Source organism: Muntiacus reevesi, chromosome 15 (genome assembly GCF_963930625.1).
Source record: "Muntiacus reevesi chromosome 15, mMunRee1.1, whole genome shotgun sequence".
Lineage (NCBI taxonomy): Eukaryota > Metazoa > Chordata > Mammalia > Artiodactyla > Cervidae > Muntiacus > Muntiacus reevesi.
Genome location: NC_089263.1, coordinates 47375286 through 47447374, shown reverse-complemented (window position 1 = coordinate 47447374; position 72089 = coordinate 47375286).

Sequence of the window (72089 nt, the reverse complement as noted above, 5' to 3'; positions counted from 1 at the left end):
GCACTGATACCAAACCTAACTAAAACTAGAATATATAACATTATATCTCTCTAGAAAGTGAATTCTCACTTTAGATTTACTATGTAACACTGGAAAACATATTATTTTGGGTTCTCAAATACACAGAACGTACATAAAATACTTTCAAACATGAAAGGGGTGATACAAAGAAAATTTAAGCAAATATATTAAGATTAAATCATTCTTAACATGGCTCCTAAATCTGATACACCTATCCATGTGTTCAATTAAAAAAATACAGTTATAAATATATATTTCCATTAAATACAAATCCCTAGAACTCAATAAAAGTGATGCCTAACCATTTTGTTCACCCTGCAACCCAGAACCTTGACTTATGTGGTTAGTTTAGATGCTCTTGACAAAGTGTCTACATATAACACTATCTGAAGGATTTTTTTTCCTTTTAAAAAATTATAAAAAGTACTTTGTAAAGGTTAAATCATTTGGTCTAAACTTGCCATCAGTTTTCCCTTCCTTACACTAATAATGCATGATTCACTATACCTGAGGACAAAGGTCTGAACAAGTTAGAACTTTCAGCTCTCTGTCCTACATTATTTCAGCTACAACACTTAGCTACTGTTGTGTAACATTCCACCATCAAAGTTAATGGCTTGAAATTTTATTTATTCTGCTCACAAATCTGCAATTTGTTCAAGGTTTATAGCAGTTTATTTTTGCTCTATGTGACATTAGCTGAGGCAATTTGATTTGCTTGAGGACTCTCAGTTTTCAACATGGTATATTTCCATGGCAGCAAACTGATGCCAGCAGTTGGCTGGGATTTCAGTTGGAGCTATAAATCCAGGGCTTTTGTTCCTGCTATTTACTCTTCCTCAAATCATGGTGGTTATGATGTTTGAGGGATGTGGGGTTTTTTGCATTTCTCTGTATGCATGTATTTTGTGAGGGTAACTGCTGTTATTATTAAAACAAAATCAGGGCCATGGGGATGGAAAGTTGGGTAGATGTGGGGACAAGAGAGAGAGTGGCAGAAACAAGACTGCAGATCTACCAAAACTACCTGGAAGAATGAGCAAGAACCCTAACAGTGAAAGAAAAGGAAAGACTGCATTTAGTACCAAATGAAGTTGAAATATTAATATCTTAAACATGACTGGGAATCTTATTGTCCCTGACCCAAGGTTTAAATACAGTATATTTATACAAGCTAAAAAAGATTGGCACAAATATTAGTTTGAATAGGGAAGTGGAACTCTCTCTCAGTTCTAAAAGGAAGAATTAAAGCCATGATTAAGACTGCACAGTGATCCAGAATATAGGGGTAGAGAGAAAAATACCCTAGTGACCCACATGTAAAACATATCGTAATAAGGTAATGAGAGTTTAGGTTAACAGAGGGTTATCTTCTAAGAGAAAGAGAACCAGGTTGTGACAATAAGAAATATATATATGGTCTCTACACCCAGCTCCTGGGTAGGGCTCCCAAAACCACTGTAATTGCCTAGGAGATAAGAATGATAGGAGCATCTTTTGTTATAATATTTGGGTTTTGTCACAGCTCCTAAAATATCTTTCTTTTTTTTTTTTCTTCTAAAATATCTTGACAGCAATAAAGATGAGAGGAGAATTTTTGGTTATTTATATCAAGTCCCTTTCAACAACACCCGAGTTTGTTAATAAGGTGACTTCTGGTAAGCCTGCAAGGATGAAGAACTGGTTGTAAGAGAAATCCATCAGATTATAGGGTTGGAATTTTCAACCCCACCCTCCAACTTCCAGATAAGGGAAACTGGCTGGAGGTTGAGTTAATCATCAATGACCAATGACTTTTGAAATGTGGTGTTGGAGAAGACCTTTGAGAGTCCCTTGGACTAGCAAGGATATCCAACTAGTCAATCCTAAAATAAATAAGTCCTCAATGTTCATTGGAAGACTGATGCTGAAGCTCCAATACTTTGGCCACCTGATGCGAAGAACTGACTCATTGGAAAAGACCCTGATGATGGAAAAGATTGAAGGCGGGAGGAGAAGGGGATGACAAAGGATGAGATCGTTGGACGGCATCACCAACTCGATGGACATGAGTTTGACCAAGCTACACGAGTTGGTGATGGACAGGAAATCCTGGTATGCTGTATCCATGGGGTCACAAAAAGGCAGACATTACTGAGAAACTGAACTGAACTGACCAACGACTTAACCAATCATACCCATATTTTAAAGCTGCCATTAAAAACAGTTACCAAAGGGATTCACAGAACGTCCTGATTGGTGAACACAAGTAGGTGCTGGAGGGTAATGCTCCTAAGAAAGGGCATGGAAACTGCACCCATTCCCCAGATTTTGTCCTATGTATCTCTTCCATCTGACTATTCCTGAGTAATATCCTTTATGATAAACTGGCAATCTAGTAAGTAAAATGTTTTCCTAAATTCTGCAAGCTGCCCTGGCAAATGATCAAACCTGAACAGTGGGTTATAGGAGATCTCCATGAAAAAAAAAAAAAAAAAGGAGATTTCCATGATACTAAGAGTTGAAGCAGTTGCCTCTCAAAAATAGATCATAGTAGGAAGCCCCACCTACCCAAGGACATTATCAGTAGACACACAAAGAAACCCAAACTAAGCTAACAGTAAAGATATATGTTAAAACAATTCTGTAAAGTTGGAAAGAGGAGCCTAATTACCCAAACATGTAGATATCAATGTAAGAAATCAAGGACAATGAAAATATCAGGTAAAAATGATACCACCAAAGGAAATTAATGAAGCTGTGGTCACTGACCCTAAGAAACATAAAGATCTATGAACTGTCAGACAAATAATTCAAAATAATCTTCTCAAGGAAGTTTGGTGGACTCCAAAAACATACCAACAACTAAGCAAAATTAGGAAAATAATGCATGAATAAAATGAGAAGTTCAACAAAGAAATGGAAGCCATAAAATAAAACCAAACAGAAACCCTAGAGTTGAAAAAAAAAGTCACTGAATAATTCAAAAGAGACTTTTAAAAGAAGACTCAACCATGCAGAAGAAAGACTTGGTAAACTGTAGCATAAGGTATTTAAATTTTCCAGTCAGGGGAAGAGAAAGAAAACAAATGGAAAAAAAAAAAAAAGTAAACAAAGGCTTCAGGACTCATAGCACACAATGAAAATAAGCAATATTCACATCTTGCAAATTCCAGAAGTAGAAGAGAAATAAAAAGGTACAGAAAATGTATTTTAAGCAATAATGGCTACAAACTTCCAAAATCTGGGAAGGGAAATAGAAATGTCTTCTCTTATGCAGTTAGTTTAAATAAAATTTAAACTGAAAAAAAAAAAAAAAAAGAAACATTTTAAGACAATAGTAACCAAGAAAAGCAGGGGTAGCTACACTAATATCAGACAGAATAGACTTCAAGTTAAAAATCCAGATCCATGAGCATTGAAGGACCCCAAATATATTGAACCTGAGTAGGGCTACACCAAGAGACACATTATAATTAAACCATTGAAAGTAAAACAGAGAGATTTAAAAATCAGCCAAAGGGGAAAAAAGAGAGAGAGAGATGTTACATATAAGGGGATCCCCACAAGACAACAGCAGATTTTCCAACATAAACTTTCCAGACCAGAAGAAAATGGAATGACATATTCAAATACTAGGAAAAAAAAAAAAAAACAATAACAACAAATGTGAGAGGGTGGGGACTTTCCTGGCAGTCCAATGATTATGACTCTGTGCTTCTGCCGCAGGGGACACAGGTTCAATCCTGAGTCAGGGAACTAGGATTTTGTATGCCATGTGGCACAGTCAAAAAATACCAACAAAACAAAACACCTTGTTAACTAAAAATGCAATAACCAGTGACAAAGAAAGGACAAAGAACTTCATGAACAAACAAAAATTGGAGAGAACATATTAACACTATAATTGACTTACAAGAAATGCTAAAGTGAACTATTTAAGTGGAGGTAAAAAGACACTAACATCATAAAAACATAATAAATAATGAGGCACAAAATTCACAGGTTATGGTAAATATACAGTTAAAGTTAGAATCTGTAATAAGCGAATAGTGGAGAAAACACTTATGACTCCAGTTTAAAAATTAAAAATAAATGTAGTAAAAATAACTGTAACTACAATAATCTGTTAGCAGTCACAGAATAGTAAGATAATAAACTGTAGCAACAATAACATAAATGTGAGAAGGAAAAGTAAAAGTGTAAAGTTTAAGAATGCTGTTGAAATTGAGTTATCAGCTTAAAATTAGGTATCATAGTTTTAAGGTATTTCATGTAAGCTCATGGTAACCATATGGAACTGCCTTATGGCTGTTACACAAAAGAACATGCTAAAGAAGTGAAAGCATACTGATATCAAAAATCATCAAAACACACACACACAAAGACAGCAGTTTAAGAAACAAGGAATAATGGGTCCATAAAACAACTAGAAAACAATGAACAAAATGACAACTATAAGCCCTTATCTTATCTGTTAATAATTACTTCAAGTGTAAATGGATTAAACTCTCCAATCACAAGACAAAAATAGTTGAATGTTTAAAAAAAAAAAAAAAAAAAAAACCCCAAGAGCCACCAATATGCTGCCTGCTAGAGACTGACTTTAGATGTAAAGATACACACACCTACAATGAAGGGATGGAAAAAGACATTTTAGTAAAACGGTAACCAAAAAATGTAAATAAATAGACAAGCAGATGTAGCTATACTTATATCTGAATTTGAACTAAATCCAAAATGTGAGAAGGAAACAAAGACAAAGAAGGGCGTGTATAATGATAAACGGGCCAATCCATACAGAAGAGAAGGCAATGGCACCCCACTCCAGTCCTCTTGCCTGGAAAATCCCATGGACGGAGGAGCCTGGTGGGCTGCAGTCCATGGGGTGCAAAGAGTCGGACACGACTGAGCGACTTCACTTTCATCTTTTACTTTCCTGCATTGGAGAAGGCAATGGCAGCCCACTCCAGTGTTCTTGCCTGGAGAATCCCAGGGATGACGGAGCCTCATGGGCTGCCGTCTATGGGGTCGCACAGAGTCGGACACGACTGAAGCGACTTAGCAGCAGCATACACCAAACATCAGTGCAGCTTTATATATTAAAGAAAAAAAAAATCTCAAGGGAGAAATAAGCAGCAATACAATAATAATCGGAGACTTTAACATCCTACTCTCAACAATGGGTAAGTTATCCAGACAGAGACAATAAGGAAATAGCAGACTTGAACAATACTATAGACCAAATGTACCTAATAGACATATAGGAAGTTCTATCCAGCAACAACAGAAAACACTTTGTACTCAGACACACACAGGGGACATTTTCCAGTCCAGACCAATTGTCAGACCACAAAATCAAATTAGCAAATCAAGAAGACAGAAATCATACCAAGTATCTCTTTTGATCAGAATAGCATAAAACTAGAAATCAATAAAAAGAGGAAAATTTTAAAATTCACAAATAAGTGGGAATTAAACATTTATTTAAACAACCAATAAATTGAAAAGAAATTAAAGGGGAAATAAAAAATTTCTTGAGACAAACAGAAATGGAAACACAACATACCTGAATTTATGGGGTTTAACAAAAACACTTCTAAGAGGAAAGTTCATAGCAATAAATGCCTATGTTAAGAAGCAAGAAAAATCCCAAGGAAACAGTGTAACACTACACCTTAAAGATATTTAAAAAAGAGAAAAGATTGAGCTCAAAGTTAGCAGAAGGAAGGAAACAATAGAGATTAGGGCAGAAATAAATAAAATGGAGAATAGAAAAGCAATAGAAAACTTTAACCAAACTAAGAGTTGGTCCTTTGAAAACATAAAATTGACAGATCCTTAACTACACTAAAAAAAGGAGGAGGAATGACCAAGATCAACAAAATTATAATTTTGAAAAAGGGAACATTACAACTTGTATCACAAAAACACAAGGAAAAGAAGAGGCTACCATGGAAAACTATGCATCAACAAACTGGACAACCTAGAAGAAACAGAAAATTTCTTAGAAAAAACCTACCAAGAATGAGTTACTAACAAAGAGAAAACCTGAGTAGCCTAATGATTAGTAAGGAGATTGAACCAGTGATCAAAAATCTCTTGGTGAAGAAAAGCTCAGCACCAGGTGGCTTCATTAGTAAATTATTCCAAACAATTAAAGAATTAATATCAATCCTTCTCAAAACTTTCCAAAAAGCTGAAGAGAAGGGAACACACCTATGCTTATTTTCAAGGCCAGCATTATCCTGATAATACTGTCAGACAAGCACAATACTAGAAAATAAAACTATAGGCCAATATCCTTGATGGATACAGATGTAAAAATTCTCAAATAATCCTAGTAAACCAAATTCAGCATCACATTAAAACTATTATTCATCACTTTCAACTGCGAATTATCCTTGGGATGCTGATGGTCCAACATACACAAATCAATCAATGTGATACATTACATTAATAGAATGAAAGAAAAAATGATTTCATGATCTTAATAGATGCAGAAAAAGTATTTGACAAAATTCAACATCCATTCATGATATAAACACTTAAAATGAGGCATAAAAGACACATATCTCAATATAACAAAGAACATATATGACAAGCCCATAGCTAACATCATACTCAATGGTGAAAGACTGAAAGAATTTACCTTAAGATCAGGAACAAGGCAAGGCCTCTCACTACATCCAATCAACACAGTACTGGAAGTCCTATCTAGAGCAACCAGGAAAGAAAAGAAGAGAATTAGAAAGGAAGAAGTAAAATTAACTGTACTTTCAGATTACATGGACTTGACATATTAAAAAATCCTTGAGACTGAACCAAAAAAAAAAAAATAAAAACTGTTAAAACTAATGACTTCAATAAAATTGCAAGGTATAAAATTAACATAGAAAATTAACAATGTTTCCATATACCAACAAAGAACCCATGGACTGTAGCCTGCCAGGTTGCTCTGTCTGTGTGATTACCTAGGCAAGAATCCTAGAGTGCGCTGCCATTTCCTTCTCCAAGGGATCTTCCCAAACCAGAGATCGAATCCACATCTCTTGCATCGGCAGGCAGATTCTTTACCACTGAGCCACCAGGGAAGCTCATCAAAAGATAAGTGAAAATAAATGCGGGTGAGGATGTGGAGAAAAAGGAAACTTTATGCATTATTGAAGGGATTACAAATTAGTACAGTCACTGTGTAAAGCATTATGGATATTCTCCAAAAAATTAAATATAGAACTACCATATGATTCAGCAATTTCACTTATGAGTGTATATCTAATAGGAAATAAAAACAAAAACCAAAAAAGTTATCTGCACCCTAATGTTCAGAGTAGCATTATTTACAATAGCCAAGACATGGAAACAACCTCAGGTATCCACCAGTGAATGAACAGATAAAGAAGATGTAGGACATTTATACACAACAGAATATTAGTCATTCATATGAAAAAAACAAAAACAAGATAATCCTTCCATTGTGATAACATGGATAGACCTAAAGGGATTATGCTAAGTGAAATAAATCAGACAGAAAGAAACAAATATTGTGTGATCTCACTTATAAGTGGAATGAAAAAAAAACCCAAAATATCCAACTCATAGAAAAGAGATCAGATCTGTGGTTACCAGAGATAGGAGTAGGGAAGGGGGAAATTGGAGAAGAAGGTAGTAAAAGGTAAAATCTTTCCGTATTAAAATAAATAAGTACTAGAGATGTACAACACGATGACTGTGGTTAACACTGCTGTATGACATACAGGAAAGTTGTTAAAAGGACAGATTCTAAGAGTTCTCATTACGAGAATTTATTTTCTTTTTATTGTGTCTCTATGAGATGACGAAATGATAGCTAAACCTACTGTGGCAATCACTTCACAATATTTGTGAATCAAACTATCATGCTGTACACCTTAAATTTACACAGTGCTTTATGTCAATTATTTCTCAAAACTGAAAAAATAAAATCAAAAAATAGTTTAAAATAGTCTTAACTATATATATATTTATACACACATATATTTATACATATATACATATATATACACATACATAATTATGCACTTCTACTTAACTTTCCAACATCTTTTGATCCTCTCCCTTATTGATATGTCCTGAATGTAATGTGCTATTTTCCCAGTATTTTTGCAGAGATGCTACATATACCTCAAACACTTCTACTCTCCTCCTTCACTCACCCACATTCATCTGACTCATCCTGATTCCATCAGAGCCTAACTATATTAAAAAAAAAAAAAAAAAAAAGGAAAAATTTTGTGTATTCCATTTTCCAATTCACTTTTTACAGTTCATTTTGGTATTGGTGCTTACTGATACTTGGATTATCTATAAAAATACCTATATAAATTACTTTTAATACTACATAAATATAGCACAAAATAAATGGGAATATAGGGGGAAGGGGAGGAGAGGGTGAGATGAATGGAAAGAGTAACATGGAAACTTATATCACCATATGTAAAATAGATAGCCAACAGGAATTTGCTGTGTGGCTCAGGAAACTCAAACAGGGACTCTGTTATCAACCTAGAGGGGTGGGATGGCGAGGGAGATGGGAGGGAGCTTCAAAAGGGAGGTAACATATGTATACCTATTGGGGTTTCTTGCAAACTTCAATTTCTTGTTGAGGTTTGACAGAAAACAGCAAAGTTCTATAAAGCAATTATCCTTTAATAAAAAATAAGTTAATTAAAAAAATAAATGGAAATATAGAAAAACATCTTAGGTATTTAATAAAAGTTATAACTCAATATAAATAGTTTAGAACTGAAAGTGAATATTTTGCTTACTTTATTCAGTTTGATGGCCTGAACTGTAATTTTGTTTAAGGATTAAGAGCCATTTGTACTTCTCCTAGTCTCATTAAAAATAAATTACTCTTTTTGTAGCACATTTCAACATTTATTTCAAGTTAAACCTGAAAAACTGTAATTAGCAAAAATCCATGGACAAGAGCCTCACTATCATCATGTATCATTAAAAGGAAATTTCACTTAAGAAAACAAAACAAAAAATAAACACACATACACACAAACACACACACGCATACAAGCAAAATAGAAGAATCTGATACTGGTATGGCTTTGACTCAGACAACCATTGAGGAAGTTTCAGAACCTTGGAAGTTCACTAAAATACTGCAGCTTTCCCATAATACTCACTCTATCAATGCAGTCAATTTTTCTCCTAGAAAACAGAAATAATTCTCAAATTATACTAGACATTTGAAACTAAATCTTAACATTTATTAAGTGACAATAAAGAAAATAATCAAAAAAGAAAATCATCTGAAGCCCATCCTGCTTAAGAGGAAATTATTTCTAAGATTATAGATTCATTTTTATTTTGACATGTGATAAAGTTGATTATGACTGTTATGTCAGCAAAGGGAATTTTCAGTACAAATACTGGTGTGTAATCAAATGCTACCTTCTCAACCAGGTCTACTCAAACCACCCTCCTCCATACACCTCTAATTCTTCTTAGCCTTATCCTGATCTACTTTTTCCCAAAGCACTTTGTTTTCTAACATCCTACAAAATATATATATTTGTAATATGTATTTTTACTTCTGTTTCTTCACAAAGACAGGGAATTTTCTGTATTTTATTTCCTGATGTATGTAAGAACCATATAATAACTTTTCTGCATAAAACTAGGGAAAGTCAATCAAATTAAAGAATAAAATAGCTAAAGGGATTTTCTACAGCAAAATAAGTAAACAGAACTGTATTGACCCTATATCATGCCATAATCTAAACTTCCCTGTCATTAAAACAAGTCATAACCACGCATTACTCTAAATCATTTCAACACAGCCGCAGAAGTAAGAGTGTTTAATGTGTCCTGCTGCCTACACTTCAGAATACCGTTAGATTTACTAAATGAGATACCTAGGTCATTTCATTTTTATTTTTACTTTGAATTTTAAAAGTTAAATAGTAGAACCTGAAGCTATAGTATATATGACTCCTAAGATCCTCAAATTAAATTCTCACTCAGAAAATTTAAAAATACTGTAACTTCTCTTTTTCTTGTTGAAGGTATCTTTGATTTATTAGGTTTAAAACTGTAGTGAAGCAAGAAAATTGCAATTATTGAAGAGGACCAAGATTTATTATTTGTTCTTTTTGATATGACGGACAGAAAATGAATCAAACTATAAAAAATGCATAATAAAATTACCAGGTTTTGATGCTTTCCAAACTAATAATCACAAGCTTGAAAGAACATCAGTACTTGATAGATGGAATAACCCTGTTATTTACACATCAAGGTTTCTTTGACACTGAAAAAAAAAACAGTGCTGTTGATGGCTGTGTTCTTAAACTGTAATAAATATCCACCCATGTTTCATTACTGAAACAAAGCAAAATGTGCTTGTGTATGTTGGTGGGTGCATTTACTTTTTTCTGAGAATTTTCTAGACATTTCACATCTTATTAACTTATTTTGAATATACCACTTTGAATGAAAACACTCTTACATCATAAGCCAAAGTGAGATTTTACACAAACAAGATAAATATTTCTAAATATTACTTCATGAAAGTATCATAAAAAATAAAAGTGAGCATTGGAATACCTCATACGATTGCAAAGGGTGATAAAGTTCAACATTAAACCTGATAAAATATTTTTTCTCACAAATGCAATATAATTAAAACAAGGTACTTCTGCTGCTATATTCTAGTATTAATAAAATGGTGGCAGGGAGAGAGGTAATCCATGAGTTCAGCATGTAGACTTCCACTCACCAAGGCCCACCTGGCTACAGCCCATGCTGAGTGTCCAGCAGGACAGCCGCTGAACCCGCAACATCGCACCTTTCCTCACGGATGGTCAGCCAGCTACTTGCAAAAGCAAGTTGATTACACTGTACAGCTTCTGTTGTGGAAGTGATTTTTTTTTTGTGGATCTGATTTTCCTGCATCCAGTGAATTTGCCACCATTTACTATCTGTGGACTCACAGAATGCCACGTCTACTGTAATGGTATTCCACACAGCGTTGTTTCTGATCAAGGAATTCACTTCACAGCAAAAAAAAGTCCAGCAATGGGCCCATTCTCTTGTAATTCACTGGTCTTACCATGTGTCCCACCATTCGGAACCAGCTGGCTTGAGACAATGGTAGAACTAACTTTATGGCTGATTCATATCAATGTATGACAAAACCCACTGAAAAATAAAAATAAAATAAATTAAAAAAATAAAAAATAAAAAAAATAAAGACTCAGTGACTGTGTCAGTTAGGTGACAATACTTTGCAGGGCTATGGCAAAGTTCTTCAGGAGGCTGCGTGCGCTCTGAATTAGAGTGCAAAACGCGGCATTGTTTCTCCCACAGCCAGGATTCACAGGTCCAGGGGTCAAAGGATGGAAATATAAGTGGCATCATTCACTGTGACCCCAGTGACCCACTAGCAAAACCGTTGCTTCTTATTGCCACGACTTTATGAATTTCTGGCTTAGAAGTAGCAGTCCCAAAGGGAGGAACGCTTCCACCAGGAGACACAACAATGATTCCATTGAGTAGGAAGTTGAGATTGCCCCCCAGGCACTTTGGGTTTCTCATGCTTTTGACTCAGCAGGCAGAGAAGGGGGTTACCACGCTCGTTGGGTTGACTGATCCTAATCACGAAGGGGAAATTGGACAGCTATTCCACAATGGAGATATGGAAAAACATGTCTGGAATACAAGAGATCACTTAGAATGTTAGTTTTACTATGACTTGTGATTAAACAATGGAAGGCTATAACAAGCCAATTCAGACAGGACTACTAAAGGTCCAGACCCTTCAGGAATCAAGGTTTGGATCACCCTTACCCACATTTCAGGTAAAGAATCACAACCATCTGAGGTGCTTTTTAACTCTAAAGGGAACATGGACTGTGTAATGGAAAAAGGCAGTTATAAATATGAGCTATGACCACATTGGGCTTCCCAGGTGGTGCCGGTGGTAAAGAACTCACCTGCCAATGTAGGAGACATAGGAGACCGAGGTTTGATCCCTGGGTGGGAAAGGTCCCCTGGAGTAGGAAATGGCAACCCACTCCAGCATTCTTGCCTGGAGAATCCTATGGACAGAGGAGCTTGGTGGGCTATAGTACTTAAACTTTATAAGCTTAAACTTTCTTTGCAACCATGGAGTTGCAAAGAGTCGGACACGACTGAGTGATTTAGCATATTGCACATGACCACATCACCAGTTACAGAAATGAGGACTGTGATTACCATGAGTATTTCTTCCTTATTTTCTATGAATACGGTTACATCTGTGTGTATGTTTATGTCCATCTACCTACCTATCTAGGAAATATATGTTTTTTTCCCTTATTACACCCTTATCATATAACATAAGATGCACTGACTTTATATCAAAGTATTTAAATTACAGGATATCACAGAGAAGAGTAAACATCACCCAAAGACTTTTTAATCCTTTTCTGTGCAAAGATTAGTGTGTTTTCAGATGTATACTGAAATAGGTGCATCATGTTAAACAGAAGTATGATACTGTTATTTTCTTTAGAGATTAAAAATGGAAATGCTTATGGGTATGAAGTTGACAAAAGATGGATTCATCATGACTAATTTATGTCAACTTAGCTAGGCCATGGTCTGTAGACATTAAGTAATGTAGATTATTAGCCTTAATGTGGGCAGACTTCATCCAACAGATTGAAGCCCTTAAGAGAAAAGAGGCAACGCACCCCTTAAAAAAAGGAAGAATTTGTATCCAGATTGGCTTTAGACTTGAGTTGCAACATTCACTCTTTATTCCCTTGGTCTCCAGCCTGTTAGCCTACCCTATGGATTTTGAACTTGCTATCCTCCAAAATTATATGACTCTCTCCCCACATTTGCACACGCGCACACACACACACACACACAGCACAGAACATACATACTCCGCATTGGTTCTGTTTCTCTGAGAACCCTGATTAATACAGGAGGCTGTCTATATGTTATAGATGAAAAAGAAATGTATGAGAATAGTTGATTAACTTCTTCCAATCATCTGTCCAGTCTTATCTCCAGGCAAATAACCCTCAAATAAGTTTTACGCCCAAAAGTTATGCTTCTTCATGCCTCTGCAAATTTTGTCTATTCTGCTACCATTCACTGGAATGTTATTCTACAACCACTCTGGAAATCTAATTCTTGTCCTTTAATGTTCAGCTCAAGTAGTATTTCCCAGCATGGTTCCTTAGCATCTTCCCCTGTAGTCCAATTTGAGTTACTTGCTATTCCTACAGAACGGCAATTGTTTGAATACCATGCCCTCTCCATTATCAAAGTAAATACTAATGACTTGTTTTATTGTTGGTCTCCTTTAGTGAGTTGTGAGCATACATAAATTAGTAGATTGTTTTATTTCCTTAGTATTTTCAGTGCTGATGGTGTCGTACTATATGCTATAACTACTCATTCTTCTGATTTCTGAATGAAAATATGCTTAGAAAATGATTACAGTCATTATGTAGCTCTCTGTCCTAATTATACTGATGATAATATGATATCCCTCCATCTCTGTTTCTAATGGGCTGGCCTTCTAGTTATTTATGTGTTTTATTCCATTATCACTGAAGTATTGTTAGGTCCTGCTCTAGGATAAGAGAACATCTATTTTACACCATAAACTATTGTTTCCCAATCCCTACGTTACAGCTGAGCTTGAGTAAAACAACTCGTATTCTTCAGAGCCATGCAGGTAAAAAGCCCAATGTAGCTACTGAATAAAATAAATGTCAGCAATGTTTAATCACATTTCTGATGTAGGCAGAAATAAAATTGTCAAAACTGTCTGAACCTAATTCCAGGTACATAAGTAGAGAGCTCTGGTCCAATGTTGGCTTGAGGTTTTATGAAACTGTTAAAGATGTTGTTTAACAAATATTCTCTGTTAACTGGCTGGTCAGCTCAGTTTCTCCACTGTAAAAAGTCATCCTGTTTCCATATGGCTTCCTGTTGTAAAAGCTTAAACTTTCCTGAATGTTTCATGCACTCTCTGTATCATTACTGAGAGCATTGTCAGAGCAAGTGATGGTAATGCGGAAAAACCCAGCATGATTTTAAGAAAATAAAAGTTGTACAGGATATAAATTCCTCTCTTTCCATTTACAAGCAAAGGAAGTCAAACAAATTAAGAGTGGTTGTATAATTTCAGATCAAATTAGGTAATGATGATATTGCAGTCATTAGAATTCACAGAGTGTTTGGGGGCTTTTAGACATGGGTAAACAAAGTTCCAAATATATTTTCACTAATCATCTCAGCTTCTTACCCACACCCATGTAACATTTCAAATATACACTTTCCTGTGATTTGATATCCCATTATATAAAAAATTTTTGAAACAAATCTCTCAGTGGAGAGTTTTTCCTTAGATCGCTTCTATTGTCAAAAGATTAAATTGTAGACTCATTTTCCTTAAAACATAACAAACCTATTTTAAAAATCTAAGATACCAATTATTGTGCAGTATATGCATATGAGATTAGGTTAGGTGAACCTGCAAATATTTAGAAAACTATATTAGTACTCTACATTATATGAACTAGACGAAAATGGAGTACACTTTTTCAAGTTCAATAAAAGTAAGTGTTAATAGAAATATTAATAGAAAGGAAGAGTAGGTACAAAATGGATGTAGTATTTTTTAAATAAAAATTTTATTTTTCATTTCACCTAGCCAATACTATGATTATAATTTTCCTGTAGACTTGACCATATTTTACTGAAAGATCAATAAACAGAAAATCAAACCAGATAAATAGTTGAAGTTAAATTATATATAAACACACTTATTCTTATGAATAAATATTTTTCAAAATCCCATGGACAAATATGCAAATATAACTTTGCTAAGGCTCTAGCTTATATTACATAGTCCTTCCTAATCTATATCTTTCAGACCCTTCAAAGGAAATCATGGCTGAACTACCAAGAGTCATATTTTGTTTACCTAATACTTACATAAACATTATATGACTTCAAATGAATGCAGCCACTGGAGCTATAATATTAGGAATTATTATAAAGTACTGTTTATAAACTGAGTAAGAAATTGTCCTAGGTACTGCTGAAGTGGTAAACTGTCTCAGCTATTCCCTTGTAGGTTACATTCCAGAGGTACATAGTCTAAATGTATAGTGTTGTACATGTACTAAAACAGATAAATCTGAAGTTTTGCAATTGTAAGCAGTCATTCTACATGTTTTTGAGGGGAAGGTTGTTTTGTTTTGCTTTTCAGAGACACTACATAGAAAACTGAACTTAGAAGGGTAAAAAGCAGATGTCAAACAGTCTTATCTTCAACCAGGTTTCTTCCAAAAAATGCAAAAGTAAAAACAGGCATGCTTAAGTCATTCATTGTTCTATAAATAAACCAGCTATACATTGCTTCCCTGGTGGCTCAGCTGGTAAAGAATCCACCTGCAATGCAGGAGACCTGGGTTCAATCCCTGGGTGGGGAAGATACCCTGGAGAAGGGAAAGGCTACCCACTCCAGTATTCTGGCCTGGAGAATTCCATGGGGCCGCAGAGAGTCAGACACGACTGGCAGACTTTCACTTTTATTTTCTTCCACTTTCATACTTTGAAAAAATGCTATCTTAATGCTCTAGTGGAAGAGTAATACATGACAATCCTACTAAGTTCCAGAAGTGAAGTACGCAGTTTGGGAAACTTTAGCAAAATTTTTGCTAAAAAATACCTGTGATTAAATAAACTGTACTTTCCATCTAAGGCTTACAGAGCAGTGGATATCATCTCTTAATCCCACTCAGTTATTGTTATCCTCTAAATTATATTGAAATTATCATCATTTTCTATTTCAGCAATGACACAAATATCTTCATAACATGAACTTACAAAAATATCTGTTGGTATTATTTGTTGTCATTGTTCAATCACTAAGTCATGTCAGACTCTTTGTGACCCCAATACTTACTTTGCTTATATTTTAAAAACTTTTAATGTCCAATTTTGTTAAAGTATATTCTCACAATATATATTCCAATTGCTTTTTGAGGAGGAGTTAAATTTTCATCTTAGAATATTTTTAGGTTCACAGAAAAGTTGAAGAGATAGTAAAGGGTCCCCATATACCTGATAGCCAGTTTGCCTACTATTAACATCTTAAATATATTAATACTTTATTATTATTTATGTATATACTTTATATCTTGGTCCTCCAACCTTATCATGGCCACCTCCAAACACAGAGCTGACAATTTGCAACCCCCAGAAGATGGACAAGTAGAGAAGACATTTTCAGTGTATCATAGCTAAGCTCTCAGAACAAAAGTTTTAGGTGGAAAAAAAACCTTGTCCAGTTTTATTGATGACCCACAGCACTCAGATACTAGTTTGATGAGAATCACAAACTCAACCAGTCTACAAGGCTAGCTCCAACAACAGGCTTATAAGGCTTGTGTCTGGTTTTAAACTGCAATTCAACCTGTGACTCTTTATTTAACCTGTGATTCTCTTTTGGATGACATGCAACACTGTTTTAAAGCACAATAGAAAAATAGAAGCACAAAAGAGCAATAATGAATGAAACACAATTGTCTGTTTCTTCCAAGGATGCCAAACAAATTGAACTAGTAACAAATCCTCAGTGCCAAACTGAAACAATAACCAAGGCATTTAATGCAGAGAGACTAGAGTTCAAACCTGAAGCTAACTCAGTAGATCAGAACAGGAAATCCATAAAACAAGAGTAAGTGGCCCCTATGAATATCTGAATTTCATACCTGGTTGAGAACAAACTAATAGCAATTGGCAGTGCTGACCGTATCTCCACGGAACCTCCAGGAAAACTGTGGAAATAAAAAAGAGGCTATTTATTCAGAGCTTGCTATACCTAGGGAATCAGCTACCATGACTTAAAGATTTGGCAGAAACTCAAAGACAGGCAGAGGAGTAGAATAGAGAGAGAGAGAAAGAGAGGAGTCTTCAAGAAAATTCCAATTGTAGGTTGCTCATTCAGGGAAACTGGAAGTAGCTTCTTGGGCTGGTTGCTATGTTGTCATCAATGGTCTGACTCCTATGGTATTTGTATATTCACCATTCCAATATGTGTTTCCAGGTAAAATTTTGTCAAATTTAGTCATATTTCAGAATTATATAACTGGGATAGATTAATACCCTTATACAATTAGTCACTTCTGTATCAAATCAGTCAAGGTCTCTAGATCAACAGAACCAGTAGGATATGTAAGGAAATACACACACACACACACATATGTATCCTTGACTGATTTCAAGGAATTGGGTTATGCTCAAGGATTGTCTTAAAAGTCCATAGGGCCTGCCAGCAGCCTGGAATTCTCTGGTAAGAGTTTACACTGCAGCCTTGAGGGGGAATTTCTTTTCTTTTCCTCAGAAAAACAGTTTTTCTCTTAAGGCCTTTCAACAGATGGGGCTCATCCATATCATTAAGAAAAAAACTGTTCAAGCCAACTGATTGTAGCCATTTACCATATCTACAAACACCTTCACAGCAGCAACACATAGATTAATATCTGACTAACTGCCTACTATAGCTAAGGAAATCTGACACTTAAAACCTAACCATCACAGTTTTACAACCAGACAACGAGGAATATTCTTTCCATTTGGTCAGTTCTCTCCTGAAAATGATAGCTTTATCATTGTAAGTGAAATTTTAGTATTTTTGTAGGTTTCATTTTTCCTATGTAATTTCTTCTGAAAATGTGACAGAGTCTTTATAAATTGCATATTATGACTGGTTATTACAGTTATATTGGATAGCAATTTTAATGGAGCTATGTTGAACCAGCCACCTTACTGGAGAAGCAAATTTCATGAAAATGTTTTCCTGGATTTGGAAATGCAGGTGCATCATTTGTTGGATTATTTTTTATTATATAAAGAGACATTAAGAGCCTAAACTGTGACAGGTGCTTTTAAATACTATTAGTCTCATCCAAAATAGAGATAAAACCGCATGAGAATTATTTTTGTTAAAATCCTGGGAATCTTTTTGTTTTGATTGTTTTTTTCTTAGTTTTTATATGTGTAATAGAATACAGAATAACAGAATTGATGGGTGTTTTAGAAGAAGTATATCAAAATTTAGATTACTGGAGACATTTTCCTAAGTTAAATAGTACAGAAAGCAAGTGATAAGACTAAAGACAGAGGAATAGACACCATCTCCTGAATATTAACTTCATCACAGCATGAAACGGAGAAGGCACTAACCCAATCCAGTGCTCTTGCCTGGAAAATCCCATGGACGGAGGAGCCGGGTGGGCTGCAGTCCATGGGGTCACGAAGAGTCGGACACGACTGAGCGACTTCACTTTCGCTTTTCACTTTCATGCATTGGAGAAGGAAATGGCAACCCACTCCAGTGTTCTTGCCTGGAGAATCCCAGGGACGGGGGAGCCTGGTGGGCTGCCGTCTATGGGGTCGGGTCGCACAGAATCAGACATGACTGATGCGGCTTAGTAGCAGCAGCATAGCATGAAAATCCCTAGGACATACCTGCAGAGGGTGTAACTTTCCACAAGGCAATGAAATTCCATTGCCCTCTATATGAAGTTTAATTCCACTGGTCACGTTTAACTCTTGATAACATTAACTCTTATTTTCCTTTCCTCAGATTTTGCCATATGTTAGTAGAAAATTAATAAATAACCCACAATCAAATTTCTCAAGAAGAATTTGAAAATAATTCTAAAAAATTACTTTTATTATTGGAGAAGAGATACAATAAAGGCCAAAGACACAGATGGGGAAAAAATGTCTTAAAACTGTATTTCCTTTCAGTATCATTTATTACTTTCCACAGAGAGACAGTTCCTAAAGATAATCTTAGACTTATTAAGTCTTAAATTCAGACACCCCTCCCAAAAAAGTAGTAACATATGGTAATAAAAATCTCCAAAGTTAGAACTTCATTTTGCATCACTGTCATTTCTACATGGTCTTGAAAGTAATACAAAAGTATGACTAAAGGGGAGAGCAATAGAATCACCATCTATATGGTTTAGGAAAATAGATAGTGTGGGAAAGAAACAGGATAATTAGAAAGGATAACATATGGAGCAAAAATACTGTGTGTGGTGGTAGAGAAGAGGGAGAAAGGGAATAAAAATACATGAGGTTTATATATATATATATATATATATATATATATGTTACGTATATTCTGAAGTACCACAAGCAAGATGCCATGGTAAAGAAAAGGAATTCAGACTGAACCTGTTTTTGACTGCAATTCTCCAAATTAATGGATTTTTTTAGTGTTATTGAAGTGGTCACTTTACATAGCTCAACCAGTTATTAAGAACACTGTGCCTTTTACTGAACCCATTTGAACAGGAATTATAAACAAAATACCAGCGAGAAGTATTTAATCAATGACTATATTGGAAAGTACTTGCTTTACAAAGAGATATTCTTTGCAGATGTATTCTCACAGTGTTTTCATGAAGTCCCTCGTTTGCTGAGCTTGAATTAGATGCTATTTTTTAAGTTCCAAGACTTGAATCTCTGCTGGGTAGCCATGGGTAAGCTACAAAGAAAGTGAGTCAAGTTCCACCAGAAAACCCACTGTCTACAGAAATACCGAGAGTAGGGCATTGATTTTAGTGTGTGAGTGGAAATGCTTCTTCAGTAAGAAGATTTCAGTGATATTTCCTGAGTTTCTCCCAGGTGATAATGGTACAAGTGTCAGACGAATGGGGTTATACCACCCTAAATTTGTCTTCTCAGTCATCTATCTCTTTTTAACCTTAACTTAGAAGAACCATTCTGGAAAATCTTACAAACCTACAAGATTTGTGCAAACCTTCTAAATTACTAAAGAATAAATACAGGTTTTAAATTAGAGTTTCAGGATAAATATAGCTGTTTTTGATTGCCATCAATTATGTAAGATATTCACAGTAAATATTAGCCAGAAAATATCATTCTCCAATATTATTTTACTAAACTTATGATAAACAATCATTTTTCAATTTCAGCTAATTTGTTCTCATTTACCATCATCCCACGTTAGACAGACAGACATAAATGATCCATCTTAATAACCACAACAAAAGAGAGGATACTTAAATACAAACAAATTATTTTAGCACACAACTCCCAAATTCTGATCTTGTCTTTCTTAAATATCCTTCCTTTCAAAATATACCTTCTTCTCTTTGCCTATGATATCTTTTCTCTATCCTGTATACGCTTGGTATCCTGATATCTTTGTCCATATTCCCATACATATGTAACTGTCAAGAGACCAACCACGTGCACTTTTGCAGACACAGGTTTGTGTATCTATATGGCGGTGGTGGTAAAGAACCTGCCTGCCAATACAGGAGACGTAAGAGGTTCTTCTCTGGGTCAGGAAGATCCCCTGGAGGAGGGCATGGCAACCCATTCCAGTATTCTTGCCTGGAGAATCCCAGGGTCAGAGGAGCCAGGCGGGCTGCAGTCCATGGGGTTGCAAAGAGTCACACAAGACTGAAGTGACTTAGCACGCAGCATGCACAGCAAGCCCCCTTTCTGCTGACTAAAACAACAAAATCCTTAGACTCTATTTTCTGTCACTTTGTTACACCTCTTACTGATACAATCTACTACGGATTATAGGCAGATCCTGCTGCCTTAGCGTAATTAAGTGGCATACTCTAAAAGCAAGATCTCTGACAATATCAATTTCAAATGCTTTTAAATAAACGGATCTCATAAAAAGGATGCACACGTGTGTGTGTGTGTGTGTGTGTGTGTGTGTGAGAGTCACTCAGCCGTGTCTGACTCTCTGCAACCCCACGGCTCCTCTGTCCTTGGGATTCTCCAGGCAGGAACACTGAAGCGGGTTGTCATTCCCTACTCTGGTGAAAGATGCGTAGTACTTTTAATTAAAGAACCATCAAAACACATGTTTCTTGTGTATCTGCAGTACCTATTCTGTCTCCATCAAAGGAGAGAGAAAGTTTCTATGATCTCTAAGTGGCTTATCTGACAAAGGGAATCATTCTGCCACCTGGGTCAGCGTGTTTTCTTGTTCCATTGGGACAAAAGCTAAAGACAAAATAAAATGTTAGAAAAATTCCTGCCATGACAATTCATCCATTTTGCTGTAAGCAAAGTAGGGGTACTACTAAAAATTTTAGAAAAATAAAGGAGATGCTGCATTTCTAATGTTTTTAAAACATTACAAACATATATAAATTTAATCTTGAAAGTGCTTTGTAATTGGTAACACTAAGAACTCTGCAATATTTGGCCTTGATCCTCTAAATAAAAATAATTAATCTTACAGGTGAATACATCTATGTTAGATCATATGTGTAGGTATGAATCACTAAAAGTATCTACTATGAGATTTCTATGTGGAATATAAAAGTCTATTTGGCAGCTTTGAAACAGCTTGCTATTTGCAGAATCTGTGCCAAAGCATTCTGATTCTCTTACAGATTGCACACCAGGACACTGCATTAAATACTCTTTACTATATGTTAATATGATAATAGAATAATAAAAATTATTTTATATACACATTAGCATTTTGGGGGGTCTTTATTTTGGGGGGCTCCAAAATCACTGCAGATGGTGACTGCAGTCATGAAATTAAAAGACGCTTGCTCCTTGGAAGAAAAGCTATGACCAACCTAGACAGCATAATAAAAAGCAGAGACATTACATTTCTAGATGGAACAAAGTCCCACCTAGTCAAGGCTATGGTTTTTCCAGTAGTCATGTATGGATGTGAGAGTTGGACTATAAAGAAAGCTGAGCACCAAAGAATTGATGCTTTTGAACTGTGGTGTTGGAGAAGACTCTTGACAGTCCCTTGGACTGCAAGGAGATCCAACCAGTCCATCCTAAAGGAAAGCAGTCCTGAATATTCATTGGGAGGACTGATGCTGAAGCTGAAGCTCCAGTACTTTGGCTACCTGATGCGAAGAACCAACTCATTGGAAAAGACCCTGATGCTGGGAAAGATTAAAGGTGGGAGGAGAAGGGGACAACAGAGGATGGGATGGTTGGATGGCATCACCGACTCAATGTATATGAGTTTGAGTAAACTCCACGAACTGGTGATGGACAGGGAGGCCTGGCATGCTGCAGTCCATGGAGTTGCAAAGAGTCAGACACAACTGAGCACTGAAGTGAACTGAACTGAGCTTATTTACATATACATTAATCAGAGAATGACTGCTTTATAATAGAAACTATTTCTCTACAGTAAAGAAACCAAGGTCTATATATCATACAATAAATTGATAGAGTAATTTAGGGATAGTTTTCAATACTTAACAGTAACTATATGAATTATACCACAGAAGTAACAGAATTATGTCTTTGAGACCAGCCCTTGCCATTCACTGTTTCAGTGCTCCAAATTCACTCTCAGCAATGTGTAACTGTTTTTAGAATTGGCTTTTGTGCTCTTTTTATCCTTTTATTTCCCAGAACATGGTCATTGTAATTCTGATTATTTAGAATAACTTTTGGATTGACATAGTAATATACCAGGAAAGAGGACAGGCATATAAGATTTTGGTATCCATCAAGGTCAAGAAAATAGGAAAACAGAAACTGCATCCTTTTTTTGACAATGAATTTAACGTATGAAATTGTTTAAACAGGCGTTGAAGGACTAACAGGAGTAGCTCACGCCTCTAGGGCAAAAAGAACAAAGGGAAGAATTCGAGGTTGTTAGAATTTAGGAGCTTACAGGAATCTCACATCTCTGAAAAAGAGGTGCCATGTATTGATGCCGATTTATCTGAGTGAGGGAGTACATTGGGGAATGTGAAAAGATCAAACTTGGGAACTGGAAGCTACTGCCACTAGTGGGGTTTTGCTGAGACGGTGTCAGCGGGGATAGGAACAGGCTAGTCTCCCCTTCCTCTACCTGCCTTTGGGCCTCTCTTCAGTGCCCCTGTGGTAGAGGCCAAGAGAGATCCAGCCATCAAAGGAGAAATGTGATTTCTAGAACCACAGGCCCAGCAAACAAAGCATAACACCAAAGGATGAGTTAGAGCAAATACATAAGAGCTTAGTAATCAACACACTGATAGAAATCCCAGTTTTTCTGAGAAGTTCCAATGTATTCATACTCAGGGTCCATTTTACTTTTAAATATGCCATGATATGGATGACAAATTGTATGAGCAAGTCTACAGATAAAACCATAAACACAAATTAAATCGAAGTCTCCATGGTAAATAGGTTCTAGAGATGGCCACGTTCAATTTCTTCTCTTCTGATTGTACATGCTGCTTCCCATAATGAAGAGTTGGAGTCTACATCCCTACAACTTGAATCTGGGCTGATCATCGTAACTTGCTTGAAGAAAAGAATATGGTAACAGTGACATTCTGAGGTTGGGTCATGAGAAAAACTTGCAGTATCTAAGTTTCTTGAAATATTTGCTCTTGGGACACTCTCAGCAAGAACCCAGCAACTGTGCTGTGAGATGCCCAAGCCTCATAAAGGGATTGCATGTGGGTCTTTAGTGAACAGTCCAACTAAAGTCCCAGCTAAAAGCCAGCACCAAGCAAGTACCATGTAGCATTTTCACGCATCCAGCAAAGTCAAGCCTTCTGATGATGACATTCCCAGCTACAATGACCACACATGGGAGACACAAGTGAAAACTGTTTAGTTGGACTACATTAATACTTGTAAATATTAAATGTAACAATAAATTGTAGTTTGGAGACACTAGGTTATAAGATGTTTATTTTTATAGTATATATAATTAAATAGCCTATCTCTTTAGTTTCCCAATGACTTTTCTGAGTTGTGACCCACCAAGCAAATATCTCTATCTTCATCCAACTAACATTAGGTTTACCAATAAATCTTTTTTTCCTGACTAGTTTCCTTTGTTTTCCCCTTAGATCAACAAGTAGATTATAAACATATGAAAGGAAAGGATCGTGTCCTATTTTGCTTCTATATCTCCCACTTGATAAGCAAAAATTAACGATGTATAAAACTGTATTAGTCTCAGTTTCTACCATATAACCTTTAAACTAAAAATCTAACTTTCATGAGTCATCAGGTTGACTACAATTGGACTAATCAAGGTAAGAATTAACTACACAGTTCTGTTCCACAATGTGGGTCATCAGAACTTGTATTCAGGCTTTGGGTAGAGTTTTAGGTCTACTTCTTCTGAAGGTCTTCTTTAGGTATTCTTCTTCTGAAGCCAAGAGTGTAGTGCAAGAGGTGCTAAGGCCATTCTCTTCTTTTGAAGGATCACTAGAGCAGAAGAGGCAAACCAAATATCCCAACACATTCAAGGCTTCTGCTTATATCACACCTGTGGTCATTCCACAGGCCAAAGTGAGCCACAGAGTCCATGAAGTCAGTGGAGTTAAGAGATGTACATTGTCCGAGTGTGAGCATGGAAAAATAAATATTTGCTAGACCAGATAGACTTTACATACACACATATATATAACATTTATATATATATAAAGCATTACATCCAAAAGATAGAATTGTTCTCAAGTGCACAGTGATGGGATATTTTCCAGAGAGATCACGTTAAATCACAGTAGACTCAAGAAGTCTGAAGTCATGTGAAACATCTTTTCTAATCACAAAGGTATGAAACTAAAAATCAATCATTAGAAAAAACAGGAAAATTCATAACACCTGGGATTAAACAACATGATACTGAGCAGCCGGTGAGTCATCAAAAAAAATTAAAGAAGTCAAAAGATATCAGAGACAAATGAAAAAAGAAAAATGGCATACCAAAATCTATATAATGCAGCAAAAAGTGGATCTAAGAGAGAAGTTCTTAGCAATACAGGCTTACCTCAAGAAATAGGAAGAATCCTCAGTCTATTCAGATTTTCCACTTGTTAACAATTCAGTCTTCGAAGTATGTATGTTTCTAGAAATTCATCTGTTTCTTCTAAGTTGTCCAATTTGTTGGAATGTAATTGTTCATAGTTTTCTTATGACCCTCTATATTTTGTGGTATGAGTTGTAACTTTTTTCTCATCTCTAATTTTGAGTCCTTTCTCTTTTTTTCTAGGTTAGTCTAGCTAAAGGTTTGTCAATTATATTTTTCAAAGAACCAACTCGGTTCCATCAAGATTTGTTTTTTGTAGTTTTTATTTCATTTATTTCCAATTTGATCTTTATAATTTACTTGTTTCTACTAATTTTAGGCTTTGTTTGTTCCTTTTCTAGTTCCTTTAGGTGTAAAGTTGTTTACTGGGGACTTTTAAGTCTGATTTAATGTATCATTTAATTCTAAGTTTTCCTTATTGATTTCCTGTCTGGATTATCTATTCATTGATGTAAATTAGGTATTAAAGTCTCCAGTTTCAATTTCTCCCTCTGAGATTGTTAATATTGCTTTATATATCTTGGTGATCTTCTGCTGTATACATTTATAATGTTGCATCCTCTTGCTGGATTGACTCCTTTATCACTGTGTAATGCCCTATTTGTCTTTTATTACAATTTTTATTTTTAGGACTATTTTGTCTGATTCGTGTTTTGTTGTTGCTGTTCAGTTGCTCAGTTGTGTCAGACTCTGCAACCCCATGGATCGTAGCACGCCAGGCTTCCCTGTCCTTCACCATCTTCCGGAGCTTGCTCAAACTCATGTCCATTGGGTCAATGATGCCATCCAACCATCTCATCCTCTGTTGTCCCCTTCTCCTTCTGCCCTCAATCTTTCCCAGCATCAGGGTCTTTTCTAAAGAGTCAGCTCTTTGCATCAGGTGGCCAAAGTTTAGCTACTTGAAATTTCATTTCCAATTCCTCAGGATATATTTTTCTATCCTTATGTGTGTGTCTTTCTGAAGTGACTCTCCTGTAGGCAGCATACAGATGGGCCTTGACCTTTTATCCATTAGGCCATTCTAAGGCTTTGATTGACAAATTCGGCACATTGGCCAGTTCGATCCCTGGTTTGGGAAGATTCCCTGGAGGAGAAAATGGCAACCCACTCCATTTTCCTGCCTATAACATCTCGTGAACAGAGGAACCTAGGGGTGAGAGGGGAGGTTATAGTCCATAGGGTCACAAGAGTCAGATACCCCTGAGCGCAGACACACACATGTATTGTCATTTTGTTCACTGTTTTCTGACTGCTTTTGTAAATTCCTCCCTGTTTCTTTCCTTTTCTCCTTCTTCATTTCCTTGTGTTTTGATGGTTTTCTTCAGCATTATGCTTAGATTCCTTTCTTATTTTCTCCACATATTTAATATTTCTTCCTTGTGGTAACTGTTAGGTTCACTTATGATATCCTATGCAGCTCATAGCCTGTTTTAAATTGGTAGCAACTTCAATGTGAACACATTCAAAGGTCTATCTTTTTACTCTATCCCCCACATTTTATACTTTTGATGACACATTTTACATATTTTTATTTTAAGCATCCTTTAACTATTGTACTTTTAGTTATCTTTACTACTTTTGTCTTAAATTTCATGCTTGCTTTATAAGTAAATGGTCTACTACTTTATTATATCTTTACCTTTTCTAGTGAGATGTTTATTTTTGTATATTTCCTTGGACTTCCCTGGTGGCTCAGATGGTAAAGCGTCTGTCTACAATGCAGGAGACCTGGGTTCAATCCCTGGGTCAGGAAGATCCCCTGGAGAAGGAAATGGCAACCTACTTCAGGACTCTTGCCTAGAAAATCCCATGGACGGAGGTGCCTGGTGTCCATGGGGTTGCAAAGAGTCAGACACTCACTGAGTGACTTCACTTTCACTTATTATTAATTAGTGCCATTTCTTTTGAGCTTAAAGAAGTTTCTTTAATATTTCTTACATAGTGCCTGGTTTAGGGTATGATGAATTCCTTTATCTTTGGCCAGGTTCGCAAGGGGCGTCCCCAGTGTGGGCCCTGTGCTCTCCTCTTGTGTTGAGGCCAGGGCTGTCACAGGGCACTGATGAGCCAAGTTGGTCCCCAGACTGGCTGGGAAACCCAGCCAAGGTGCAGAGGTGGGCGGGGCTCTCAGCAGAGTAAACTCACTGGCGCTAACAGATTAGATGGAGAATTTGTAAAGGACACCTGACATCATCAGCTTTGCAAGGTAGCCTGAGATCATACACATGGCCCCTGCCAGGGACTCAGTCCCTCGGCAGTGTTCCAGCTGGTTCCTGACTCCACAGTAGATACTGTAAGAAAGGTGGGTCCCTTTCACCCACAGTCCACGTGCTTTGCAATTTGCTGTTTTTGTGCTGGTTTGGGGGTCGAGTCACTCTTTGCACGAGCACTTTACAAGCAAAGTTTCTGTCCCCTGCAGTTCCATAGTTTTCCTGGGTGTATTTCCTGTTGGTTTTCAAAACCATGTGTTTGGGGGGCTCATCTCTACTGGGAAGGATCTACAGAGCTGGAATCCTCACTGCTCAGGGGAAAGGTCATGGCTTTGTGATGCCTCCTGACTGTGGACTGCCATAGGAAGGGTGGGAGTGTTTGACAGGTGGCCCCATATCTCACCTCTCCTACTCATCTTCATGCTCCCCTTTGACCCTTTGTTGTGCAGGCTCTGCTCATCCACTTTTCAAGTCCCTTCTGAGAGAATTAATCCATATGTACTTGTAGGTTTGTTGTGTCAAAGGAGGAGGCTCTTCACTCCCATGTTGAACCACACCTAACTGGAAATTTTGTTTCAGAATCTAAAATATTGAATATTTTAGAGAAAAATGTTCATTGATAAGGCTAGAATAAGACTATCAGAGTCATTATTTCCCCTCAAGTAAAAATAATGCAAAATAATATCAATACATAGAAACTGGTATCCTAAATGTGTTTTCTGATATAGTATTTATTATTAAGATGTCTTATTTAAATGAATACTAATCAAATTATAAAGGTTAGCCCTTTAACGCACTGAATGTATAACTTTTAAAAAGTAACTGTGCAGGAAAAAAATATATAATCTAGTATTGTACCATTTTTCTTGTCATTCTGTAAAATCCAAAGTGACTCATCAATGCCTTCAAGGTATACAATTAAAATATCTGAGTTCAAATATTATGCACATCCATATTGTTCCAAAATGAACACACAGAAAACATCAACCACATATATACTGCAAGAATAATACTAAATCGAATAAATCATTAACTCCAAATACTTTGCATTTACTGTTGTAAATCACTGATTCAAGTAAAATGATGCACTATTTTAATTCACAGTGAACTATGCAGGCATGTCTAAAATTTGTAAGATTATTCATGATAAATACCTTCACTTCCAAGGTAATGATGTGCCCTAAAGTATTAAAGATAAATAACTATAAGGAAAAAGTATTAATTTTATTTATCATCTTCACTTAGATTATATATTTAAATATTTGTAGGCTATGGTGTGTCAAAATAGCACTAAAAGCTTTGGTAAAAGTAGTGAAATGCTAGAAATGTTTTTTTCTGATGAAAAACTATAGTTCTGACCTCTATGTTTTTAATTCCATTTCCTTTATGATCTACAACAGGTATAACTAATCTATAGTGAAAAAAACTAAAAAGCGAGATTTTCTGAATGTGAAGTATTAATTAAGAAAACATGTGTAGGGAATTTCCCCTGTGGTGGAGATGATCTATATTGTGTTATAGGTTTAGATTATATGGCTATGTGTATATGTCACTCATTGAATAGTTCACTTAGGTTAGAATTTGGGGTATTTGCAGTTTTGGGTTTATTATGAATAAAGCCATTATAAATATCTTGGAACATTCATTTTCTTTTTTTTTTTTTCTTTGTTCTTAGTTTGGCCATGCCATGCAGTTTGTGGGATCCTAGTTCCCCAGCCAAGGATTGAACCCATACCTTCAGCACTGAAAGAGTAGAGTTCTAACCACTGGACTGCCAGGGAATCCCCTGGAACATTTCTGGATATGTGTACATACATATATACTGAGATATATATGTTGATATATAAGCTAGGTATATTAGTCTGCTAGAACTGCCAGAACAGAATACAGAAATTTATTTTCTCACAGTTCTAGGGGCTGGAAATCCAAGAGCAAGAGGCTGGCAGGGCTGTTTTCTGGTGAGACCTCTCTCTGATGTCATATGGCCTCTCCTCTGTGTATGCACACTCCTTATCACTGCCCCTTTTTAGAAAGACACCAGACCTATTGATCAAGGCCCGATTTATTTAACTTCATTTAACCTTAAATATTTTCAAACACTATCTCCAAAGACAGGGGTTAGGCCTTCAAGGTATAAATGTACAGAGAGTGGGGGGCCAAATTCAACCTATAACACTGGGTCATGGTTAATGAAAAAGGACTCTCTTGGAATTGCTTGGAGGGCAGTTTGGATTAGGGCAGGCATAGGCTTTTATATGTCCAGGTCATAATTTTACAGGGGTTTAATTACTACAGGACCTTATTGTGGAGTTTTTAATTTTAGTGGCTGCCCCATGTTTTATAATTCAAAATAGAAAAGCAACATACAACACTATTCCTCAGACAGAGACTACACCATCACTGGATAACCTATTGTAACAGTTATAACAGTGCTTCAGGGATGACAGCAATGATGACAAAACAATGTGCCCATTGTTCCAATTCAAACACATATTACTATTTCATAGTTTATTTAGCTTGGAATATATGCATTCAGAAAACAGGACAGTACAGAAAATGCTGCAGGCAGTATCAACTCATCCAAGTAGAGCAGAGGTTCTGAAACTTGACCTACTCTTGGCTGCATATCAAGACCACCCGGGGAGCTTTTAAAGTCCCTATGCTCATTCTTGTTGTTGTTCAGTCACTAAGTCAGGTCCGACTCTTCGAGACCCCGTGGACTCCAGCATGACAGGCTTCCCTGTCCTTCACTGTCTCCAAGAGTTTGCTCAAACTCATGTCCATTGAGTCGGTGATGCCATCAAACCATCTCATTCTCTGTCACCCTCTTCTCCTCCTGCCCTCAATTTTTCTCATCATCGGGGTCTTTTCCAATGAGTCAGCTCTTAGCATCAGGTGGCCAAAGTATTGGAGCTTTCAGCTTCAGCATCAGCCCTTCCGGTGAATATTCAGGGTTGATTTCCTTTAGGATGGACTAGTTTGCTCTCCTTGCTGTTCAAAGAACTCGCTCTCATTCTTAACCCAGACAAATTAAATCAGAATCTCCGAGGTAAGAACCATGCATCAATATTTGTTTAAAACACCCCAGGTGATTCCTACATGTAGTTGTGACTGAGAACCACTGATCTACAGCCTCAAATAACCGCAGTTCACACTAGGGTAATTTTATTAAGCCCGATTAGTCACTCAACATTACTTTTAGATTCTTGCTATACTCATCCCTTACAAAGCACAGCTGATACATACATTAAAGGTAATATGTTTCTAATTAACAACCTATATATACATAGAATATAATCCATTCAAAGGATAAATGTACATGTTTATTTAATGGATTTTTGTTCTATATAAGTTATGTCCCACATGTAGATAGTGCCAAAATATTAAATACAAAAAAAAAAACCTCAAATAAAAATTTTTAAATGAAGTATATTTAGCTAAGTTTTGAGGCTTCCCCCATGGCTCAGCAATAAAGAATCTGCCTGCAATGCAGGAGACTCAGGAGATGTGGGTTCAATCTCTGGTCTAGGAAGGTTCTCTACCCTGGAGGGTGTAGCAACACACTCCAGTTTTCTTGCCTAGGAAATCTCATTCACAGAGGAGCCTGGCAGCCCACAGTCCATGAGGTCGCAAAGAGTTGGACATGACGGAAGGAAATGAGCATGCAGCTAAGTTTCTCAGTTTCAAAGAGAGTTGTAATACATAAACAAAGGAAGGTTAGACTAAACCATGTGGTACTAAACTAGTCAGAAACATTAGCGTGAACTAATAGCTTAAAATATAGATATAAAAACAATTATATTACTAGATATACTGTTCACCTAGATTATTATGACTACATATACTTATAATCTGTCTATAGATAAGGCCTAGAAACAATAACATCCCACCAACAAGGATATCGTGTCCAGATCTTAGTTTCTTTTTTTTTTTTTTTTTTCAGATCTTAGCTTCTAACTACTATTCTCTAATAAAAAGAACCAAGTTCCTTGGAGAAGTGACCAGTCCTAGGGCTGGGGCAGGCAAAATACAAAATGAGCTTTGAGCATCTTAACTCTACCAGGCAGTAAGGAAGGAGGACAGATTAGAGTAACAGAGGAGCCCCCTGTAAAGAGCTCTTTATGGCCAAAGCTGGAACAACGGGAGCAGCAAAAGAAATAATGAAGTATTAGATCGTAATGTAAAGTACAAAATAAATGCACATGAGTTTATACTGAAATAAATGATTGAATAAATAAATGATGAGGAACAGATGAATATTTCTTATAGAAGAGATTTGCTTCATATGTGTATATACTCCATGCTTCAAGAGGCTGATGCTTATGGCACACACATACACACACACACACACATTTTAGACTGGGCTTGACTTAGTAACTTGCTTGCAAAGAACGGAAGAAGTAAGGGGAGAAGTGATAACTTTACACTGGAGAAAGCTGACAAACAATACTTTAATCAAGTGATGAAGTTTAACATCCCCAATGATGATGTGTGTATATCACATACTCCCTGATACAGTGGGCTAAGAAGGGTATGTGACCTCTGCGGTATTCTTCCCATAAACCTATAAACTCAGACTAAGCATCAGAAAAACACCTTAAGAACCCAGGTTGGAGGATGTTCTGGAAGATACCTGGTCAGTACTTCTCAACATTCAAAGTCATAAGAAAACACAGACAGACTCAGAAGCTGTCACTGGCCAAAGCAGACTGAGGAGACGTGAGAAAGAAATGCCATGTGGTACTCTGGACTGGATCCTGGAAGAGAAAGAGAACGTCAGTGGGAAAACTGGGGACGCTGAAACTCAGACCGCAGGCAAGAACACTGGAGTGGCCTGCCATGCCCTTCTCCAGGATCTCCTAGGGATAGAACCGGGTCTCTTATATCTCCTGTATTTGCAGGCAGGTTCTTCACCATTAATTAGTACTACCTGGGAAGCCCCAAAACTGTAGTTTAGTTAAAAGTAATTTACCAAGGTCACTTTCTCAATTTTGACAACTGTACCAAAGGAAATGTTAGATGTTAACTGTGGGAAAAATTAGTCTAAGGATATACATGACCTGTCTCTACTATGACTGCAATTTTTCTGAAAATCAAGCATGAGTTCAAAATAAAGGTTCATTTAAAAATCTATCTAATTAAAAAGATATTTCTCTCAGTATAAAAACATGAATAAACACATTGAACTATTACAGGTACCACAGAGATTTCTTCTTCTTTCTCTATTAAAGATTGTATTTTTAAAACAAGGAAATGTGATAGTCATTAAAACCTAAATTGCTCTTGCACAATACGTAAAATTGTATTTTATACTATTCCCAGTGCAGCTACTTAAAGACATGTGCTAGGTTTGTTTTGGGTATGAATCAAACACTGAAACTAAAAACCCATTTAGATAAATACTACTTCAGAGCTTTTTGTCACTGTGTATCTGAGATTCCAAGTACATTGAAACAGAGGGAGAAAATCAGTTGTCTAAATTCTTTGTCTTGTCACAGATCTATTGGATGGAATTTTATTTCTCTCAACATCTCTTGAAACTGATTTTCATTTTACAATATTATTTCTTTAGAAAAGAGTTTAGTTTAATATCACCACTGCTCCAGCATATACTGTTTCTATTGAATTTTATTTAGGTCTTGAGAATCTCAGATAAAGAAATGTTTCAGAAATTACAATTCAACTTTATTTAAGTTTTAATTCTACTAAACCACAATGGGCCTAAAGATTATGTGAAAGACTGCTGCATAAAATTTAAAGCTTTAGCTACTCAAGATCTAGATGTTAAGAGTGAACTGAATGGACTGTTGAATAATTTAACATAAAAGGATGCTTACAACCATTCTTTCACAGAGTCATATAATTACTGGAAATTAAATGTTACAGTACTATATAATAAACACCTTTTTTCACAAATGCAGTAGAACTTTTATTTTGGTTTTTGAGTGTATATATGTTTAAATGATCTCCCACCTCTATCATATTCTTTTTTTTCTCATTCATTCTCTTGCTGTTTTCTATGTCTACTTTAAATAAGAGAATCACATTTTTCACCTAATGATCAAAGATGATATTCGACAGATAAAAAGAAAATAAATGTCAGAAGTCAATGACAGTTAAATTAAAAAGTAAATTTAACTAAACTTCTCAGTAACTACATTCATTCTGTAAATACCTGCGGTGGGCTGTTACTTTAATGTACCATGCTTCCCAGATTTCCACGCTTATCTAAGCCCCCTCTCATGACCTGATTTATCTGACACAGAAAAATTAGTAGAAGAGACGCTGTGCCCGTTCTGAGCCTAACCCTTAACTTGTCTGATATTCTTCTGCTTTCTTCTCTTCAGAACGCTTGCTAGAATGCTCCATCTTGAAATCATGCTATGAGGGAGCCCAAGCCGCCACCTGGAAGAGAACCAAGGCTCCGGACTGATAGCCCAGCTGAGATCCCAGTCAAGCCTCCAGATGACTACAGACACCCAAACACTCGATCCAAGCAGACAAACCAGTCAACCTACAGGAGCATGGCGTGTAATAAACTGCTGTTTTAAGACACTAAGTTTGGGGTGGTTTGAAACAACTTTACAGTGAATACAGATTTATGAAGAATCATCGTTACACGAGGCTTTGAGAATGATCACTTCTATTGTCAACGAGTCCCGGAGACAAGGAAAGATAAATGACAGTTTGGAAGTAGTCCAGGAAAAAACAATGAATATATGTTAATTCTTCTTATGATTGTGTTCTTCTAAGAGGAATTAGGAGGGCTTTACCAGTAATTTAGAACTCTAGTGCAGCACATTGCTACTGAGAATATAATTCTCAATTTGCAAAATTAGTATCATCTGGAAGCTTGCTAGAAATGCAGACTCTCAGGCTCCACAAAGACCTTATAAATTAGAATCTGCATTTTAGTGGGGTCTCTTTCCTTAACATAAATTTAAACTATGATATCACCAAGAATAATAACTTTGTAAACTTGTGCTTGTATCTGTGTGAGAGAGAGAGAATGATTGTCTGTATGTTGCCAAATGTTGTCTGTTACCATTTAGTAGCTAAGTCACGTCTGCCTCTTTTGTGACTCCATGTTTGCCACTCCATGGACTGTAGCCTGCAAGGCTCCTCTGTCCATGGGATATTCCTGGCAAGAATCCTGGAGCGGGTTGCCATTTCCTCCTCCAGGGGATCTTCCCAACCGAGGAATTCAACATGCGCCTCCTGCGTGGCAGGTAGATTCTTTACCACTGAGCTACCTGGAAAGCCCCATATTGCATAATTTTCCAGAAAAGCCTGGAAATCCAATGAAGGAATATCATAACAGGATGCAGGAGTAAATCAAAGAATATTGACCATAAAGTAGATATACCCATTATAAACAATTCTGCCAAAACTTCCTTTTATCTGAAATACTATCTTCACTTGAACCCTGCCTTGCTTTTGTGAATCATGGCAGTTAGTCACATGGTTGGAGGGTGGTGGGAGAGAGGTGGGAGAGGGTGAGATTTCTCCTATGGGTATAAATTAGGTTCTTCTAAAGGGGAGTGGAACGCGGGTGGAGACTCTCAGGGAGGGGAAATGAAGGCGATTGAGATGAGACATCCTGCAAGAAAATTCTGCCATTTTTATCTAATCCTGGAGTCCAGAAACATTTATATCTAACGTTCAGCTTCTAGTTTTTGTTTCATTCATTTTGTTTTTGTTTGATATTTTATCTGGTTATTCTAAAATGTAAACACACTTCACTGTCTATGCAGAATTAATAATTAGGCTTTGAAGGAGATGACACCAGCGTGGTACTATTAGCCCTGGATTGAAGGACAAGAGTAGTCTCAGACCAGAACTCTTAAGCAGCCATCCCTAGTCTAATCTTTAAATATCACACTTTGTTATGTTTGTTTCACTTACTCTTTAGAGGCATAAAGCATTACAAATATATCTAAACCTCCCAGAATTCTATCCCTGCCCTACTTCCCAAAGGAGTAACTTCTCTGCTGAAGATGTACAAATCACTCGTGTGGTTGCTCTTAAATTTTTTACAGTACAGTACATTGTGCCTAAAGTAAGATATAGCTTTTAAGATTTACTAAAATTATATGTAACATTTTTCAAGTTGCTGCGCTCACTCATCATTATATTCACGCACATTGATGTAGTTTATACACAGGCTTCCTCGATTTACAGGGGTGCAGTGTCCTGATAAACCCATTGCTGTAAGTTGACAATATTGTAAATCAAAAAATACATTTACTACATCAAATCTACTGAACATCATAGCTCAACCCAGTCTACTTTAAACATGCACAGAATACATGCAAATAGACTACTGTTGGATAAAACCTTCTAACACAAAGCCTGTTTTATAATAAATTGCTAAATATCTCATGTAATTTATTGAATACTATGCTGAAAGTGAAGAACAGAATGGTTACATGAGTATAGAATGGCTGTTAAGTTTATCTGCTGCTTACCATGGGGTCGCTAAGAGTCAGACACGACTGAGCAACTTCACTTTCACTTTTCACTTTCATGCATTGGAGAAGGCAATGGCAACCCACTCCAGTGTTCTTGCCTGGAGAATCCCAGGGATGGGGGAGCCTGGTGGGCTGCCATCTATGGGATCGCACAGAGTCAGACATGACTGAAGTGACTTAGCAGCAGCAGCAGCAGCCCTCATGACCACAGAGCTGACTGGGAGCTATAGGTCACTTCTGCTGCCCAGCATCTTGAGAGAGTATCCTACAACTTTTCACTAGCCTGAACATTCCACTCAATTTCAAAGTATGATTTCTATTGAATGTATATCATTTCACACCAGTGTAAAGTTAAAAATCACAAGTAGAATGAAGCACCATAAAGCCGGACCATCTGTAGTTTAGTTTAAACATAAGGTTGTGTAGTATTTTATAAATACCCTATGATTTATCCATTCCTCAGCTGGGGACTAGATCATATTTACACCCTTTACTATTACCATCAGTGATGAAATAAACATCCTTACTCAGAATATCTGTGCCTATGTATGATGTTTTCTGGGCTTCCCAGGTGGTGCTAGTGGTAAAGAACCCACCTTCCAATGCAGGAGACATAAGAGATGTGGGTTCGATCTCTAGGTCAGGAAGATCCCCTTGAGGAGAGCATGACAAGCCACTCCAGTATTTTTGCCTGGAAAATCCCATGGACTGAGGAGCCTGGCAGGCTACAGTCAGTAGAGTTGAGAAGAGTTGGACACAACTGAAATAACTAGGCATGCACACACACAAGATGTTTTCTATGGGTTATATTTCATAACAGAACTACTAAGTTGCATGTTATGTGCATTTTCAACTTAAACTGATATTTCAGAATTATTCTCCAAAGAGAGGCAATAGCATCATGAGTGAATGCAGAAGGGGTTAAGTATATATAAAAATAAATGAAAATGTAATAAATACATATTTTCCCAAATACATTAGAACAGAACTTCTCCAATTTGGTTGTATATTTGAATAACCAAAGAACTTTAAAAATGACCAAACCCTAGGCCTGTACCAGATATTCTGATTATGGCTCAGTAGGAGTTGGTCCTTGCCAGCAGCATGATTTTAAAGACCTCTCCTCCAGATAATTCTAACTCAAAGTCAGGATAGAAAACCACTTCATCAGTTGTTCTCAAATTTTAGCTAGCACCAGAATATCACCTGGAGAGGAGGGTTTATTAAAACATAGATTGCTTGGCCCCACCCACAGGATTTCTGTTTGAGGATGCCTGAGAAGGGCTTGAGAGTATACATTTCTAACAAGGTCCCAGACCTACACTTGGAGAACAATTCCTCTAAACCAGAGCATGAAAAAAAAAAGCAGCCTTGACATCTAGTACTAACAACTAAGCTATGATGTTCCTAGTTAACCAATTTTACAAACATCAAAATAATTTGAAGTCACTCTGTGTCCATAATGAACAAGGAAAAAAAAATTATAAAATTATGTGTCAATTGACAAAAACTGGAATTTAGTGCAAACCACAAACATGATCAAGCATCTTCCTCTGCTGACACTAATACTAGTGACTTCTGTTTCTTTATCCATTAAACGTTACCCTCTCTCCTTTCTTTCTGCCTCCTATGTAAAAATTACTAAGTTATTCAATCAAATCATTACTCCCACTTTCATCCATGACCCAGTTCAGCAAAAACTCCCCATGCAAGCACAAATCACCTAACCCAGGTCTACATCCTATTGCCCTCACTCCAGTATCCTCTGTGACACCCACATTTTCCCTTGTGGTGCATCTTCCTCCTGAAACAAGTATTAAACCCAACTTTCTTTGACTACAGGTGTTACTGGCCATCTTTGGAGGATACTAAGAAAGGTTACCAATAAACTGGGAATGGGGATACACATACATATACATGCACATACTTGGTACACTACTGTACACACTTAAAATATTTTATAGTTATAAACACTACATATTAGTGTAAAACTTAAAAAACAGAGATCTCAGTTAAATAGAGTTGTTGCCTCACAGTCATAGCAGAGCCCAGCAGGGAAAATGATTTCTCCTCTTTCTGGGCAATGAAAAGCCCTGGAATTGTTGCTTCCTACAGCCCGCCCAACTTTCTTTTCCTCTCTATTACAAACAAGTTTGCCTTTTCCTGCTGTGCTTAGACTTGTACCTAACTCACCCGTGGTTGCAGATCCCAAATTGCAATTCTCTGCTGATCCCAAATACTCTCTTTGTTAGAGAAATATCTGGCAGTCTATTTGTTTCAGGTCAACATTAGACACGGTCACTGTAGAAGTAAAGGGGATAATTCACAAAGGATAAAAAAGAAAAACAGTCAACCAGATACCCAGTCAAAACTATTGTCCTATTAAGGATAGTATTTTAGTTTTTTCTTAAGGTAAATATTATATAATTACAAAATGATTTGTAATACTTTTTTTTACTTAAGATGCCAGATTTTTGCACATTATTTGGTGGAAAATAACTAATTAATGATTGGATATGAATATTAACTAGTGTCAATATTAATATATCTATTATATAATTTAAATAGTTCCAAGTTTCATCTTTCAGAGCAGAAATACAATAGATACTTTTTATAGCATATGTAAATTAGCTTTGAATGACCCCAAAATCTTAACAGTTCTTTTCTTCTTCCAGACAATTTTCTTCCTAATTGTATTTTAGAAACATATTTCTGTAGAGGAAAAACATCAACCTCAATTGAAGCTGTACTGGGTGGATTTCATGCATGCCTAGTCATGTCCAACTCTTTGCAACCCCATGAACTGTAGCCCGCCAGGCTCCTCTGTCCATGGGATTTTCCAGGTAAGAATACTGGAGTGGGTTGCCATTTCCTCCTCCAGGGGATCTCCCCAACTCAGAGATCCAACCTAGGTCTCCTGAATCCCCTGCTTTGCAGGTGGATTTCTTATCCCGAAGTACCAGGCAAGTCCCAGTTGAAGTTACTCCACCATTTAAGGTGTTGCTAGTGGTAAAGAACTCGCCTGCCAATGAAGGAGACATAGAGACCTGGGTTTGATACCTGGATCGGGAAGATCCCCTGGAGAAGGATATGGCAACCCACTCCAGTAGACTTGCTTGGAGAATCCCATGGAGAGAGGAGCCTGGCGGGCTACAGTCCACGGGGTTGCAAAGTTTCAGATGTGACTGAAGCAACTTAGCACACACACACAACCATTTAAGCTTCTTCCTTCAAATTCAATAAAATATTATTCTTTTCTATTGACTCTCATTTTTTTGGTCTTTTTAACTTGCAAGTGTTAATTTTTTTTAAAAAATTGTGGGAATTTTCTATGCATTTTCCAAAACTAAACAATTTACATCACATAATCATTTCCCATCATTCAAATATTAGAAAGAAACATGTCATAGTAACTTAGCTACCTGGGGTTAGCATATTTTTCAAGAAGCTTTTTTCATACGTTCACATTTTTTCTGATAAGATTAATATATATTCTATTTTTTAAGTCATAAAAGCACTTCTTCTTCCAAATATTATCTATAATTTATTTTACCATTATGTCATTAATGATGACTGTGACACAATAAACATGTGTCAGTGACGCCTAGCACTTGGGATTTTTGTTTCCCACACAGTGAATTTTCCAAAGAATTCCAATGTCCTGCCTCAGTCTGTCACCTGAAGAATAAAGGGTTATATGCACATTCTTGCTGCTGCTGCTGCTAAGTCACTTCAGTTGTGTCCAACTCTGTGTGACCCCATAGACGGCAGCCCCTGTTCTTGGGATTCTCCAGGCAGGAACGCTGGAGTGGGTTGCAATTTCCTTCTCCAATGAAGTGAAAGTGAAGTCGCTCAGTCATGTCCAACTCCTAGCGACCCCGTGGACTGCAGCCTACCAGGCTCCTCCATCCATTGGATTTTCCAGGCAAGAATGCTGGAGTGGGATGCCAGTGCCTTCTCCATGCACATTCTTAATGGACTAGAAATTCCTAAGACCACTGCAGAAATCAGCACCATAAATGCCTGAGAATTCACAGACATCTGACATGAAGTGTTTTTGTTTACTTATTTTTAATATCTAAAGAAGAACATAAGAGTTTTTTTTTATAATGATGCCACAGGGAATGTGTTAATTTCTTCTTTTCTACAGCGATTCACAGGTGGGCAGAGTCAGACTGTCTCTCTCTGAGCTAAACAAAGGCACTTTAGCTTAACAGTCAGGCAGAGGGGCAGGGTTCCCTGAGGTGCGTCATTCTGGATGCTTATAGCTACAGACAGCATCTTTTTAGTGATTGTAGCCACACAAGCAAAGAAGAGCAAAGGTTAAAGTAAAAGAAACAGATCCAACCATGGAGCAAGATTTTGTTCTTCCCTGTTTCAGGAATGAAGAACAAGTAATCAACGGATGACCAGGTCTCTTCCCTAGCTTCCATTTCAGTAATCTCCCAAATTGTGACCAAACTGTGTGAACAAGATAACGTCTAGAGGAAGATCACAGAGATAGAGTCAAGGAGCCTGCATGCAGTGGGGAATGGTGATGACTCTGATACTCTATCTCGATTTTCTGAGCGCACTTCCCCCTTAGCAGGGCCCAACTTATATGATACTATAATACCACCTATAGTTCTCTGACATGTAGATTCAAAAACTAATGTTGAATAAATGCTTGCTGGGCCTTACAGAGAACGTGGGACACAGAGTGGACTCTGATCTCTAGGTCCGGACAGGTTTCCTGCTCCATACCTACCCCAAACTGCTTGCAGACATTTCTGGTAAAAGTTCTGTTCTGGAAACAGGTCCTCTACAAATTCTTTTAGGCAGTTAAGGGAAAGGTCTTTGGATCTTGATTGTTTTCAGCTTGAAAGAATGCACGCACCAAAGAGATATTTTGGGGTAGCAAATTTTGCTCCTCTACGGATTCAATCCACGAAATATGCTATAGATATGAATGAATTCATAATGATAAATCATTAGAGGACATGCTGCACTTCCCATGTGGCGCTAGTGGTAGACTTTGCCTGCCAATGAAGGAGAAACAAGAGATCCCTGTGTCATTAAGATTCCCTGGAGTAGGAAATGCTACCCCACTCCAGTATTTTTGCCAGAAAAATCCCACAGGCAGAGGGACCTGGCAGGCTACAGTCCTCCAGGCTGCAAAGAGGTGAACACGAGTGAGCGACAGCACATACACACACTCATAGGACTTGCTACAGGAGTACCTATAGGAAGGGATTACTGTCCGACGATACAACATAAAGAGAAAAGTGTTTATTTTGTCATTTATTCAACAGCATCACTCATTCTTTGCATGGTGGGAAGACATAAGAAAGCTACCAATCAGTCCTTTCAAACCTCTTTATTCATAAAGATCTCATCTCATGTATCTTTTTCTAACCTCTCCACTTGTCAAATCAGAAATACAGAATGCTTTTTTTCTTTTTGAATAGTGTGTTTCTTTACTTAGCTATGCAACTGGTGTGCCTTCTTGCATAGGAAAATTAAAATATGAATACCTCAAGCTTTCTGAATGATATTTCAAAAGGGAGAGGGGGAAGTATTTAACAAGAAATGTAAAACAATTTCTTCAGTAAAGATTACTCACTTCTCAAATTAGTTTAGAAGAGAAAAAAATATTTTTTTGCATACATACCATTCTTTTCCTGAGTATTTTGTTCCTCAGGCAGTTTGATTCCCTACATTCTATGAATTAACTGTATTTTTCCACCCTAAGGAGCTCATCAGATGTCAATTTTACTGACATCTGGTCCCTTATTTTCTATAACAAAGAATTAATTTAATCTTCTCTTACTGATCATTAAGTTAATCTGTTTTTCAGAAGAATTTTTTTTAAATCCTGGTCTAACACTATTTACTTAAGAGTTTAAAAGTAGTCTAATTGGCTGTTGAGACTAACATTTTCAGTAATATTGCTGCTTTTTAGTAATTACAAGTATAAATTTGGCCAAAATCCAGTTAGATTAGAAATTTAAAACTTCTATTTTTAATAAAAGTTTAAAGAAAGTTATAATGTTCTAATCTTAAACCATTCATAAATTGGTTTACTCTAATCTTAAACCATTTATAAATTTAATATCCTTAGTAAATACAGCATCTTTGATTTTTATGACTGAAAAAACTGATCTTTATAAATCTCTTTCCTTTCCACCAAACATGCTTTTTGAAAAGAGACAGTATAAACAGAACTCAATTTACCTAATAAAAAGGATTAGATTTGAGTATCCTCAGATTTGATGTTTGTCAACAGCTCTCCTGCATGCAAAAATTTTAATAGTAATTCCAAGGTTATTGACGATAGCTTTAGATAGGTGCCAAGTCTTCTTTAAAGGAGTAGCAGGTAATTATAAATAGATAAGCCTAGAAATAAACAACAAGGTTTAAATTTATATGCATGCTAAGCCAAGCACCTATGATCAGAAGAGAATTAAGTGAAATGAAGTGAAGTGAAAGTCATTCAGTCATGTCCAACTTTTTGTGACTTCATGGACTATACAGTCCATGGAATTCTCCAGGCCACAATACTGGAGTGGGTAGGCAGTCCCTTTTCCAAGGAATCTTCCTACCCAGGGATCGAACAATGTCTCCTGCTTGGCAGGCAGATTCTTTATCACTGAACAACCTGAGAATTAAGAGATCTCTAAAAATAGGTCATTTTTGATTGACCTCAGCTTTGAAAATCTTTTGAGAAATGACAAAACCAATTATTTCTAGGTTTGAACTAAATTAGATTGACCAAGTACTTTGATCACATGTATATAGCATGGTTATTTTGAAATGTCTGGAATTTGTCATTATGTGTTACATTTAATTCTCAAATATTAATATAAGACATTTGTGAAACACTCAACTGTGTTTTTAAATCCTTAATTTTTTTCATACTTGTTTGAACTAAGAAATAAAGACAAAAGAATTGATGTTTATTTACACATGCCAAGTGCTATGATGAGCAAGCATTAGAAACTCCTCTCTGTATCCCTAGACAACTATGGACTGCAAAATTAGACTTTACAATGTTATTAAAATTTTTTTCTCTAAACAAGATAAATGTTAAGACAAAATAAATAAGACCTGTTTCTAAAGCAGTTGCCTTAAAAATAAATAAGCCAATGAAAAGTCAGTCCTGATATCTCACGTAACCTTGTAGGGTAGACAGATCAATGATGTTCAGGCCACGCTACCTAGCACGCAGATACGACTGAGGAATGCTGTGAGAAAAGTCAGTTCTGAACACAGGATGAAAAGGCTTCCGTAACACATGGTTTGTTCTCACAAGACTGTGTCACTCCCCTCTTCTAAAACAACAACTGGTTATAGAGGCCCAATTTGAAATATTCTGATGCAGTTCTAAAAAGAATTACTTGCCTGTTATCTATTGTCATCCCTATCTATCTAAAAGAAACCTGCTCAAGAGCATTTCACTGTGGTTCCAAAGTAGACAATAAGGGCAGGTGGGGGACTGACTTCACTTCTTATTTGACCACCCTAGACAAACCATTATGCTTCTTTCCCTCCATTTATCATTTATATGCAGGCACTCTGCCAAGAACTAAAACACGATCCTTTATTTAATGTCTCACAAAAGCTTATCTATTAGATACTAATACTTTAATCCCCATTTAAAGAGGAGGCAAGTCAAACTAGAAAGAATATGTAACTTGCCAAATGTACCCTGATATTAAATTTTGATGGTGGAGGAATTTAATTCCCAGACTGATTTGAAATCACGCTCTTAACCAGGGTCATTTAGTCATCATAATTAACCCTAAAAGGAGGTCAGATTTATCCTAGATTTGGAGATGAGGAAACCGAGAGTATGAGAACAGTGCCTTGGCTGAATCAGGAGAATTTAGAAATAATAGAGAGGAGAAGTTCCTTCCTCCCTTCCCTTTTGCCAGTCTTTTCTTGATCTCTCATCTTTTGTGACATTGAACTAACTTACTGAAAGTCAGTTTCCTTCACATCCAGTGACTCTTTAGAAATATGCTGCTTTTAAGGTAAAATTAAGATATACTTTTAAAAAACTATTTTCATTGTTCTGTTCATGTTATTTTATTTAAAATTTGCTTGAGTTTATTCCCCTAATTCTGGCCTATCTGTTTATATTTCATATTCTTGGGAGACAGTGAGTCACATCTACTTTACTTGTTCTGATGTCTTATGAGTACAGGTCCTTGGATGCTGGATGTTCCTTATAAAACTCAGAGAGCATTTATGTACAATCACTTCATCTACTTACACAGGTCCCCATCTTTGTATCTTCTTGATCTTTTTTATTTCCTTACTGGTGTGTTTGGTTTTGTAACCATCAGAAGTTTTAGTTACAAGGAACTACTTATTGGATTTAACCAGAAAAGGAAGACTAATGGAAAGAATATTGGGGAGTTTTCATGACCTCCAGGAAAGCAGGATATCTCTGGGAAGGTTCAGACAAACTGAGAGACAAGTCAATTAGACCTACAGCAGAAGACCCTGCCCCTCAGCACAGAACATGCGCATCACACAGGCTGCTGGCCCCCCGGGCACGGCCACTCCTGAACCTGGATGCAGGTGCAGCTGATGCTCCTGCAAATGAGTGTGTACATATTTAGTAGAAAAAGTGCAGGGCTGGAGGAAACATAACCAAATCCAGAATGACTTTCTATTTTTCTGGGGAATACACAGTAGCAAATGAAATCCATAGAACTGTTAGGTAGTTAGAATAGGAAAAAGGAGTCCAAAACAGCAGTGGCTAAAAGACAAAGAAGGGAAAAGCCCGCAAAAATAGAACAAGGGAAGGTCTGAGGACTGGAGTGAGGACCTCAGGTAAAACAAACAGCCCTCCTGACTAGCCCAATTTACACAGGGCAGGCTCAGGGGGAAGGAGACAAACATATAAAAGGAGGAAACCTAGAAGGATTGAGGCTCTCCCTTCTTTTCATCTTTTGGGTCGGCCTGCTCTCACTCCTCGAGGGTGTACTATACTTTGTTTTTCCTAATAATACTGAGCTGTAACACCAATGCACCCATTGCTTCAAATTTCTGCTGTGGCGAAACAGAACAGGAAATTACATATTCCCCAGACAGAACCTATCATCTTATTCACTGGATCGGGGGTCAACAAACTTTTTCTGTAAAAGTCACAAAGTATTTTAGGCTCTGCAGGCCATAGAGTCTCAGTCACAATTACTCAACCGCTTTTATATTACAAAAACAGTCACAAACAATACATAAATGGACGAGTGAGGCTGGACTGATAAAACTTCATATTTGAACACTGAAATGTGAAGTTCACATAATTTTTGCATGTCACAAAGCAGTCCTTATTTTTTTTTTCAGCCATACAAAAACAGGGCTAGATCTGATGTGCAGGCTGCAGACTCTCAACACCTGCATTAGAAAATTACAATCCCTTTCACTAGTGGGGATCTTTAAATACACCACCTGAATTACAAATGCACTCACCACTTCAGGCTCAGGTTAGCTTTATTTTCAAATACCTATGAAAGGTTGGTGCTGAGACTTGAAAGAGGCCAGGATTCTTGGCATCTGGAGAAGAAGAATTCAATCCGGGGCCAGAGACAAGGCTTGTGCACTCAGATCTTTTGTGTAATAAGGTTATAAAAGAGAGAGAGCTTCTGACACAGACATCAGAAGGGGGCAGAAAGAGTGCCCCCCTGCCAGTCTTTAGTCGAATGTTATACAGCTACCAGCAGGCTGCTGATTAGAGAAAGGGAATGTCTCAAAACTCAGAAACTGGCACCAGACCCCACATCCACAACATGCATTTTGAGATAAATTGACACAAGGTGAGTCATCCTGGGCCATAAAATGATTGACATGAATCTTGAAAAAGGGCAGTTTTCCAAGTAAATATACAGTTTCATTAACATAGATCAGGAGAAAAATGTATGAGTAAGACAAACTGGTTTGTTGAGCCCTTATTGGTTCTGAGTCTTAAGCAGAATTGGCTTGAAGAAAGACAGAATTTAGGGTAAATACATAATTCATTAACAAGCTTAAGAAAAATATTTCCATAAGAAAAATGCATCCCTTAGCTCAAGCTTTGAGAAAAGTTAAGTCGAGCTAGAACCAGGCGTCATCATGGCAGCACAGAAGTTTAAGAGAAACACCCTTTAAATTTGCATAGATAAGGGAGAAAAATCTGACACTTGTAGTTTGTTTCCTCTTGCTGCTTAAGAGAAAGATAAAAAACATCTGACACTTGCAGCCTATTTCCTCCATTTGGAGACCCCAAGCCTTCCTGCCTGTTACCCTCTCACCTAGAATTTTGCTTTTGCTTAAACAATAAGTTTTCAATTCATTAAAGTTACCAACTTTAAAAACGGGTTCTTTAGGCTATTAAATTCAGCAAGATAGATTTTCTTCTGTTTATAAGAAGAGTATATTTTAAAAATCACTTTTTAGGGTGCTTGGTTTCATCTTACAGTATTAAAGAAATATCTTCAAGTGTTAAAAAGCACACCACATTCAAATGAGTTTGCCTATACAGGAAGAACACAAGCATCATCCTAGTTAATTAAAGTTATTCACAATCAAGTATCAGCTGAGTATGAGATCTAGCAGTACAGACATGCAAATTAAGTATTCTTAGTGAGCCATTTTTTAAATAATTATTATATCTTCAGCTGTAACAGTCACAGTGAGATTATCCAATTATAGACACATATAACACCTACCTAGGATTACCATGGAAAATGAATTTTATCTACCCTTACAATGTATGTTGGTTTTATCCACTTATCTTTAATGACCCTTTAGAAATGATGGGAAAGGTCAGTTTTCAACTCAATCCCAAAGAAAAGCAATGCCAAAGAATGCTCAAACTATCACACAATTGCACTCATCTCACATACTAGCAAAGTAATGCTCAAAATTCTCTAAGCCAGGCTTCAACAGTACACAAACTTTCAGATGTTCAAGCTGGATTTAGAAAAACCAGAGGAACCAGAAATCAAATTGGCAACATCTGTTGGATCATCAAAAAAGCAAGAGAGCTCCAGAAAAACATCTGTTTCTGCTTTAATGACTATGCAAAAGCCTTTGACTGTGTGTATCACAACAAACTGGAAAATTCTGAAAGAGATGGGAATACTAGATCATCTGACCTGTCTCCTGAGAAATCTGTATGCAGGTCAAGAAGCTACATTTAGAACTGGACATGGAACAACAGACTGGTTCCAAATAGGGAAAGATGTATGGCAAGGCTGTATATTGTCACCCTGATTATTTAACTTAAATGCAGAATACATCATGAGAAATGCTGGACTGGATGAAGCCCAAGCTGGAATCAAGATTGCCTGGAGAAATATCAATAACCTCAGATACACACCCTTATGACAGAAAGTGAAGAAGAACTAAAGAGCCTCTTGATGAAAGTGGAAGAGGAGAGTGAAAAACTTGGCTTAAAACTCAACATTCAAAAAACTAAGATCATGGTATCCAGTCCCATCACTTCATGGCAAATAGATGGGGAAACAGTGGAAACAGTGACAGACTTTACTTTTTGAGGGAGTTCTAAAATCACTGCAGACGGTGACTGCAGCCATGAAATTATAAGAGGCTTGCTTATAGGAAGAAAAGCTATGACTAACCTAGACAGCACGTTAAAAAGCAGAGTTATTACTTGGCCAACAAAGGTCCATCTAGTCAAAGCTATGGTTTTTCCAGTAGTCATGTATGGATGTGAGAGTTGGACTATAAAGAATGCTGAGTGCCAAAGAATTGATGCTTTTGAACTGTGGTGTTGGAGAAGACTCTTGAGAGTCCCTTGGATTGCAAGGAGATACAACCAGTCCATCCTGAAGAAATCAGTCCTGAATATTGGAAGGACTGATGCTAAAGTTGAAACTACAATATTTGGCTGCCTAATGTGCAGACCTGACTCATTGGAAAAAATCCTGATGCTGGGAAAGATTGAGGGCAGGAAGAGAAGGGAACAACAGAGGATGAGATGGTTAGATCGCATCACCAACTGAATGGACATGAGTTTGAGTAAGCTCTGGGAGTTGGTGAAGGACAGGGAAACCTGGCATGCTGCAGTCCATGGTGTTGCAAAGATTTGGACATTACTGAGTGACTGAACTGAACTGAGGGATGATGGGATCCTAAGATTTGAATGTCACCTTTGAAAGTCATGAAATATTACATGTTTCATATATGTACTATCAATAAGAATAATCATTATGATATTCTAACTGAATTTTTGATAGCTCACATTGGTTCCTCTGCATGCATGCCTGCTCAGTTGCTCAGTCGTGTCCAACTCTTTGCAACCTCATGGACTGTAGCCCGCCAGGCTCCTCTGTCCATGGAATTCTCCAGGCAAGAACACTGGAGTGGGTTGCAATTTCCTCCTCCGGGGGATCCTCCCTACCCACGGATTGAACCCGTGTCTTTTGCACATCTTGTACTGCAGATGGATTCTTTACCTGCTGAGCCAACAGGGAGGGCTCTGTTCATCTGACTTTTGATTAAAATTCTGATGTCGTTCTATTAAAGCTAGCTGAGAGGAACAGGGAGATGTAATGCTCAGAGTTCTGCTTTCAGTGTAGCTTTTCCTCTCCATTCTTCTTTACAGCCACCTATGGCTGTTGCCAACACATCCCACAGAGTGTGACTCAGCCTCAGTTTCTCCCTGACCTCAACTGAGCAGTCAAGGAAACATGCCATGAAACAGCAGCTGTGCCCTGGGGGAGAGCCAGAAGTGCGACAGAACAGACATTTGGAAGAGCCTGCTTATGCCAACTACTTACACATGCCGAAGCCCTACAGTAGGGATGCTGGTTGTCAGATGGATATGACAACATAATGAGCCAGAAATTGATGTGCTGTCAACTACTTAACTCTTTAGTATACGTGAGCTAGCAGAACAAAGGCAAGGTACACTTCTGAGAAACAGAATGGTTATTAAGCCCAAGAAAGTTTGGCGTCATTTCAAAACACTGGGGCCTTTCGCTGGGATTTTCCTATTGCGTTTTGTTACAGATTCTACACAGTATCACAATCAGCCACACAACTTCTGACTACCGTGGATCATAAAGGATGAGTTGGTACAGGTTATAGTGCAGTCTAGACTCATTAAAATATTCTTATCAATCAAAGCTAGCAGCATTTTAGGACACGAGGTAAATAGTATGAGTAACACACTCAAACTTAGTATGTGTTGAACACAAAATCAAAGATTTCGACGTAAGGTTTTTACTGCTTAGAATCAGAACCAGTCACTCACTTTATTGATGATATCCTTATGTGCTCCAGTATAACAAATAGCAGAAGTTTTACTGAAATATGTATTACCATTAGTTTCTGCTGCTTTCTGCTCGCCAGTGCTCATGATTAGTGTATTATTAAAATAGTGAATCAGCATGATAAAATGTTAAGTAAAAGTGAGATTGTCATTATAACTGGAGACTAAATTGTGGAACAGAAACTGTTGTGATCTACTGGTGATGATTCATGATGGTGAAGGTGATTCACTATTCCTATTGGGTACAAATTACTTTTAAGTTTCAAGTCTTCCTGGAAGAGGAAAACAAACAAAACCCAACGAGATCACTGGCTTCATTTTAGGTATCTAAGTCCACATTGATCTATTCCTGCAAGAATATCACATTTGGTGCTCAGTCTGCAATTAAAGTCACCACTATATTAGACTTCAAACCCTCCATCACCATTCTCCATGTCTCACTTATTTTCTGTAATGAGTAAACTAGAGAATTAAATGTCAATGTGATACCAAAAATCACATTTAAATGTTTCAAGCCTTGGATAATTACACTAAGCTCACCATCCTCTCTTCAATGTGACATTATTTTTTTCTTTTATCATTTGAAAAAGGGAAATCCAATTACTTCTAGAATCTTCCAGCCCTTAATTCTTTCACCTCCATTCTTTATTCACCTAGGGAATCAATGGAAAAATATTGATATTGCTACTTTCTGAGGAGATATCTATCTATCTATCGGTCAGTTCAGTTCAGTCACTCAGTCATGTCCACCTCTTTGCGACCCCATGGGCTGCATTACGCCACGCCTCCTTGTCCATCACCAACTCCCAGAGCTTACTCAAACTCAGGTCCATTGAGTCAGTGATGCCATCCAACCAACTCATCCTCTTTCGTCCCCTTCTCCTCCCACCTTCAATCTTTCCCAGCATCAGGGGCTTTTCCAATAAGTCAGCTCTTCACATCAGGTGGCCAAAGTATTGGAGTTTCAGCTTCAGCATCAGTCCTTCCAATGAACACCCAGGACTGATCTCCTTTAGGATGGACTGGATGGACTCCTTGCTATTTTTGAACTCTGCATTCAAATGGGTATATCTTTCCTTTTCGCTTCTCCTTCGTCTTTTCACAGCTATTTGTAAGGCCTCCTCAGATAGCCATTTTGCTTTTTTTGCATTTCTTTTTCTTGGGGGATGGTCTTGCTCTGTACTAGGGATTATATAACAACTATGTACCCTGCTTGAGAACAGTTTCTCCTTCCTGAAAACCTTCTGACTAATTATGATGTCTTAAAATGTATATTATTGGAGTGCTTCTGGTAGGATCTTTCTATTGTTAAGTTCCAATCCTATTATCCTAAAATGTAAATTGTAGGAGTGGGTCTGGTAAAATTTTCACAACCTTGAGACATTCTTTTGATTTGCTGTAATAACTAATTTAAAAAGTATGTAATTCCTTGCTAAAAACTAGGAAAGGGGCACTTTCAGCCCCCCTTCTGATGTCTATGTCAGAAGCTTTCTCTGTCCCTTTGCACCTTAACAAAATTCTGCTATACAAAAGCTCTTGAGCAATCAAGCCTGGTTCCTGGTTCTGAAGTTAAATCTTCTTCTTCGGAGATCATGAATTGAATACCGTTCACCCTAAGCTATTAATATTAAATATGTATATATCGCAAAATTAACTACCAGAAATTACAACATAAGATCAATTAAATAGCATTAATGAGAATTTAATGTTCATATGAGAACAATTTGTGAAGTAGAACATTTCAGTTAAACAGTGGAACAAGATTCAGAAGTGTATTATTATAGGGTAGGCTATAAAGTAAAAATGCAAAGGCTATTTATTCTTTACCATGACTGATTATAGCATTAGATTTTTCCTAGTGATAAGGGATTGGGTAAAAGTAGTTACCTCACGCCAACTTTGGGGTAATAGCTTCAATTTCATTTAGAATTTCAGGTGTATTTATAAGAAATAACATATAAGCCAGTTTCAAATTTGCTTATATGACTTCAATGGCTTCATCTGCTCAGGAATTTACAAGTCTTATCTCCGTTTTGTATTTAATTTTACTTCAGTTCAGTTCAGTCGTGTCTGACTCTTTGTGTCCCCAAGGACTGCAACACGGCAGGCTTCCCTGTCCATCAACAACTCCCGAAGCTTACTCAAACTCATGTCCACTGAGTCGGTGATGCCATCCAACCATCTCATCCTCTGTTGTCCCCTTCTCTTCCTGCCCTCAACCTTTCCCAGCAACAGGGTCTTTTCAAATGAGTCAGCTCTTTGAATCAGGTGGCCAAAGTATTGGAGTTTCAGCTTCAACATCACTCCTTCCAAGAATATTCAGGAATGATTTCCTTTAGGATGGACTGGTTGGATCTCCTTGCAGTCCAAGGGACTCTCAAGAATCTTCTCCAACACCACAGTTCAAAAGCATCAATTCTTCAATGCTCAGTTTTTTTATAGTTCAACTCTCACATCCATCATGACTACTGGAAAAACCATAGTCTTGGCTAGACAGACCTTTGTTGGCAAAGTAATGTCTCTGTTTTTTAACATCCTGTCTAGGTTGGTCATGACTTTCCTTCCAAGGAGCAAGCATCTTTTAATTTCATGGCTATAGTCACCATCTGCCATGATTTCAGACGCCTCAAAAAGTAAAGTCTGTCACTGTTTCCACTGTTTCCCCATCTATTTGCCATGAAATGATGGGACCAGATCCCATGATCTTTGTTTTTCGAGTGTTGTGTTTTAAGCCAGCTTTCTCACTCTCCTCTTCCACTTTCATCAAGAGACTCTTTAGTTCTTCTTTGCTTTCTGCCATAAGGGTGGTGTCATCTGCATATCTGAGGTTATTGATATTTCTCCTGGCATCTTGATTCCAGCTTGTGCTTCCTCCAGCCCAGCATTTCTCATGATGTACTCTGCATATAAGTTAAATAAGCAGGGTGACAATATACAGCCTGGATGTACTCCTTTCCCAATTTGGAACCAGACTGTTGTTCCATGTCCAACTCTAACTGTTGCTTCCTGACCTGCATACAGGTTTCTCAGGAGGCAGGTCAGGGGGTCTGGTATTCCCACCTCTTTCAGAATTTCCCACAGTTTATGGTGATCCACATAGTCAAAGGCTTTTGCATAGTCAGTAAAGCAGAAATAGATGTTTTTCTGGAACTCTCTTACTTTTTTGGTGATCCAGGGAATGTTGGCAATTTGATTCTGGTTCCTCTGCTTTTTCTTAATCCAGCTTGAACATCTGAAAGTTCACGGGTCATGTAATGTTGAAGCTTGGCTTGGAGAACTTTGAGCACTACTTTGCTAGCATGTGAGATGAGTGCAATTATGTGGTAATTTGAGAATTCTGTGGCATTGCCTTTCTTTTGGATTGGAATGAAAACTGACCTTTCTAGGTATAATTTTAGTTATATTGTATCATATCATATCTAACAGCCAGATACTCAGAAACTGAGACAATGGTCATAAAAGTCTTTGGAGAAAATGATTCACAATATGTATCTGTAATACTATATAGCAAGGTCCTACCTCAAGAATACCTCATCACTCTTTCAAGGCCTGTGAATCTGTAAAGAGACTCGGGTTTTAGAATCAGTTACCAGTAATGAATTTCAAGCATTATGAAAAAAGACATGCCTTTTCCCACAAATTGGGAATTAAGTGGGCCCTTAACATTTAGTGTAATCCTAGGAATTCAGGGGACAAGATAAATTATCCCAACAGGTTGGGCCCATCTGATAATCATACATGTCCTACTAAGTATTATGTGAATTAAGAGATGAATGCTGATAAAGTAATTTTGCAGATGTAGAGGTGAGCACTTCTTTTCCCCAAGTAGAAGATTGGTACAGACATTTATAAAAGTAAAACAGTGTTAATATATTAAAGGATAAAACAAGAAATGTTATAGCTGAATAAAATATTAGAACACAGTAAATAGTTATACAAGTCATTAAACATGCATAAATTACACATTTATTTGGTGATAATCCTTGTAATGAGTGGAAGAAGGGCTGTTTAATGATATGACCAGAATGGATTTGCCAATTCTTTGCATCAGTAGCTCTGAATTCTAAATCACGGATGACTGTTTCTGACTAGCTCAGGTCAAGTTAAAGCTCTTGTTCATGTTGCAAACAATCTGTGTGGATGGATGTGTGGAAGGGGGAAGACTGCGGGAACCTGAAAATCAAAGCTTCTTTCTTTTAGTTATAATGGGTGGTGACCTCTCTATTCCTATAGTAAACCTCTAGAATTTAAGTTTAATGAAGGCAGTAACCTTGCCTATCTTACTCCCACTGCATACCCACTCCAACAGTCACACAGTTAGCAATCCATATATTTGTAAAATGAACTGATTTATATATGAACAAATAATGGTAACTGCCTAAGTATTTTGAGGATTTTCAGATGTTTGGCAGCCAGAAAAATGATAACTGCTACATGGTGTTTTCAATATTGTTTTCTCTACAGTAAATAGTCTTATTGATTCTACTGCATTTATCTATGTGCCACATGCTCAGTCATGTCTGATTATTTGTGTCCCCTAGACTGTAGCCTGATAGGCTCCCCTGTCCGTGGAATTTTCCAGGCAAGAATATTGGAGTGGGTTGCTATTTCCTCTCCCACGGGAATTTCCTGACCCCAGGCAGGGATCAAACCCACGTCTCCTGTATTGCAGGCAGATTCTTTACCTGCTGAGCCATCTGTAGTAGTAGTAGTAGTAGTAGTAATAGTAGTAGTAGTACTAGTAGTAGCAGCAGTAGCAGTAGTAGTAGTAGCGGTAGTAGCAGTAGCAATAGTAGTAGTAATAGCAGTACTAGTAGTAGTAGTAGTAATAATAATAATAGTAATAGTAGTACTACTACTAGTAGTAGTAATAGTAGTAGTAGTAACAGTACTACTAGTAGTAGTAGTAATAGTAGTAGTAGTAGTAGTAGAAGTAGTAGTAATAGTAATAGTAGCAGTAATAGTTATAGTAGTAGTAGTAGTAGTGTTAGTCACTCAGTTGCGTCCGACTCTTTGCGACCTTATGGACTGTGGTCGCCAGGCTCCTCTGTCCATGGGATTCTCCAGGCAAGAATACTGGAGTGGATGGCCATTCCCTTCTCCAAGGAGCCCTCTATACTCCCACTCCAAAAATCACTCTCTTTCTCACTCTGATCTGGTCTGGCAGACAAAAAATTAAATAAATTAGAAAAGTTGGCTGGATATTTGGGCATCACCAACTCATTAAGACTCCTTGTTCTAGAGACTAATAGGCAATAAGCATCTGCTCATATGGTTTTTTAAAAATAGAAATATATATGATATTTTATATATATGGTCACTCCTACCTTTCAATGACTAAGTATGAATAAAATAATAACATCTGAATTTACATATCTCAGTGTTTGTATTTGGTATGTTTATTTTTTATTGATCATAAACAATTTGATCAAGTATTAATTTAATATACTATTGTGTGAATGTCTCATATTTTTATTATGTTTAAACAGTTAAGTCTTTTAATATATATTTTTGTTTTCTTATGTATTATTTTCTAGCAAAAAGGGAATATACAAACTATTTTAATAATTTAAAATAGGGAACAGATCTTTAAAATATTATAGACAATTTTAAATAAATAATGTCAGAATCCAGTTGAGAATGTCAAGATACTATGCAATAGATATTCAATGACTGAATTGTGTATTAGTCAATTTTTAGTATTAGCACTATTAAGCTACCCAATTCAACTCTGCAAAAACATCCGTCCACTTTGCCTAGCTGATAGGGACTGCCCCCTCCACCTACAAGAGTTAGGGAGAGTAAAAAACAGAAAACATACTTTAGATCATCCTGTTACTACCAAACCACTTAGAAAGAGGATTGATAACAGAACCAAGCTGAAAACAATTAGCTTTCACAAGAAAACTATAATAATACTATATGTTAAGAGTTAATGTGAAGGTGTGGGTCACTCCATTAAGATAAGAAATGTCACCCAGCACATTGGGATCAAATAATATAAGTACTGAACTCTCTATTACAAAATGTGTCCAAATACAAGCAGAAAAAACTCCTTGACAGAGAAGTACAGGACTCTAGCTACAGATGGACTAGAGAGTTTCTAAAGTGCCTCTTAACTCTGAGAGGCTGAGTTGGGTTAAGTATAACACCTCTGTGAATCAAGACCATCTCAGTCTCCACTGTGTGTTCTGTGATTTCATTGTTCTCAGCCTATTATGCACTGACATTGCAGATTCAATGTAATTCAGTGCATCTTCACACAAAAGAACGGCTTAAATTTTGTCACTGTGTTTAGAGTTTCTAACACACTTTAACACAATTTTATATATGAGATTTTATTTCATTTTTGCCACAACTCTGCATAGTAGAGAGCATAGCTGTTTTAATTTCTGTATAATAAATTTGAAAATTAAGTCCTTGCTAGAAGGAGAGTGGCTTGGCCCAATTTCCACAATTAACAATTCATAGAATTGGGGCCAGGCCATAATTCTTTCCCCTATATTTTCTGCCTTTGAGATTTGTACCTGGTACAATCTTCCCACCTCATCGTACCATTATTTTTTCTAGGAATGGTAGAGGAATGTCTTTAAAAACTACATTTCTCTTGAAATGTCCAGTGTCTATTAGGTATCACTTTGTTATCTGTAATTTTATGCTTGCTCTAAACCAAGAGAATGCACACATTAACCAGGTAATGAACTGTTTTATCTCTGATGCCAAATAGTCTATGTTCTATTTGCCTCCTTTTAAATTTGCTGCTTCGGTGCTTTGTGGAGAGACCTGGCCTTAATCTGTAAGAGCAGGCTGCCAGCAGTTAGCTGGAAAACAATTTGCCTTAGCCTTTGCATGGCTAGTGTTTTATATTTGAAGTGGTATCAACATAGCACTTACAGCATTTGATAACTCAACTGCACTGACGGCAAAGTTAACTGAGGGAGGAAAGGACAGCTGGGAATGTTGCAGTGCACAGCATCTAATCAGGTGTTGCTACAGAACGAGCTAGAAGCTTTGCAGGAAGGAAGCCACCATGATGAATCAGCTTGCACGGGATCAGAGAACATCTGCTGCTCTGTTGCCTTTATATCCTTTTATGTGTTGCCAATACCCTCCTACATACTCTGTGATATGTTTTGGGAGGTTGAAAAAACATAAGGGCTTTAGACAGAAGCAAAGCAAATTCTACATTATTGAACTTCCTTTTCCCTCAGAGGAGAGAATCTGTTTACTTTATTGTTCTGAGAAAGAACAATAAGCACACATGAACACAACCTGGGTCCCCACTGCACACCAAAGCCTCTAACCTCTTAGCTCAAGTCTCTGACTACACCTATATGCAAGCTCTACACGGCGGAACACTGCCCTTTTAACTTCAGTTCAGTTCACTGCTCAGTCGTGTCCGACTCTTTGAGACCCTGTGAGGGGCAAATAGTCTCCTTTTTGTACACAAATGAAGTCACCATTAAGCACTCAAAACTGTAATTTAGCAGATGCCTGGCAACCACAGGTTGTAATAAAGGTAAACATATGGGCAGTGCCTCCAGCGATGCCAAGCTTCCGAGGCAGTGGGGAGCTTGGAAAGCTGAACAAACCCTGAGCACACTGCAGGGGCCCTGAGCGGCCCCACCCTGCGTGCCGAGTCATGCTTCTCTGAGGCTGTTGTCTTTCCCGTGGTCTAACATTTTGCCAACACCTGACCTTATGGCAGGGACAGCAGCAGAGTCTGAGATCAATGAAAAGCATAAACATCAGGAGAGGTAGAATGAAGTATCTGTCATTTTAGGTACTTTAAAACAGTGAGAACCCAGAAAAACCAAACCGATTCAGGCCTGAAAATTGTGGAAATGTGTTCATAAAATTAAGTCAGAGGTAGAGCAGGTTCTAAAAGGACAGACAGTGGGGTCATTTTGCTCTCTGCTCTGTCTACCTCGGCATCAGCTTTATCCCAAGGCTGTACTGTCCCTCCCCACAGCACTTACAATATGATCTCTATGGCAATCAGGGGATCAGATAAACTGAAAAAAGAAATGAAATCCTCACCAGAGAAAAATACATTACCCGCGTGTATGCTCAGTCATGTCCAATTCTTTGTAACCCCATGCGCTGTAGCCCAGCAGGCTCTTCTGTCCATGGGATTTTATAGGAAAGAATACTGGCATGGGTAGCCATGTGCTTCTCCAGGGGATCTTCGTGATCCAGGGATGGAAACTGCATCTCTTGTGTCTCCTGCATTGAGCAGATACTCTTCATCAACTGAGCCACCTGGGAAGCAGCCATGAACAACTAAATTTTCGACAAATTACCTCAGCAGGACATAAAGGGAAACAACAACAATCAACTGCCTAATTTCTAGTGTGGTCTTGCAGGTGAAAAGCGAACTTTCCAAGGTCATTCATTCTGTGAAAGCCTATTACTTATAGTTTATTATTTAAAACTGGAAATAACCCACCAAAATAGATATTATTAACCTAGATTATACAGACGAGAAAGTTAAGGCTCAAATGGAATTGATAACTGATATATATGGTCATGGGCTTCCTAGATGATTCAGTGATAAAGAATCCACCTGCCAATGCAGGAGGTGCATGAGAATCAGTTTCGATCCCTGGGTCAGGAAGATCAGGTGGAGAAGGAATGGCAACCCACTCCAATACTCTTGCCTGGAAAATTCCATGGACAAAGGAGCCTGGTAGACTACAGTCCATGGGGTTGCAAAGTCAGACACAACTGAGCGACTAGGCACACACATACATACATATATGGTCACAGATATACTATCATCATGACAAACTTCTCCAGACTCATTAGTTAGAAGAGAATCACATGCTACCAAAATGAGAAAAATACTCTTGTCTTTAACAAAGATTCACTCCATTAGGGCAACCACAGATTCCCATACTGGGATATACGAATTAGGAGGAAGAAATAGCTTCTTACTAATGGGGCAAAATCAAGAAGGGATAATTTGAGCTGGGAATTAAAGGACAGTGGAAATCAGAAGAGACAGAACTGAGAAGACAGACATCTAAAAGGACAGAATCAGTTCAGTTCAGTCGCTCAGGGGTGTCCAACTCTTTGTGACCTCACGGACTGCAACACACCAGGCTTCCCTGTTTATCACAAACTCCCGGAGCTTACACAAACTCATGTCCATTGAGCTGGTGATGCCATTCAACCATCTTGTCCTCTGTTATGCCCTTCTCCCCCTGCCTCCAATCTTTCCCAGCATCAGGGTCTTTTCAAATGAGTCACTCCTTCGCATCAGGTAGCCAGACTATTGCACCTTGAATTTCAGCATCAGTCCTTCCAATGAATATTCAGGATTAATTTCCTTTTGGATGAACTGGTTGGATCTCCTTGCAGTCCAAAGGACTCTCATGAGCCTTCTCCAACACCATGGTTCACAAGCATCAATTCTTTGGTACTCAGCTTTCTTTATGGTCCAACTCTCATGTCTATACATGACTACCAAAAAAATCATAGCTTTGACTAGATGAACATTTGTCAGCAAAGTAATAACTCTTCTTTTTAACATGTAGTACAGGCTGGTCAAAGCTTTTCTTCCAAGAAGGAAGCATCTTTTAATTTCATGGTTGCAGTCACCATCTGCAGTGATTTTAGAGCCCCAGAAAATAAAGTCTGTCACTGTTTCCATTGCTTCCCTATCTATTTGCCATGAAGTGATGGGACAGATGCCATTGTCTCGTTTTGTGAATGTTGAGTTTTAAGCCAAATTTTTCACTCTCCTCTTTCCCTTTCATCAACAGGCTCTTTAGTTCCTGACTTTCTGCCATAAGGGTGGTGTCATCTGCATATCTGAGGTTACTGATATTTCTCCCGGCAATCTTGATTCCAGTTTGTGCTTCACCCAGCCCAGTGTTTCTCATGATGTACTCTGCATAGAAGTTAAATAAGCAGGGTAACAACATGCAGCCTTGACATACTCCTTTTCCCAATTTGGAACCAATCCGTTGTTCCATCTCTGGTTCTAACTTTTACTTCTTGCCCTGAATACAGATTTCTCAGGAGGCAGGTCAGGTGATCCGGTATTTCCATCTCTTGAAGCATTTTCAGCAGCTGTTGGGATCTACATAGGCAAGGTCTTTGGCGTAGTCAATAAAACAGAAGTAGATGTTTTTCTAGAACTCTCTTGTATTTTCAATGAGCCAACAGATATTGGCAATTCGATCTCTGGTTCCTCTGCCCTTTTAAAATCCAGTTTGAACATCTGGAAGTTCACAGTTTATGTACAGTTGAAACCTTGCTTGGAGAATTTAAAGCATTACTTTGCTAGCATGTGAGATGAATGCATTTGTGTGGTAGTTTGAACATTCTTTGCAATTGTCTTTCCTTGGTATGGAATGAAAACTGACCTTTACCAGTCCTGTGGCCACTGCTGAGTTTTCCAAATTTGCAGGCATATTGAGTGCAGCACTTTCACAGCATCATCTTTTAGTGAAATAGCTCAACTGGAATTCCATCACCTTCACTACCTTTGTTCATAGTGATGTTCTCTAAGGCACACTTGACTTAGAATTCCAGGATGTCTGGCTCTAGGTGAGTGACCACATCATTGTGGTTATCTGCATCAGTAAGAGCTTTTTTTAATAGTTCTGTGTATTCTTGCCACCTCTTCTTAATATCTTCTGCTTCTGTTAGGTCCATACCATTTCTGTCCATCTTTGCATGAAATGTTCCTTTGGTATCACTAATTTTCTTGAAGAGATCTCTAGTCTCTCCCATTCTATTGTTTTCCTCTATTTCTTTGCATTGATCACTGAGGAAGGCTTTCTTATCTCCCCTTGCTATTCTTTGGAACTCTGCATTCAGATGGGTATATATTTCCTTTTTTCCTTTGCCTTTGGCTTCTTCTTTTCTCAGCTATTTGTAAGGCCTCCTCAGACAATCATTTTCCTGTTTTGCATTTCCTTTTCATGGGGATTAGCTTGATCAAAATAAGTAAGAGGGGAACACAGAGGTCAGTTTTGGTAACTGGAAAGTAATCTAGTCTCTTAAAATGTAGAAAAATTGCATTGTGCCAGATATTTCTTATTGCTTCTCATTCTCTGCACTCATCTCTTATTTGGCAATGACTTCGGCAATTAGCTCCAGTAATTTCTGACCAGCACAGGCCAGATTCTGGTAAGTATAACTCAAGTGTGTCTGCCCTGGCCACCTACTGAGAGCCTCTCTTTCTGCCCTGAGGCTTTCCAGCACTTGGACCTCAGATGACTGCAGAATCCCTTGGTACTCAGCTGCTTACAACTCAGAGGTCTGGAAGAGTTAACAAGGACAGCAATCCTTTTCCAATAAAGCACTAAAGATTTTGGCTAAACATTTATCCCATCCATTCTTCCAGCTGATGGATTTTAGCTACACACCATAACATTTCTCTGAAGTCCTGTAATCACAAGGTCATGGTCTCCAACTCTAATCTGCCTGCATCCTACCCCAGAATTTACATATCTGTCTCTCCCACTAATCCTGCAAGGTGTCATGGTTTCACAATTCAGAAAGATTGAATAAATAAAAACATGACAAATAGTGGTGTCATATAGGAACAGAAATAAGCTAGAGGAATATCAGATATTAAAGAGTATGCTTACAGACTTTTTAAGTTTGGAAAGTAAGATATTCACATAAAGGTGCTAATACAATACAGATTTGCAATCATACTGGAATTAAATGGGGAAAAAAATGACAGTGTAATAGGAAAATGGTAGTTGAAGTGACCTAATCATCAGTGGAAGACTATATACAGAGAGATTCAAACAGAATTTGAAACAAGAGAAAGAATCATCAAACATTATGGAGAAGATCTAGACCTACATAAAATTGCTTTTAAGAGACAAAGGGGGTAATCAACATGTATACAAACACAGACAAACACACATACACAAAATGATGCAAGTAAAATAAATAGTGATTTTTGGAAAATTAATTGAAAGCTATTTCAAATATTTTTTCTCAGTAAAATAGTATAAAACACATTTGAATATAAAGAATGTTTTAAAAATTGCGATGAGAGAAAAATAAAGAATTGATTTAACTCTAAGATGAAAATATCTTCCTTTGACCCTTCTCTGCCTTCAGTTTCGCCTTCCTCTAATTTCTCTCCATTCATTGGCAAGTTTCTATGAACACAAAGAAAAAAATCTACTAACTTTGGCTAGGGCTACTCTTTCACTACTTGATATACCCAGTCACCTGTACCTCAAACTTCGAAGTCCTTTTAAACCCCAGATTTTTCCTCTCTGATTTTCAACCAACCACAAGGAACTTTGGATATTTATCCAAAGAAAACTAGAATAACTCAAAAAGATATATACAACCCTATGTTCATTGCAGCATTATTTATAATAGCCAAGGTATGGAAACAACTTAACTGTCCATCCATGGATGAATGGATAAAGAAAATGTGGTATATATGAGTGTTAGTTGCTCAGTTATGTCTGACTTTTTGAGACCCCCTTGGACTGTAGGCTACCAGGCTCCCCTGTCCATGGGATTTTCAAGGCAAGAATACTAGAGTGGCTTTCCACGCCCTTCTCCAGCGGATCATCCCAACCCATGGATCCAACTCGGGTTTTTTGCATTGCAGGGGGATTCTTTGCCAGTTGAGCTACCAGGGAAGTCATGGTATATATAATGGGGTATTATTCATCCATAAAGGCTTCCCAGGAGGTTCAGTGGTAAAGAACCTGCCTGACAATGCAGGAAACAGCAGAGACACAGCAGGTTCCATCCCTGAGTCAGGAAGATCCCCTGGAGAAGGAAATGGCAACCCACACCAGTATTCTCGCCTAGAAAATCCCATGGACAGACAGGCTTGGGGTGCTGCAGTGCATAGGGTCGCAAAGAGTCAGACACAACTGACCGCGCATGCCTCATTCATTCATAAAAAAGAATGAAATCTTGTCATTTGCAACAACATGGATGAAACTTATACCTTAAGGGAACCACGCTAAGTGAAACAAGTCAGACAAAGAAAGACATATATTATATCATCTCCCATGTGGAATCTAAAAACAAAGAGAAAAACCAAAATTAAAAAATAAAAAACAAGGCCAAGCTCATAAACACAGAGAACACATCGGCGATTGGCAGAGGTGGAGGTTGGGGTGGTGGGTAGATGAAAAGAGTGAAGGGTGTCAAAAGATACCAACATCCAGTTATAAAAATTAAGTCATGGTGATGTAATGTAAAGCATGGTGACTATAGTTAAAAATGTTGTCGTTTAGTCACTCAGTCATGTCTGACTCTTTAATAAGGTATTTTTTTGCATATCTGAAAGTTACCAAGAGAGTTGATATTAAAAGTCTTCATGATAAAAAAATCTCTACTTATGTATGGTGACAGAAGTTAATTATTGTGGTGATTAACTTATTGTTAATCTAGACTTTATTATTTTTTTATTTTATTATTTATATTTATTTATTGTTAAACTAGACTTATTGTGGTGGTCATTATGCAATATGTGGGAATCATCTTGCAAAAGATTGAATCATTATGTTGTACACATGAAAGTGAAACTAATATAATGTCATTCAATAATGGCATAATCAAAAACAAAAAAACTAGGATCAATATATTCTACAATGATTTTTGGATTTTTTTCTGTAAAAGTAAAATAGTTTTTACTCATAGTCATTTCCTTATTTACTTTCATCCTTATTTACTCTCATCTATATTATTATTATGCCTTCCTAAAGGATCAGTTTCTTCTCTTACTAATTCATAAAATGTCACTAGTAGTTTGATGTTTCCTCTGTCACCTAATAAATTAATAGGTAATCTTCTTCTGAGTTAAAAAGGAAAACTCCATTGTAAAATAAACCCAATAACTTCCAGATCTTGTCTCACATTTCTTTCAGATTTTTATTTTACAAAGCTGGCAAACAGTATGACCAGCTGTTATTTGGAATTATCTCACAGTTTTCAACAGTTCCTTCTCAGCTCAAGAAATCATCTTTTCCTGGAGTACCCTTGTCTCACTCTTAAGCTTAATTATTTCCTGTAATAAGTATAGCCATTCCCCAATCCTTTAAAATCCTTTTCAGTTGCTCTCACACTGATACATTTTTTTTTTAAAACTACAGGCATGAACTTCACCTTTGGATTAAAGGGTTTTCCATTTTTTTTTAATCATATAAAGAACACAGACTGGAAACTTGTCACAATGATTATTTATTCCTTGTTTTTAAAGTATATATCAAAGTGTAAAAATAAATTAAAGAGTGTATACTACTGTAATTTATATTTTGATGGCTACTCCCTTGAGAGAAATGCTAGGTCCTTTCCTTAGTTTTTCCCTATCAAAGTGCCTCTTGCACATTTAAGAATTCAATAAACATTTTGTGAATTGGACAATATTTTACTAAAGCAAGATACACATGTATTCTGAGAACTTTACACTCAAGTGACAAGATTTAGTGCTTCTATACTATTATCTTTTACTTAACATTATTTTGGGTTTCCCTTATGGCTCAGCTGGTGAAGAATCCACCTGCAATGCAAGAGACCTGGGTTCGATTCCTGGGTTGGGAAGATACCCTGGAGAAGGGAAAGGCTACCCACTCCAGTATTCTGGCCTGGAGAATTCCATGGACTGAATAGTCCATGAGGTCATGAAGAGTCCAACACGACTGAGTGACTTTCACTTCACTTAACATTATTTTATGTTGTTTTAAATTATATGTGGGACCTCCATATATTTAACTTATATGCAGAGTACATCATGAGAAATGTTGAGCTGGATGAACCACAAGCTGGAATCAAGATTGCCAGGAGAAATATTAATAACCTCAGATATGCAGATGACACCACCCTTATGGGAGAAAATGAAGAACTAAACAGCCTCTTGATGAAAGTGCAAGAGGAGAGTGAAAAAGTTGGCTTAACACTCAACATTCAGAAAACAAAGATCATGGCATCTGGTCCCATCACTTAATGGCAAATAGATGGGCAAACAGTGGAAACAGTGACAGACTTTATTTTTGGGGGCTCCAAAATCACCACAGATGGTGACTGCAGCCATGACATTAAAAGATGCTTGTTTTTAGAAGAAAAGTTATGACCAATCTAGAGAGCATATTAAAAAGCAGAGACATTACTTTGCCAACAAAAGTCCATATAGTCAAAGCTATGGTTTTTCCAGTAGTCAGGTATGGATGTGAGAGTTGGACTATAAACAAAGCTGAGTGCTAAAGAAATGATGCTTTTGAACTGTGGTATTGGAGAAGACTCTTGAGAGTCCCTTGGACTGCAAGGAGATACAACCAGTCCATCCTAAAGGAAATCAGTCTTGAATATTCACTGGAAGAACCGATGCTGAAACTCCAATACTTTGGCCACCTGAGGGGAAGAGCTGACTCATTTGAAAAGACCCTGATGCTGGGAAAGATTGAAGGCAGGAGTAGAATGGGGACAATAGAGGATGAGATGGTTGGATGGCATCACTGACTCAATGGACATGAGTTTGAGTAAACTCCAGGAGTTGGTGATGGACAGGGAGGCCTGGTGTGCTGCAGTCCATGGATTGCAAAGAGTTGGACACAACTAAGGGACTGAACTGAACTGAATTGTGGGATCACCTCAGACAATGAGAAAGCTGTTTCACTAATTGTTCCACAAACTTAAAACTTGTTCAGTCCAATTTATTGATGAAATTCTTTGCATCCAGACTACATTTGTTGAGTTTCATTGTAATAATCATATCATGAGCTAAATTATTTATCTTTTTATTAAAGTACAGTTTAATAAGAAAAATGTACAAATAAGTGTATGGTTGTATTGTACTGATATGCATTTTCTTTTGCTCATTATTTTCCTTTTGAGATTCGTAGGTTTTTTTTTTAAGTTTTCATAGTTGCAGATTATTCATTCTTTGAAAATATGGAGATACTCATTTTATTGTCCTTTGATTTTGATTTACAGCACTTCATAAACATTGTTTTGCTTTTTTTTACAGATTGAAAGTTTGTGGCAAACCTGCCCTGACTAAGTCTGCTGCCTCCATTTTTCCATAGCACTTGCTCATTCTGTGTCTCTGTATCACATTCTGGTAATTCTCGCAGTGTTCAAACTTTCTCACCACTATTATATTCATCATGGTGATCTGCAGTCATTTATCTTTGATGTGATCTGTTATAATTGGGGGCACCAGGAATCTCACCCATATAAGAGGACAATCTTAACTGGTCAATGTTATATGTATTCTGACTGCACGACTGACCAGCCATTCCCTAGTTTCTCTTCCTCTCCTTGGTCCTCCCAATTCCCTGTGACACAACAATATTGGAATTAGGCTGACTAATAACTATACAAAGGCCTCTAAGTGTTCAAGAGAAAGAAAAAGTCAATCAATGCAGCAAACTTCATTGTTATCTTATTTTTAAAAATTGCAACAGACACCCCAATCTTCAGCAACCACTGCTCAGGCTAGTCAGCGGTCATCAACACTGAGGCCAAGCCCTTCACCCACACACAAAACAATTATGACTCTGTAGACTCAGATGACAGCTAGCCTTTTTTAGCAATAAAATATTTTAAATTAAGGTATGTACATTGTTTAGACAATACTCTTGCACACTTCACAGATTACAAAATAGTATAAACATTACTTTCATACAAACCAGGAAACCAAAAGATTCATATGACTCACTATTGTCATATTTGCTTATCGTGATGGTAAGAGACAGGACTCACAATTTCTCTGCTAGATACCTGTATCACGACTTATTTTACAGTTTATGGAATTCTACTTGGTCTCCAATGGGAAGCTATTACAAATAAAGCGGCCAAAAACATTCTGGCATTTGTGTTGTATGGCACAAAAATGTGCACTTTTGTGGTATCTGTGTATCTGGGAGTGAAATACTTTAGTGAAAGCAATTCTTTTGCCCCTTTCCAGTTTGTCCATTTCTGTTCCCCTTAAACCTTAATTATAAAAATGAGATCACTAGGTAACATTTAACCTAACTCCTGATTTATGTTCTACTAAAGGCACTTGCTTAACCTTTGATTCTTTCCTAGATTAAAAGAAGTAGGATTGAAGAATTAAGTAGTTAAACAATGACTAGTTCTCAATCCCCATCAGCCCCTTAGCAATCCTGCAGGCAGACCACAGGGGCAAAAGACACTCACTATCTGAAGAAATATTGTGAGGATTCAGCCAGCCTGCAGTCACAAAAAATGATGCTGAACTTAACCTTTTGCCTCAATGATTAACTGAGATTACTACCCTTCTTTTTCCATTTGAAAACTGTCATGGCTGAGCAGAATCTTGGGAGCTGGTTTTGGGGGACACAAGTATGCCTTCTCCCCAGATTGCTAACCTTCTAACTAAAGCAACCGTTCCTTCCTACCAACACATGCCTCTTGAGTATTGGCTTCTGAGTGGCAAGCAGCCAGACCTGAGTACAGTAACATTAGTAAGCTGGGGGCGTAGTCGCTCAGTCATGTCCAGCTCTTTGCGACCCCATGGACTGTAGCCCCCCGGCTCCTCTGTCCATGGGGATTCTCCAGGCAAGAATACTGGAGTGAGTTGCCATGGCCTCCTCCAGATGATCTTCGCAACCCGGGGATCAAACCCAGGTCTCCGGCACTGCAGGCAGATTCTTTACTGTCTGAGCCACAGAGAAGTAAAGCAATATATAACTTTTGAGTTTCAGAAGATACTGATAATTTTCCAAAGAAATTGAACGAGTTTACACTATTACAGTTTGGTAGAATTTTACATCAGTTGATAGTATCACCTGCAGAGTATGAGACTTGCTATTGCTTACATTCTTGCCTATATTCACCACTGTCTATTTTTAATTTTTCATGTATTTACTCATTTGTTCCATATTTTTTACCATTCAGTTGCATGTGCAGTGTTATTTCACTGTAACTACAGCTTGGATTTCTCTGATGACTAAAGAATTGAACATGCCTTCATGTATCTATTTGCTAATGCTATCTGTCCATTGAATTCTTTTGCCCATTTTGTGGACTAGTTTCTTTCTACCTTTTGATTTATATAAGTTCTCTGTGCTTTCTAGGGCTTCCCTGATGGCTCAGATGGCAAAGAATCTGCAATCTGGGAGACCTGGGTTTGATCCCTGGGTCGGGAAAATCCCCTGGAAAAGGGAATGGCTACCCACCCCCAAAATTCTAGCCTAGAGAATTCCATGGACAGTAGAGCTTGGCTGGCTACAGTTCATGGGGTTGCAAAGAATGGGACACCACTGAGCGACTAACACATTCACTTTTTATGTTTTCTAAGCTGTTTGTTGGTTACAAATCATGGAAATATATTGCCTGTTATATAGCTTGCAATTTAACCACCACCTTAATGGTGTCAATTAATGAAAATATCTTAGTTACAGTATATCTCTTTCCAGTTCATGCACTTTTGTGTTCTACTAAGAATACTTTCTTAACCTATGTTCATGGAAACATTCTCTCATAAATTATACTTTTTAAAGCAAACTATTAAACTGGATTATGTTGCACTTGGTTTCTTTTCCTTTGGATCTTGAATTGAGTATTTTTCAACATAGCTTCTAGTGTTTTACAGTTATAAATGTTCACATAGAAGCTGTGATTCTATATCAAGTATTGTATTGAATTTATCTATTTTTTTCCAAGCTATTGACAGAAAATGAAGTTTTATAATTTAGCTTTCAAATGAATTGTAATGGCTTCATTTAAAATTTCAAAATGTCGATATTCAAATGAAGCTTAAATAATATAGATTTTAAAAATTTTTATTATTTGAGAACTCAACTATTAGGAATTATTTGCCTTTTCCAGAATGCTACTTTGGCAGTACCTAAAATTGCTTAATTTTCATTATAATATTATTGCTCAATGTCTTCTAAAATCAGAACTAATGCCACTATGAATAGTAAGTAGGTGTTACCATTTAAACAAAATTCTAGCAGGTTAATGGCATGCCTAAACAAATTTATGATTGGTAAAATGAATACTAATCACACACATGTAATTTGTTTCATTTTTCAAACATCCAAACAATGGTATAAATTAATGGCTAATGTTGATCACCATGACAGAACTGAAACTATTTACCTGAAAAATGGTGAGGTAAATGTTGACAATGTCAGTGGCAAACACCATTTTCATAAACAGCGACGAAATCCAAATGTCTTACTATTTATCATGTTGACCTCTTACTGCGGCAGTTCTCAAAACTCAGAATACATAAAAAGCCCAGGGGAGCTGGTTAAAAATACAGATTTCCCAAGTCCTACACTTAAGAATTTTAGCTCCACAGGTCTGATATTTGGTCTAGAAATCTGAACTTTATACGATACCTCAGGAGATATTGATACAGGCAATGAATACCAAATCCATTCAGAGTTGAACGTGACCTGAGTAAATCTATAATATAACAGGAATCCATTTATCGACATCCTTGAGGTTCCTATTTATCTCCTGCTCACCCTTTCTGCACACTTATGTATGGTACTGGCACGGACCAGGCCCAGGCTGAGCAATATTGTATAGCAAGGGAGTCTCTCTCCTTCTTGAGAATGAAATCTCTGATGAAACCCCCTGCAGAAAATTATATTCATTACTATAAAAAGTTTTCTTAAAAGTATTTTAAACGTTAATAGCCGAAACACTTATTGATATTTTACTATCTCTCCAAGGTCATTTCTATGTTAACCAAAACTTGAACTTTTAATAATTCGATAATGTAATAAAAGGTCTCCTAGAAACTTGTCAGAATTGGAGATAAAGGAAAAATGGTAAATGACAAGATTCTCATATTTTCTTGTGTGTGTGTGTGTATACATTGATATGTCCTACAGAAGTAGAAAGTTTGGCTCTGTACTACACTGAGTATTAAGTCACTGTGATGACAGGGAGCCTGACTTGGAGTTGGTCTCTAACAAATATTCTTTGAATAACTGAAGGCAAAAATAGTTTGAGAAATTGGGGGTTATAGGTTCTATGATAGGAGTCAGAGGAGGCAGGTTTGAGGATATCAAAGAGAATGTATATGGAGTCCCTGAAAGAACAGAATACTCTAGAGGCGATAGCTACAATTGCAAGCTAGAGAAGCAAATTTACACAGAAGGTATACTTTTCTTACCATGAAGCCATAAGAACAATGTATCTGCTAAAACTGAATACGAATAGAGTCTGAGAATTACAGTAAATGACTGAATAGTTGTTATGAAGAAGAGAAAACTTTTCATTTGCTTTCTCCTTCTGTTGCTATTGCTTCTTTGGTTGATCAGGGGCAAATAGAATTGGCTGGTGAATTAAGCCAGTTGAGTGAATACGTAGAGAGGGATGCCAATCTATGAGGCTGTGATTGCCCATAGTTGTGCTCTGCAGCCTACAAACATGAACAGATGTTGTGGGTGACAGTGTTGCTCTTTGATGTCAGGTTAGAGAACTGCTGAATTCGAAAGAAAGGCAGCAAAAGCAACAAAATCTGTGATGAACACACAAACAGAGGATAAAGGGAAAGAAGTAAAAATAGGGATAGTTTGATACTTGAGAGAGACAACAAGGATAGACTTTAAGGGCATTATACTAAGTGAGATCAGTCAGACAAAGATAAATACTACCTGATATCACTTTTACATGGAATCTAAAAAGCTGAACTCGTAAAGAAAGTAGAATGGTGTTTACCAAGGGATGGGGAATGGGAAAAAGGGAAGATGTTGGTCAAATGATACCCACTTAAAGTTAGAAGATGAGTAAATTCTGAGAGTCTAATGTGATGTGTGGCATTGCAATTACAGTAAGTGATACTGTATATAACTGAAAGTTGCCAAGAGACACAATCTTAAATGTTTTTAACATAAAAAAGAAACAAAAATTATGTGACATATTGGACATGTTCACTAGCTCTACTGGGGTTATTATATTGCAATATATAAATGCATCAAACCAACATGCTATGCATCTTAAGTTACACAATGTTATATGCTAGTTACATCTCAATAAAGATTTTGATAGCACCAACTTGCATTTGAAGTGAAAGTAAAGAATCGAGAGAACAAAAAATGTTGGAGGTCGTGGATAGAAATCTGAGTATTTGTTGTTACACTTTCACATTAGTTGTTCTAGTTGTGTTCATTGGGCCAGTGATCCAGTCTAGTGGATTACTATGCATGTGGGATTTAGAGGTAAGGGGAGAACAGATCTAATGACAATGGAAGAATGATGGGAAAGAAATGGCAGTGGAAAGAAAGATGATATCAACCTCCACTTTTTTTAAATTGACCAAGAGGCTTTTTTCTCAAGGCATTTTAAGAAGAATTTGTGCATAACAGAATACACAAATTTCAGTAAAGAAACATGATTTATAAAGCATTTTGCAAAAAAGATATGGGATAGAATGAGATGACAACTCTGCCCTCTGTCTCACACCTCTGCCATCAGCGCAGAGAAATACTGGATTACAACTAAAAAGCATATGTACCAGGGATTGCAAAAAAAAAAAAAAGATCCTCAAGAGCCAAATGAAAAAGTAACTCAATGAAGATATTCAAGCTGACTGTTAGTCTATTTCCACTGGCCTGTGAATAAAAATCCTTGTATCTTGCAAATGTGGCGGATGAAGGAACAAGTTGACCAGCACCATAAGAAAATGCTCCTGAAAGACATTTTCAGAAGGTAAAGAATTTGCTTGCCATGTGGGAAACCCAGATTTCCCTGGCACGCTATAGTACATGGGGTCACAAAGAGTCAGATACAATTGAGTAACTAATACTTTTTTCTTTTCAAGACATTGTATAAAGCCATTAGTCTGAGGTCTCCAAAAATTAGTCATATAAAAAGGGTTTGTGGACTCTTTGAGAGAGCAAGAGAAAAATCAAATGCAATGTTCTTGTTTAAAACATTAAAAGCTTCAAAATAAAATTTTGAAACAATCACAGAAATTTCAACAAAGGTAGGCGATTAAAGGTGTGTTTGTTAATTAGAATATCAGCAATTGTTAAACAAAGGTAGTATATACAAAACTCTTCATCACACCATTCTTTTTTGTATTCTGTTTAATAGCTTTCAAAATAAAAACTGCTAACAAAAGAAGAAAAGTAAAATAAACTACAATGCTATCAACAATTAGCTAGCTATTCTGAGATAATTTTTATTTTAGAAAATTTGATTTAAATTTTAAAATAAAATTAAAATAGAAAATTAATTCTGGTAAATATCTCTTTTTAACAAGATAGTTGCCTTGTAGGTATTATATTAAATAATAATATTTTGAACATACAAAACATGCAGCATATATGGGAAGACTAATCCTAAAATTATGGGAATTTTTATGCAACTATGTTGTTTATATCCAAGCAATATATTTTGCTTGACTTGAAGGCAAACTTGAAACCTTCTCAACATTTTGTTTAGTTTCCTGCCAGAACTACTCTGCTTTAGGTATTCAACTGTTATTTCTTTCATATAATTTCTTAACCCACTTGCTTTATATGAACTTTTCATCCAAAGTATTTAAATTAAATTTTTAGTTTGGGATTATCACACTATTAAAACTTCATATTTCAAAGATACTCTTTCCTCATACCAACTTATTTGATAGTATAATATTGACACATTTTGCTATATTGATGATACTCATCTTTTACAAGCTTTTTACTAGTTTGGATGTAACCTATAATAATCCATGATGTACACTTTCTTAAAAACTGAAGTATAACTGATTTGCAACAATTCAGGTGTACAGTAAAGTGACTCAGTTAAACATATATGTTTTTCAGATTCTTTTCTATTTTAAGCTTGAATATAGTTCCCTGTTCTATACAGTAGGTTCTTGTTGTTTGTATCTATTTTATATACAGTAGTGTGCCTCTGTTGATCCCAAATCCCTAATTTATCCTTCCCTTCATTCTCATTTGGAACCCATCAATTTGTTTTCTATGTCTATGAGTCTATTTATATTTTGTAAATAAGTTCCTTTTTGTCACTTTTTTAGATTTCACATATAAGTGATATCATATGACATTTGTCTTTCTGTCTGATTTACTTCAATTAGTATGACAGCCTCTAAGTTCATATATGTTGCTGCAAATGGCATTTTTCATCCTTTTTTATGGCTGCATAATATTCATACCATATATTCTTATGCAATGTCTTTTCTTAAAGTAACTGCCATAGGATTATTATTTCCAGTAGTTGTTCAATGAGTGACTCTCCTTTGGAAAGTTTTCATTTTATAGTAACAAGTACACTTTCTAGCTTTATTTATTCAGTGCTTATTTATATACAGATCTTAAGATATAAAT